Here is a 71,718-nt window from a genome sequence, read left to right as displayed (position 1 = left end):
TAGAATTAGGGTTGTAAATTAACTGACTTCCCCCAAATTCCCAATTTAACGAGAAATCCTAGTTGGACGGTTCCCGGAATCAAGAGGGAATAAGCAGGAAATCCGGAATTCCTTCAACTAGGATTTCTGGAAAACCAGGGAATTTAAGGAAAGTGACTGTAATTTTGCAACCCTAAATAGAATAGAGAAATGTACTGTCCACCAACAGTGGATGTAATGGCCCCATTTCAGAGGGAAAATGTCAACAAGACAGCCTTTTCTTCTGGTTGTTCTCTAGGTTTGCAGACTACTAAACTAGAAACATCTGCAAAGGCCTGATCCAAAGAACAGAAGCAACAGTATTGTTAGTCACTCCTCTGCGTCTAAATCTGCATTCATTCCAATGCAGAGTGCAAATGAAGTTAGTTGTGCAAGAGATGTTATAGGTAAAACGACAGTAGCATGTTGTTTTTAAATGTGAGCATGCTTTTCTCCTCAGAGCTGATTCAAAGGGAGTGTGGCAGATTTGAAAACTTTTCAGAGGAGGACTCAGGTGGGAGACACGATTATCCTAAATTAAAAGGTGTCTATCAAGGAGGGCTCTTCCGTTAGCCTACTAACGAATTGACATCTCCTTGACCACTCATCGGTTTCCAGGTAATGGAGGAGAGAGAACGGAGGAGAGAGGGTGGAGGAAGGACTTTGCCCAAATGAGAAAATGCCTCTCCTTTGTCCTTGGAAGGAAGGGCCTGGAAAGGGTTAACCATTCCCCCCCTCTTCTCATCCCCCTCACTTGCTCCTGACTTTCCCTCTCTCCCGCCATCCCCCTCGCTCTCCCTGCATCCATTTGCAAATGATCTCGCTTGTCTGCATATTGTCACTTGCAGCCTGCCCGGTCATTCATCAGCTGTCGGCCGACTCGCCATGCGCTCCCCCCACTCCCTTCTCTCCCGCTCCTCCAACCACGCTCCCTGTGCCCTACACGCTTAATTGTTCCCTCTCTGACCTGGGAGAATAGAGAATGATGTTCTCCTCTTCTCTCTCTCCATCCCTCTCCTCTTTGTCTTCCCCTGCTATCATTCTCTCTCTAGAAGGTGAGGACAGGCAGAAGGCCCCCAGAATTAACAACTCTGTAGGGACGGCCGTGCCACGAGACTGTCACTCTCTCCCTTTCTCTCCACCCTGTGTTTTTGGGGCATGGCCCTATCCGATATTGGAGGAGAGATGAGAAGAGGAGGAATCTTGGGAAGAAAAAAGTAGAGGACCAGTGGACGAAAGGAGTTTTCTCTGGCGACTGAGAATCAATCTACTTTTCCTGGTTAAAATGGGATTGAGATTTTTTTGTTGGCCCCCCTCCTTCCATCCACTCACCTACAGCCCTTTATTCCTCCTGTGAGAGTGTGTCTCAGTGTTGGGGGGGGGGGGGGGGGAGTGGGTGTGGGGGGTGTACAGACAGATGACGGCAGAGGGCGTCACACTCTGGATTATCAGCATGCCATTTGCATCCGTGTTCAGCTAGCCCTCCATCTCCCTCTCTTTCTTCCCTCTTTCTCCCTTATCTCTGTCTTCTTCCAACCCTCCATCCACCCTTCAGTCTTATTCTCTCCAGCTCATGCCTCTTCCCCCCTCCCCAAGTCTCTCCTCTCTCCCTTACCTCTCTCTGTGTGACTGGGCAACCAGATTGGATCCATGTCCACAGCATCTTCCATTCATCACTCTGGCTCTCAAAACATGCCCACTGCATTAGCAAATACAAAGCATCCATTATAGATGCCGTGCAAAATACCATTTCCAGTTGGCTTAAATAGGATTAACAATTCAATGTTACTTGCTGTGGAGTAATATCAAATCAGCTTGAACTTGTGCCACTTGGGAGGGTGGCCATTTAGAACATCAGGGAGGGAACACAGGGTTGTTTGCATGTGTGTGTGAGCTCCTCTGTGTCCATGTAACAGAAGGGCATAGTGCAGTGCAACCGTGCAAAGTTAGATTTAGTTGACACCAAGGTTATTATATTAAACGAAAATAGAAACAAATCATGAAAAACTATTTATTGAACTGAAATAAAAATTAATAAACCAGTTTGAATGACTAAAACTATACTGAAACTATTGTTTTTGAGTGCAAAACTAACTAAAATAAACCGTTTTAGTTTTTCCCCTAAAACCTTTGGGCATGGGTTTTCAATGGATTATTTTTCTTTATCTAATGGGTTTTCAATGGATTATTTTTCTGTATCTAATGGGTTTTCAATGGATTATTTTTCTTTGTCTAATGGGTTTTACAATGGATTATTTTTCTGTATCTAATGGGTTTTCAATGGATTATTTTTCTTTATCTAATGGGTTTTCAATGGATTATTTTTCTGTATCTAATGGGTTTTCAATGGATTATTTTTCTTTATCTAATGGGTTTTCAATGGATTATTTTTCTGTATCTAATGGGTTTTCAATGGATTATTTTTCTTTATCTAATGGGTTTTCAATGGATTATTTTTCTTTATCTAATGGGTTTTCAATGGATTATTTTTCTTTATCTAATGGGTTTAAGTTTCTGAATCTGGACGGGTAAATGGTGCAAGGTGAAGTTTCAAATAGGCATAGCTTATCCATCACCATCGATCACTTAACAGGGAAGGACTCTGCTAGGTAGCTAGCCTAGCCATAGGGCGAGCACATAGCGTTAACAATCGTGTAAGCAAACCCTAAACCACCAGTGATCGAACGAGAGTTTCCTTCCAAATCAAATTGTATTTGTCACGTCCAGATTACAGCAGGTATAACAGCTGCAGCTAAATGCTTGTGCGCTAGCTACCTCAACAATAATCAATATAACAATAGTAAAGTCAAATAAAAAGTAAAAGAGTTAGTATGCCTAGTAATAGCCTGGCATGTAAACAGGATATAATAGGATATTACTTATAGTTAATGAACAATAGGATATGCAGTATAGATCATTAATTCAAATCATTTTAATTGGTCACATACACATATTTAGTAGACGTTATCATGGTTGTAGCAAAATACTTGTGTTCCTAGCTCCAACAGTGCACTAATATAATCATATTTAACAATAAACACAAAAAGTAAAATAACTGAATTATATATAGATGTGTGTGTGTGTGTGTGTGTGAGAGATAGGATGTATTGACAATATGGATAGCATATCTGAGAAATAGCATGTGTACAGGACAGGTCTTCACTAGTAAACAGTAAATACATATGAAGTGGGTAAAACAGCATGTTAACATTATTAAAGTGACCAGTGTTCCATAACTATGTACAGTGCCTTGCGAAAGTATTCGGCCCCCTTGAACTTTGCGACCCTTTGCCACATTTCAGGCTTCAAACATAAAGATATAAAACTGTATTTTTTTGTGAAGAATCAACAACAAGTGGGACACAATCATGAAGTGGAAGGACATTTATTGGATATTTCAAACTTTTTTAACAAATCAAAAACTGAAAAATTGGGCGTGCAAAATTATTCAGCCCCTTTACTTTCAGTGCAGCAAACTCTCTCCAGAAGTTCAGTGAGGATCTCTGAATTATCCAATGTTGACCTAAATGACTAATGATGATAAATACAATCCACCTGTGTGTAATCAAGTCTCCGTATAAATGCACCTGCACTGTGATAGTCTCAGAGGTCCGTTAAAAGTGCAGAGAGCATCATGAAGAACAAGGGACACACCAGGCAGGTCCGAGATACTGTTGTGAAGAAGTTTAAAGCCGGATTTGAATACAAAAAGATTTCCCAAGCTTTAAACATCCCAAGGAGCACTGTGCAAGCGATAATATTGAAATGGAAGGAGTATCAGACCACTGCAAATCTACCAAGACCTGGCCGTCCCTCTAAACTTTCAGCTCATACAAGGAGAAGACTGATCAGAGATGCAGCCAAGAGGCCCATGATCACTCTGGATGAACTGCAGAGATCTACAGCTGAGGTGGGAGACTCTGTCCATAGGACAACAATCAGTCGTATATTGCACAAAACTGGCCTTTATAGAAGAGTGGCAAGAAGAAAGCCATTTCTTAAAGATATCCATAAAAAGTGTTGTTTAAAGTTTGCCACAAGCCACCTGGGAGACACACCAAACATGTGGAAGAAGGTGCTCTGGTCAGGTGAAACCAAAATTTAACTTTTTGGCAACAATGCAAAACGTTATGTTTGGCGTAAAAGCAACACAGCTGAACACACCATCCCCACTGTCAAACATGGTGGTGGCAGCATCATGGTTTGGGCCTGCTTTTCTTCAGCAGGGACAGGGAAGATGGTTAAAATTGATGGGAAGATGGATGGAGCCAAATACAGGACCATTCTGGAAGAAAACCTGATGTAGTCTGCAAAAGACCTGAGACTGGGACGGAGATTTGTCTTCCAACAAGACAATGATCCAAAACATAAAGCAAAATCTACAATAGAATGGTTCAAAAATAAACATATCCAGGTGTTAGAATGGCCAAGTCAAAGTCCAGACCTGAATCCAATCGAGAATCTGTGGAAAGAACTGAAAACTGCTGTTCACAAATGCTCTCCATCCAACCTCACTGAGCTCGAGCTGTTTTGCAAGGAGGAATGGGAAAAAATGTCAGTCTCTCGATGTGCAAAACTGATAGAGACATACCCCAAGCGACTTACAGCTGTAATCGCAGCAAAAGGTGGCGCTACAAAGTATTAACTTAAGGGGGCTGAATAATTTTGCACGCCCAATTTTTCAGTTTTTGATTTGTTAAAAAGGTTTGAAATATCCAATAAATGTCGTTCCACTTCATGATTGTGTCCCACTTGTTGTTGATTCTTCACAAAAAAATTCAGTTTTATATCTTTATGTTTGAAGCCTGAAATGTGGCAAAAGGTCGCAAAGTTCAAGGGGGCCGAATACTTTCGCAAGGCACTGTACATAGGGCAGCAAGCCTATAAGGTGCATGGTTGAGTAACCGAGTGGTAGCCGGCAAGTGACAGTGAAGTTCAGGGCAGGGTACTGGGCGGGGGCCAGCTAGTGGTGACTTTTTAACAGTCTGATGGCCTTGAGGTAGCTGTTTTTCAGTCTCTCGTTCCTAGCTTTGATGCACCTGTACTGACCACAACTTCTGGATGGTAGTTGGGTGAACAGGCCATGGCTCGGGTGGCTGTCTTTGATGATCGTCTTGTCCTTCCTGTGACACCGGGTGCTGTAGATGTGCTGTAGGGCAGGCAGACCGCCCCACCCTCTAGAGAGCTCTGCGGTTGCGGACGGTGCGCAATTGCCGTACCAGGCGGTGATACAGACCAACAGGATACTATAAATGTTGGATCTGTAAAAGTTTGTGAGGGTCTTAGGGACCAATCCAGATAGTCAGTAATGTATACGCCAAGGAACTTGACGCTTTTCACCTTCTCCACTGCGGCCCGTCGATGTGGATGGGGGCGTGCTCCCTCTGCTGTCTCCTGAAATCCTCTCCTTCATTTTGTTGAGGTTGAGTGAGAGGTTATTTTCCTGGCACCACTCTCCCAGGGCCCTCACCTCCTCCCTGTAGGCTATCTCGTCGTTGTTGGTAATCAGGCCTACTACTGTTATGTTGTCTGCAAACTTGATGATTGAGTTGGAGACGTGCGTAGCCGCGCAGTCATGGGTGAACAGGAAGTACAGGAGAGAGCTAATCACACACCCTTGTGGGGCCCCCTGTGTTTGAGGATCTGAGTAGTGGAGGTGTCGTTGCCAACCTTCACCACCTGGGGGTCGGCCCGTCAGAAGTCCAGGACCCAGTTGCACAGCGCGGGGTTCAGACACTGGCCCCCGAGCTTAATGATGAGCTTGGAGGGTACTATGGTGTTGAAGGCTGAACTGTGGTCAATGAACGGCATTCTTACATAGGTATTCCTCTTGTCCATGTCGGATAGGGCAGTGCGATCATGATTGCGTAATTCGTGGATCTAAGGGGCAATAGTCATTTAGTTCTGTTAACTTCACTTTCTTGGGTACAGGAACAATTGTGGACATCTTGAAGCAAGGTGGGGACAACAGACTGGGATAGGGAGAGATCGAATATTTTCATAAACACTCCAGCCAGCTGGTATGTGCATGCTCTGAGGACACAGCTAGGGGTGACATCTGGGCTGGGAGCCTTGCGAGGTTAACGCGCTTCAATGTCTTACTCACGTCGGTAACAGAGAATGAGAGCTCACAGTCCACTGGAGTGGTGGTGGCCCGCGTCGGTCCGCACTGCGTTTCCCTCGAAGCTGGCGAAGGTGTTTATCCTGTCCGGGAGGGAGAAAGATGTTGAGGTCTGCAATGTGGCTGGTTTTCCCTTTATAATCCGTGATGGTCTGAGCCGTTGAATTGCGACTCCACTGTGTCACTGTACTGACGTTTTGCCTGTTGATTACCTTACAGAGGGCATAACTGGACTGTTTGTACTATACCATATTCACAGTCACCTTGCCGTGGTTAAATGCAGTGGTTCACATAATGTGCTAGAAGTAAGAGTATTCCCAAATATAAAGTGGGTAGTATGTCTTGGTTGTGCAGTTGAATAAACAGTACTGTAGAATAAAACAGCAGTGTTGAGTGTGTGTGTGTGACGTGTTTAACTATTCTTGAGGGGACCAGAAGTTCCCACAAGGATTGTAAACAAACAAATTTGACCAACTGGGGACATTTTGTTAGTTCCCACAAGGTCAAATGCTATTTCTAGGTGGTTTAGGGTTAAGGTCAGAATTAGTGTTAGGAGCCAGGGTTAGGTTTAGGGTTAGAGAAAATATGATTTTGAATGAGACTGAATTGTGTGTGTGTGTGTAAGGGTTGGATGTGTGGAGAGTCAGTGCAGATGGTCACTAAGATGGTAGAAACTGTCTCGTAGCCTGTTGGTTCGAGACCCGATGCTCCGATACCTCTTGCCAGACTTTAACAGAGTGAACAGTCCATGGCTCGGGTGACTGGAGTTCTTGATGATCTTCCGGGACTTCCTCAAACACTGCCTGGTGGAGATATCCTGGAGGGCAGGGAGCTTGCCCTCAGTGACGTATTGGGCCATCCGCACCACGCTCTGCAGAGCCAAGAGGTTGATGGCGGTGCAGTTGCCATACCAGGCGGTGATGCAGCCGGTAAAGATGCTCTTGATGGTGCAGCTGTAGAACTTCTTGAGGATCTAAGGGCCAATGCCAAATCTATTCAGCTGTTGTGCCGTCTATACCACGGTGGAGGTCTGATTGGTCCATGTGTGATTGGTCCATGTGTGATTGGTCTAAAATATTTTCTTTCACCAGTCTTGGCACTAATCCTTTTAAATCCAAGTCATATTGAGAGTGACTTTATAATTTAAAACCTTACCAGTGTCCCGACCCATCACCCTATGCATTACTGCTCCTCAGTGGCAAGAAGTGACATCACAAAAAACACAAACAATACAACACAAAATGGCTTATAGCTAGCTAATACCTGCATGAAACTGAAACGAAATATAAAAAACAAGTAGAAATGTTAATAAAACTTCAAATAAATACAAACTAGTAAAGCAGGTCTGAAAACTAACTGAAACTAAACTGAATTTCAAATGAAAATCAAAAATCCAAGAAATAAAAACGAAATATTAAAACCTTGGTTGATACTAATGTGTACAGAAACCAGTAGCCATGCATATCTATTTCAGAGGTACAAGTCAAGAGACTAAATAATTAAATGAAAAAATCGAATGCAGTGAAAATTGATATCACTTCCTCTCTCTTGCTCAATTCATTCCCAAGATGCCCCTCCTCTCCGTTTCAGTATTGCCTCTTTTACCGTGCTCATACACAGAACGCAGCTGAGATTAATCCTGCTTTTGTTGTATCACTTCACCTATTTAAATCTTAAAAATCCCCCCCCACACACACACACACACGGTGCTTAAGAACCCTGAGGAGAGAGAGCAAGAAACACAACGACAGAGAGCTAGAGGGAGAGAGAGCCCGAAAGAGAGCAAAAACGCACCCAAAGCTCCCACCCACCCACTCTGCCTCGATTCGCTCTCTCTCTCTGTTCTTAAATTTGAGGCACTCCACTCTCTCTATCCCGTGCACTATTCACACTTTTTCAACGCCAAATACTTCGCTTGTCAATCACTTTTTCCACATGTCACTTTCATGAGGCAGGCGCATGGAGATCCGAGCCGGTCACGTAATAATACATGGACACTTCCATTATGAGCTCTGATGCTGCCTTCAGGCTCAGGCAGACTACGGGACGGGGGGTGAGAGGGGCGCAGGGGTGAAGATGAGTTTGAGTTGCGGTGAGGGAGGGAGGGAAGAGAGACAGGGGATAGAACCAAACTCTAGCGAAGTCCATCTCAAAACAGACACACATATACATACACACAAAGTACCAGTCAAAAGTTTGGACATAACTACTCATTCAAGGGTAAACAAGAAAGTGTTAAACAAATCAAAATATATTTTAGATTCTTCAAAGTAACCACCCTTTGCCTTGATGACAGCTTTGCACACTCTTGGCATTCTCTCAACCAGCTGCACCTGGAATGCTTTTCAAACAGTCTTGAAGGAGTTCCCACATATGCTGAGCACTTGTTGGCTGCTTTTCCTTCACTCTACGGTCCAACTCATCCCAATCTAGTTGAGGTCGGGTGATTGTGGAGGCCAGGTCATCTGATGCAGCACTCCATCACTCTCCTTCTTGGTCAAATAGCCCTTACAAAGCCTGGAGGTGTGTTTTGAGTCATTGTCCTGTTGAAAAACAAATAATAGTGGGACTAAGCGCAAACCAGATGGGATGGCGTATCGCTGCAGAATGCTGTAGTAGCCATGCTGGTTAAGTGTGCCTTGAATTCTAAATCACAGACAGTGTCACCAGCATAGCATCCCCACACCATCACACCTCCTCCTCCATGCTTCATGGTGGGAACCACACATGCGGAGAGATTATCTGTTCACTTACTATTCGTCTCACAAAGACACGGGTGGTTGGAATCAAAAATCTCAAATTTCTCAAAGGACAGATTTCCACCGGTCCAAAGGCCATTGCTCGTGTTTCTTAGCCCAAGCAAGTCTCTTCTTCTTATTGATGTCCTTTAGTAGTGGTTTCTTTATTTATGTCACCTGTAAATCCACTTCAATCAGTGTAGATGAAGGGGAGGAGACAAGTTAAATAATGATTTTTAAGCCTTGAGACATGGATTGTATGTGTGCCATTCAGAGAGTGAATGGGCAAGACAAAATATGTAAGTGCCTTTGAACGGGGTACGGTAGAAGGTGCCAGGCGCACTGGTTTGAATGGGTCAAGAACTGCAACGCTGCTGGGTTTTTTACACTCAACAGTGTCCTGTGTGTATCAAGAATGGTCCACCACCCAAAGGACATCCAGCCAACTTGACACAACTGTGGGAAGCATTGGAGTCAATATGGGCCAGCATCCCTGTAGAACGCTTTCAACACCTTGTAGAGTCCATGCCCTGATGAATTGAGGCTGTTCAGAGGGCAAAAGGGGGTGCAACACAATATTAGGAAGGTGTTCCTAATGTTTTGTACACTCAAATAGATAGGTGTGTGTATATATCTATACTAGTAAATGGCGGGCAGGGAAGCAAACCCAGGTCGCAGGCGTGACACCCTACGCATTTCACCAATATGATTATCCCACTTGGTGGGAATTGTAATATAGCAAGGATCACTTAAATATACACAAACTGTACTTTTCAGATGCTTTACCGGTGCAAAACAGGATGTGGTGTCTGACAAACTCTTATATAGTAATATAGTAAGGCTAACTGACTACAACATGTGTGATTATCAGACAGCCTTTGGTCACACGGACAGATGCCACAATGCATCTTTCACTGACACAAAGTTGATCAACTTGTTCTGGAAACCACTTCAAAACAGACAGAGAACAGACCAATGGACAAACAGATGGGTTATCTATGGAGACTGACAGAAGCACAGCGGACATCAGAGAACCTTGTGGCTTGTGTCAGAAACATGACCGTTAACCCCCAAGACATGCTGCTGTCGTCTACACAAACCTCCATGTGGGCTTAGTGTATCCACCGAGGTTAAGATGGGTTAGGGGAGGCCCAACCACAAGAAGACAGTAGCATTATATTGTACTCTCACAGAGCGCAATCCCACACATACTGTAAAGATAGTGTCTCTGTGTGAGACAATAACAGCCTAACCTCTAGCCAAACTCTAGCTGTAAGCGTGAACAGACAGAACTGTAGTTGGATATAGAAGCGTAATGGGCAGCGAGCAGCTGCTGATGTTTTTAGCACTGTACAGTCCTGTCATCTCTTATCCATGTGGTTGCAACAGACTCACAGCCGAGTGCAAACAGTGAACTTCCTACGGTGGAGTCAAATGTCTGTCTGTGAGCGATACCGTACATACGAGTGTGTGAATGTGTGTGTAACATGCATGCCTGAGTGTGTGTTTTTGTATCCGTCTGTATCCTACCCTCCTCTCTACCACCCCTTCCCCTTCCCAGGCCAGGAGAAGTGGATTGGATGCGATGGTAAATAAACACTTGCATGACAAAATGGGCCCTAGCGTTTGGCTGGGCTGTGGCGGCTGCAAATCTATATTAAATAGGTACAGTTAGGGCCTCCCGAGTGGCACAGTGTGCCACTAGAGATTCTGGGTTCGAGTCCAGGCTCTGTTGCAGCCGGCCATGACCCATGGGGCGGCGCACAATTGGCCCAGCGTCGTCCGGGTTAATGGAGGGTTTGGCCGGCAGGGATAGCCTTGTCTCATCGCGCACTAGCGACTCCTGTGGCGGGCCGGGCCCAGTGCACGCTGACACGGTAGCCAGGTGTACGGTGTTTCCTCCTTGGTGCGGCTGGCTTCCGGGTTGGATGGGCATTGTGTCAAGAAGCAGTGCGGCTTGGCTGGGTTGTGTTTCGGAGAATGCATGGCTCTCGACCTTCGCCTCTCCCGAGTCCGTACGGGAGTTTCAGCGATGAGACAAGACTAACTACTACCAATTAGATCCCACGGAATTGGGGAGAAAAATAAAATGGGTACAGTTGAAGTCAGAAGTTTACATACACCTTAGCCAAATAGATTTACTCCGTTTTTCACAATTCCTGACATTTAATCCTAGTAAAAGTTCCCTGTCTTAGGTCAGTTAGGATCACCACTTTATTTTAAGAATGTGAAATGTCAGAATAATAGTAGAGAGAATTATTTCTTTCAGCTTTTATTTCTTTCATCACATTCCCAGTGGGTCAGAAGTTTACATACACTCAATTAGTATTTAGCCTTTAAATGGTGTAACTTGGGTCAAACGTTTCAGGTAGCCTTCCACAAGCTTCCCACAATAAGATGGGTGAATTTTGGCCCATTCCTCCTGACAGAGCTGGTGTAACGGAGTCAGGATTGCAGGCCTCCTTGCTCGCACACGCTTTTTTAGTTCTGCCCACAAATTTTCTATAGGATTGAGGTCAGGGCTTTGTGATGGCCACTCCAATACCTTGACTCTGTTGTCCTTAAGCCATTTTGCCACAACTTTGGAAGTATGCTTGGGGTCATTGTCCATTTGGAAGACCCATTTGCGACCAAGCTTTTTAAACTGATATCTTGAGCTGTTGCTTCAAAATATCCACATAATTTTCCTTCCCTCGTGAGGCTATCTATTTTGTGAAGTGCACCAGTCCCTCCTGCAGCAAAGCACCCCCACAACATGATGCTGCCACCCCCGTGCTTCACGGTTGGGATGGTGTTCTTCGGCTGGCAAGCCTCCCCCTTTTTCAACGATGGTGATTATGGCCAAACAGTTCTAATTTTGTTTCATCAGATCAGAGAACATTTCTCCAAAAAGTACAATCTTTGTTCCCATGTGCAAGCCATAGTCTGGCTTTTTTATGGCAGTTCTGCAGCAGGTGCTCCTTCCTTGCCAAGCGGCCTTTTAGGTTATGTCGATATAGGACTCATTTTACTGTGGATATAGATACTTTTGTACCTGTTTCCTCCAGCATCTTCACAAGGTCCTTTGCTGTTGTTCTGGGATTGATTTGCACTTTTCGCACCAAAGTACGTTCATCTCTAGGAGATAGAACGTGTCTCCTTCCTGAGCGGTATGATGGCTGCGTGGTCCCATGGTGTTTATACTTGCGTGCTATTGTTTGTACAGATGAACATGGTACCTTCAGGCATTTGGAAATTGCTCCCAAGGATGAACCAGACTTGTGAAGGTCTACAAAAAAAATGTCTTGGCTGATTTCTTTGGATTTTCCCATGATCAAGCAGAGGCACTGAGTTTGAAGGTAGGCCTTGAAATACATCCACAGGTCCACCTCCAATTGACTGAAATGTCAATTAACCTATAAAAAGCTTCTAAAGCCATGACATCCTTTTCAGGAATTTTCCAAGCTGTTTAAAAGGCACAGTCAATTTAGTGTATTTAAAATTCTGACCCACCGGAATTGTGATACAGTGAATTATATGTGAAATAATCTGTCTGTAAACAATTGTTTGAAAAATGACTTGTGTTATGCACAAAGTAGATGTCCTAACCAACTTGCCAAAACTATAGTTTGTTAACAAGAAATGTGTGGAGTGGTTGAAAAATAAGTTTTAGTGACTCCGACCTGAGTGTATGTAAACTTCAGACTTCAACTGTAGGTGAGTTTATAATTTATGGCAAAGGATTACTTTGGAGTCACTGGTCCCAGGCCTGCTCCTGTCCCTCTCCTCCTCATCCCTCCTTCCCCCTGCTCTCCCACTACAGTAGGCTGCTGACACAGAAGAGTACTAACAATAGCGGACATGTGTAGGACTGCCGCTCTCTCCACTGCCCACCCCCACGGCCATTATAATAATATATTCAAGGATTAAAGGGGTTTTATCTTGGAGCTCCAATGCATTATGAATGGGGAATTTCAAAATTTAATTGCCCCGAATTAAATGATTCAAGATAATGTTTCTTTTATAAATTTGTAATAGGGCCAGAGAAAGGGAAAATACATTAAATAAAACTTTTTCCCCCAACAAAGGAGAAGAGGGAGAGAGAAAAAGTGAGAGAAAAAGAAAGCAAGAGAAAGAGAGAGAGAAAGATCAAGAGAAAGCGACATCAGAAGGGATGGTGACCTTGTGTCTCTGGAGGAGAGGATGGGCTGAAAGACTTATCAAAAGAAAGAGAGAAGAAGGCAGGAGACAATGAGTGAGAAATTAGAACTTTAATCTGTTTCCATGACAGTTTCATGACTGTATTCTGTCCTCCATAGTTAGTGTACATCACAACCTTCGGTATCTCACAGTCAGAGAAACAAGCCCAAAACTGCTGCATATCTGGATGTGCTGTAGCACAGTGTAACAACTATTGTACTTACTACATCTTACACTGCATTTAGGGTAAGGGTTAGGTTCGGCTGGCACAAATCTTGTGTGATTGACAGAATGTGAGAAGCCTTGGCTTCCGAGGGTTGAGGGGCCACAGTATCTGTGCGCTAGAGATTTCAACGATGAGTATGCCGTTCCTCCTCTCTAAAGCCCAGGAAGCTCCGATTCAAACTCCCATTAGACAGCTCTGCAAGCGTTATGTCAAAATACTTTTGTTACTCACCAAATATGGAGTGTCACTGAGCAATCGTCATCATCATCATCGTCCTCATCAGAACTTCCAAAAAAAGATCTAGATAAAATGCCCAAGCAACTGAAAAAAATACAAATTTGGCGTCTCATTACTGCCACCCACAGGTCAGGAGTCTACAACAGCTTAATATAGTGGAGGCATGGTTTTCAGTTGCTTCTCAGGTAGCCTTCCACAAGTACATACCGGTCATAATGGGACTAAATGAAGAAATGTCTAATGGGAGTTTGAATTGTAACTTCCTGGGCGTTCGAGAAGAGGCACGTCATACTCATCGTCAACATCTCTAACACACAGATACTGTGGCAGGGTTGGGGATACTGCTGTACGTACATTAACAATGTTCATACATTGTACTTACAATATTAATCAAACAGTAATGAGGACACTACTGTCCAATGTTACCACCAACTATCAATGTCAGAGGACGCACGTAGAGTACAGACGTGGGACCAGGCTACAAGGTAGCCTGAGTACCAGTCCGTTTGTGCCATCATGCCAACTCCTTGTCACTCATTGGTTGGACAAGGACAGCTCTGGATACACCAGGTGCTGTGAATTGCTTGGAGAGTGTGATTGGTTAAAGCAGTCGGTAGATTCTCAGTAACAAGAAAAAACCAAGTCTTTAGAAAAGCAGCAGGTTGATTTGACCGGTAGAGAATGGTACAAATGATGAGTGAATGAAAATACAGAAAGGAACCAGTCCCATGATGCAGAAACCAACATGGTGATAGTCCAATTAAAAGTTACAAAACAAACCCCTTTTAGTTTTAAACTACACAGTAGAATAGACTCAGATCTCAGAACTCTTTCACTTTGAGGTTGGCAACAGCATCAACTTATAGATAGACAAGTTATAATAAGCAGCACTAGCTAACACTTTGGAGTAAGGTTAACTTTAACTAGTGAGGTGGTAATGGTGCCCCTCATATCCACCATCCATCACATGGCTTATTCACAGGGGGAGAACGCAGACACCAATATTCTGAATTAGCTCCCTTGGCTATCCCAACATGATAACAGATAACATGATAATATTAACAACAGCTGGTGTACTGAAGCTAAGGGTTATTTAAGTGCTTACATCTAACAACGAGAGCAAGCTAGACATCCTCATGTCTCACTGCCATTCAAAGCTAATAGAAAACCAACCTAGGCTTTGAAATGCAGAGCAGACATCATAAAGACAAATAAAAACATGTGGAGAAATAGCGACTGGATGAGAGGCCGCGTTATCGATGTTCTGTTTGTTTTCATTCTGGAGTGGAGAAAGGAGGAGTCAAAAACACTAAGGATGTCCAACAAAACAATAATCTAACAGAAATGAGTTGAAGTCCTTTATGTGAGACACGTCTAGGAGGTCACATGACGTCTCTTGCCCTGTCTTGCTGATGAAGAGGTTTGAATTAGTCTCCATTCTGACTGTTATGGCTTTTTCATAATAGACTATAGCATTAGTCATATTCTTCATCAAAGCCGCAACTCGTCCTCAGGTGATTGAACTGCAACTTGGAGAGCGGAGGTACATTCATAATAAAGTTTAACATTTTAAACATTGTAATTATTTAACGTTTTCAAAAACGACCCAAAACACCTGCTTTTAGTCATCTCATTTCGCTCAATAAACACACTTATTATCCTTACATTTTCCATCACATTTCAAAATTGTACATTATTCTCAGAGTAGAGAAATAAAATGCTGATTGCTCCCAGATCAAGAGCACAGGACATATCCGCGATTTTGTGTCAAAAGTTTCCTTCAGTTGTATTTTAAATGCTATTGAGTGAAACCAGGAAGTGTAACGTGAGAAAGAGGGGCAGCGATGGTCTCAAACAATGAACAACAAAGAGCCGAATACACCACTGAAGAAGATTGTCAAGTGAAATTATAGCAGCCGTATATCGAGATAAACCACAGTACTAAACTGACTCTGAGGAGTGAGGGGTAAAGCTGTTAGGATAAGATTTTGGCTTGCTGGAAATAACATTAAACTAAATTCAATCTACAGTAGTGGAACTGAAACCAGCGCTGCCATTGTTACTAACTACCATTGTCTCACAGCTCGTGTGTCAATAATCTCAAGGTAAACCAGTGAAGCACTGTAAAAGAAAAAAACAAAGCCAGTTGTTCATAAAACATTAGAAATGTTTACTGCTCAGATAGAAGGGAAAGGGGGGGGACATTGACTGGCACTGTGCCGTCTGCTGCGGTACGGAGGTAAAACTAACAAAGCAGTGGAAGGAGGGATGAACCAACCAACAGTGTTCAGTTTTTTAAATCTGAATTCTTCATTAATTCTTAGCTCCTTTATTTCTGTGAGTCACTTAAGAGAGACAACACTGACTGGCTGACTGACTGGCTGGCTGCTGCTCTTCTTCTGCAATAAGGCCTATCTAGATGATGATTACACCTATACACTGTTCACATTGGGGACGTCTCCAGTTCGTTCTGCACTCAGGTCCACGTCCACTTCCGGTGAGAGAGAAGCAGTAGCCTTGTCTTCTCCATTCTCCGTTTGGCCTTCTTGTTCCTGGGTGGTAGCTGGGTCAGCAGCGTCTGCCGTGGTGAACTTAGCAACCATACCATCCTCCTCCTGGGCAGGGCTAGCACATTGGCCAGCGTCCAAGGAGGTTAAGCTAACTTTTTTGCTAGCCTCCTGATTCAGGCTAGCGTCCACACCAACCTCCAGGACAGGGCTAGCGTCCACACCAACCTGCAGGACTGGGCTAGCGTCCGTACCATTCCCGTTGACTACAACCTTCCCACCATCCCCGTTGACTATGAGGGAGGTTAGTTCCCTGGCTGCATCCCCTTGTCCCAGCTGCTGTACCTGGGCTAACACCCGTTCCACCGCTGCCTGGTCGTCTCCCTCCTCGTCCTCCTCCTGAAGTTTCCTCAATATGAGAGGCAGCTTGGTGTCGGCCTCTGCGTTCTCCAGAAGGGAGATGTCGCTCTCCTCATAGCGGGGCAGCGGAGCGCCCTCCTCCTGCTGCTGCTGGAAGTGCAGGCGTCTGGCCTTGCCTCTGGCCACAACCTTCTCCAGGATCTGCTTCTCGGCCAGGCGTAGCTGGATGGCCACACGGGAGTGGAAGGAGAGGTCGGGATTCTCCAACACACACTGGTCATCCTGGAGGACCGAGGGAGGTGGGGAGACATTGGGCAGAGAGGAAGGGAGTGAGGTAGAAGGGAAGGGGAGAGCAGACACACACACAGAGACAGACAGAGACAGAGGGGGGAAAGCAGAGAGAGAAAGGGATAACATACAGAAGGCAGAGGAAGAGTTTGTTAACTTATCAGGTTGAGAATGGGTCCTGTTGAAATATACTAAACATTACTTTATTCAACACTGATACAGAGTAGACACGCTGACCCAAAACAACACAGTGAGGTGGGTGAAATCTTCACTGACTTGGGAGCTGGTCTTGTAGGTCTGGAGCAGCAGGGCAGCCCTGGTCTCCAGGAATGTCCAAAGTTTGATCTCATTGTCCCAGCTCACTGGGAACTCAGTGTTACCTAGTGTGAAGACCTTATTGATGGCATGTTCACCTACCAGGTAGTCCTTCAGCTCCTCTGTGGAGAGAAACAGTTAAATGGCAGTGAACCAGAATGGCAGGACCAATATGATTACAGAGGGAAAACACAAGTACACAATTCAGGTCTATTCATCAGAGGGCCAGATCTTTATAGCTAAACAGGTACACATATTTTTAAAGATGTCCATCTAGTTTGGTGACATTCATTTAAAAGAATATCAGACAAATGTTAAGATAAGGGACTGTTATTCTACAGGTTGACTGGTAGCCAACTGCTGTTTTCCAGATCTTTCTTTTGATCGGCGATATTATGTAGGGCTCGATTACGCTGGAGGAGGGAACATAAAAGGAGGGTGAAAATGAGGGGAAGATGAAAAGGAGGGGAGGGTGAAAATGAGGGGAAGGTGAAAGTAGGGGATGATGAAAAGGGGGGGAGGATGAAAAGGAGGGGAGGGTGAAAGGAGGGAACATAAAAGGAGGTGACAAAAGGAGGGGAGGGTGAAAAGGAGGGGAGGGTGAAAATGAGGGGAAGGTGAAAGTAGGGGATGATGAAAAGGAGGGGACATAAAATGAGGTGAGGGTGAAAAGGAGGTGAGGGTGAAAAGGAGGGGATGGTGAAAAGGAGGGGAGGGTGAAAAGGAGGGGAAGGTGAAAGTAGGGGATGATGAAAAGGGGGGGAGGATGAAAAGGAGGGGAGGGTGAAAGGAGGGAACATAAAAGGAGGTGACAAAAGGAGGGGAGGGTGAAAAGGAGGGTAGGGTGAAAATGAGGGGAAGGTGAAAAGGAGGGTAGGGTGAAAATGAGGGGAAGGTGAAAGCAGGGGAGGATGAAAAGGGGGGGATGATGAAAAGGAGGGGACATAAAATGAGGGTGAAAATGTGGGGAGGGTGAAAAGGAGGTGAGGGTGAAAAGGAGGGGAGGGTGAAAAGGAGGGGAGGGTGAAAAGGAGGGGAGGGTGAAAAGGAGGGGAGGATGAAAATGAGGGGAGGGTGAAAATGAGGGGAGGATGAAAAGGAGGGAAGGGTGAAAATGAGGGGACACAAGAGGGGATGGTGAAAAGGAGGGGAGGGTGAAAATGAGGGGATAATGAAAAGGAGGGGGGGGTAAAAATGAGGGGAGGGTGAAAGGAGGGGAGTGTGAAAAGGAGGGGAGTGAGAAAAGGAGGGGAGGGTGAAAAGGAGGGGAAGGTGAAAATGAGGGGACATGAAAGAGCGGGAGGATGAAAAGGAGGGGAGGATTAAAATGAGGGAAGGGTGAAAGGAGGGAAGGGTGAAAGGAGGGAAGGGTGAAAGGAGGGAAGGGTGAAAGGAGGGAAGGGTGAAAGGAGGGGAGGATGAAAAGGAGGGGAGGATAAAAAGGAGGGGAGGATAAAAGGAGGGGAGGATAAAAAGGAGGGGAGGATAAAAAGGAGGGGAGGGTGAAAAGGAGGGGAGGGTGAAAAGGAGGGGAGGGTGAAAATGAGGGGATGATGAAAATGAGGGGATGATGAAAATGAGGGGATGATGAAAAGGAGGGGAGGGTGAAAAGGAGGGGAGGATAAAAAGGAGGGGAGGGTGAAAATGAGGGGATGATGAAAATGAGGGGATGATGAAAATGAGGGGATGATGAAAAGGAGGGGAGGGTGAAAAGGAGGGGAGGGTGAAAAGGAGGGGAGGGTGAAAAGGAGGAGAGGGTGAAAAGGAGGAGAGGGTGAAAAGGAGGAGAGGGTGAAAAGGGGGGAGGATGAAAGGAGGGGACATGAAAGGAGGGGACATGAAAGGAGGGGACATGAAAGGAGGGGACATAAAGGAGGGGAGGGTGAAAAGGAGGAGGAGGGTGAAAAGGAGGAGGAGGGTGAAAAAGAGGAGGAGGGTGAAAAGGAGGAGGAGGGTGAAAAGGAGGAGGAGGGTGAAAAGGAGGAGGAGGGTGAAAAGGAGGAGGAGGGTGAAAAGGAGGAGGAGGGTGAAAAGGAGGAGGAGGGTGAAAAGGAGGAGGAGGGTGAAAAAGAGGAGGAGGGTGAAAAAGAGGAGGAGGGTGAAAAGGAGGAGAGGGTGAAAAGGAGGAGAGGATGAAAGGAGGGGATGATGAAAAGGAGGGGAGGATGAAAAGGAGGGGAGGATGAAAAGGAGGGGAGGATGAAAAGGAGGGCAGGGTGAAAAGGAGGGGGAGGGTGAAAAGGAGGGGGAGGGTGAAAAGGAGGAGAGGGTGAAAAGGGGGGGAGGATGAAAAGAGGGGGAGGATGAAAGGGGGGGAGGATGAAAGGGGGGGAGGATGAAAGGGGGGGAGAATGAAAGGGGGGGAGGATGAAAGGGGGGGAGGATGAAAGGGGGGAGGATGAAAGGGGGGAGGATGAAAGGGGGGGAGGATGAAAGGGGGGGAGGATGAAAGGGGGGGAGGATGAAGGGGGGAGGATGAAGGGGGGAGGATGAAGGGGGGGAGGATGAAAGGGGGGGAGGATGAAAGGGGGGGAGGATGAAGGGGGGGAGGATGAAGGGGGGAGGATGAAGGGGGGAGGATGAAGGGGGGGAGGATGAAAGGGGGGGAGGATGAAAGGGGGGGAGGATGAAAGGGGGGGAGGATGAAAGGGGGGAGGATGAAAGGGGGGAGGATGAAAGGGGGGAGGATGAAAGGGGGGGAGGATGAAGGGGGGGAGGATGAAGGGGGGGAGGATGAAGGGGGGGAGGATGAAGGGGGGGAGGATGAAGGGGGGAGGATGAAAGGGGGGGAGGATGAAAGGAGGGGAGGATGAAAGGAGGGGAGGATGAAAGGAGGGGAGGGTGAAAAGGAGGGGAGGATGAAAAGGAGGGGAGGGTGAAAAGGAGGGGAAGGGTGAAAAGGAGGGGAAGGGTGAAAAGGAGGGGAAGGGTGAAAAGGAGGGGAAGGGTGAAAAGGAGGGGGAGGGTGAAAAGGAGGGGGAGGGTGAAAAGGAGGGGGAGGGTGAAAAGGAGGGTGAAAAGGAGGGGAGGGTGAAAAGGAGGGGAGGATGAAAAGGAGGGGACATAAAAGGAGGGGAGGGTGAAAAGGAGGGGATGATGAAAATGAGGGGATGATGAAAAGGAGGGGATGATGAAAAGGAGGGGAGGGTGAAAAGGAGGAGAGGGTGAAAGGAGGGGAGGGTGAAAGGAGGGGAGGATGAAAGGAGGGGACATGAAAGGAGGGGACATAAAAGGAGGGGAGGATGAAAGGAGGGGAGGGTGAAAGGAGGGGAGGGTGAAAGGAGGGGAGGATGAAAGGAGGGGAGGATGAAAAGGAGGGGAGGATGAAAAGAAGGGGAGGATGAAAGGAGGGGACATAAAAGGAGTGGAGGGTGAAAGGAGGGGAGGGTGAAAGGAGGGGAGGGTGAAAGGAGGGGAGGGTGAAAGGAGGGGAGGGTGAAAAGGAGGAGGAGGGTGAAAAGGAGGAGGAGGGTGAAAAGGAGGGGAGGAAGAAAGGGGGGAGGATGAAAGGGGGGAGGATGAAAGGGGGGAGGATGAAAGGGGGGAGGATGAAAGGAGGGGAGGATGAAAGGAGGGGAGGATGAAAAGGAGGGGAGGGTGAAAAGGAGGGAGAGGGTGAAAAGGAGGGGAGGATGAAAGGGGGGAGGATGAAAGGGGGGAGGATGAAAGGGGGGAGGATGAAAGGGGGGAGGATGAAAGGGGGGAGGATGAAAGGGGGGAGGATGAAAGGAGGGGAGGATGAAAGGAGGGGAGGATGAAAAGGAGGGGAGGGTGAAAAGGAGGGAGAGGGTGAAAAGGGGGGGAGGATGAAAGGGGGGGAGGATGAAAGGGGGGGAGGATGAAAGGGGGGGAGGATGAAAGGGGGGAGGATGAAAGGGGGGGAGGATGAAAGGGGGGAGGATGAAAGGGGGGAGGATGAAAGGGGGGGAGGATGAAAGGGGGGGAGGATGAAAGGAGGGGAGGATGAAAGGAGGGGAGGATGAAAGGAGGGGAGGATGAAAGGAGGGGAGGATGAAAAGGAGGGGAGGATGAAAAGGAGGGGAGGATGAAAAGGAGGGGAGGATGAAAAGGAGGGGAGGGTGAAAAGGAGGGGAGGGTGAAAAGGAGGGGAGGGTGAAAAGGAGGGGAAGGGTGAAAAGGAGGGGAGGATGAAAGGGGGGAGGATGAAAGGGGGGAGGATGAAAGGGGGGGAGGATGAAAGGGGGGGAGGATGAAAAGGAGGGGAGGGTGAAAAGGAGGGGAGGGTGAAAAGGAGGGGAAGGGTGAAAAGGAGGGGAGGATGAAAGGGGGGAGGATGAAAGGGGGGAGGATGAAAGGGGGGAGGATGAAAGGGGGGAGGATGAAAGGGGGGGAGGATGAAAGGAGGGGAGGATGAAAGGAGGGGAGGATGAAAGGAGGGGAGGATGAAAGGAGGGGAGGATGAAAAGGAGGGGAGGATGAAAGGAGGGGAGGATGAAAGGAGGGGAGGATGAAAGGAGGGGAGGATGAAAGGAGGGGAGGATGAAAGGAGGGGAGGATGACTGCCTAATATGTTCAAACGCTGCACAAACACACACATCATAATACACCCACACACTTAAAATTGTATCAATTTAGATTTTTTCAAAGCAGAATTATATTTTCCCCTTTGTTATGGCAAGCCTGAAACGATTTATACTTTTACTTTTGGTACTTAAGTATATTTGAGCAATTACATTTACTTTTGATACCAAAGTATATTTGAAACCAAATAGTTTTAGACTTTTACTTAAGTAGTATTTTACTGGGTTACTTTCACTTGAGTCACTTTCTATTAAGGTATTTTTACTTTTACTCAAGTATGATAGGGGGGAACTTTTTCCACCACTGCTCATCTCTGTACCCCACACATACAGATAATTGTAAGGTCCCTCAGGCCGAGCAGTGAATTTCAAAAAAAGATTAAACCACAAAGGTTTTCCAATGCCTCGCAAAGAAGGGCACCTATTGGTAGATGAGTAGAAATCAAATAAAACAAGGCCAAATATACAACGTAGTTGCTTACCAAGACGACATTGAATGTTCGAGTGGCTTAGTTACAGTTTGGACTTAAAATCATTTTGAAAATGATATGGCAAGACTTGAAAATGGCTGTCTAACATTGACTAACAACCAACTTGACAGAGCTTGAAGAATAAACAAATGTATGTGCAAATATTGTACAATCCAGGTGTGCAAAAGCTCTTTGAGACTCTGTAATCGCTGCCAAAAGGTGATTTTAACACATATTGACTCAGAGGGTTGAGTACTTACCTAATCAATAATAATAAATGATTTACAAACGTTAGAATTTTTCATCCACTTTTACAGAGTATTTTGTGTAGATCGTTGACACAAAAATAAATAAATAAAAATGATTTTTTTTTTTTTAAATCGACCAAGTCGTCGTCTGTTCTTTCGTCCAATCGATTGGTCAAATTTGTTTTAAATGTATTATTCAATATGTTGACACATCCTCTGTGTTTTAATCAAATCAACTATATTCACTGAGCTTGTCTGATGCTTTAAGCACACTGTTTGATTAAATAATTAAGACACACAAATAACTAGAGGGAGTCCGACCAGCAATTGATTTGATTGTGCCGGGCTCAGACTTGCAGCGCTGTCTTAAAAAAGACAGCGAGTGACTGTGACTAGAACCCGTTGTCTCTCTCTCCCCCCTGCTGTAGCGACCACCACAGAACATCAGTGTTTATCGAGCTGTCCATGTTGCTGAAACTGCAAGATAATTACAGCTATTTCTGACTGAAAAGTTCTGTTACCGAAATCACCAATTTGTTTAGGAAAAACTTTCCATATTCCCTCAATCCTTGCTCTCTTTCCGTGACACAAGTATGCATCTCATGTACGTGACCAAAGACCTAATGGCACGGGACTAGTATTACTACAGATCGTTGGTTGTGTTATTATTACTCCAGAATGTCCATTATTCAGGATGACGAGTTGGGCGGGATAGTTTTTTTCCTAAACTAATTGTTTTTTCTAATAAATTGACAGTTATGACGGAAGCCTGGAGGTTTTTATTATAGGTGTCAAGATACTGTATTTCCACATGTCCAGGTGACAGGGCCACACTGATAACTCCAGCTTGGATCCCAAGTTTCTAAACCATACCAAACCAGCTTTCCTATAGTGTCACCATATTACTGGAAGTGAGGAAGTGTGATCATAATCATTAGGATATTATAGCAATCTGTAGTACGTCCTAAATGCCCCCCAGTCTTCAGATGTGAGCTAAACAGTGCAATTGCACTTGAGATGCCTTTTAAAGTGAACTCATCATTTCCTAACGTTTAGGGCAGTTGAATGCTGCTCTGCGATCTATTAACAGCAAGGGTTGCATTAAATAGACTGAGTTTGCTTTAGCCTGCCTGGAGTACCAGGACTTTTCCTATTAACTTCTTATGGCTGCAGGGGCAGTATTGAGTAGCTTGGATGAAAAGGTGACCAGAGGAAACTGCCTGCTCCTCAGTCCCAGTTGAAAAACACTCTGAAGTTTCTAAAACTGTTTCAATGAAGTCTGTGAGTATAACAGAAGTCATATGGCAGGCAAAAACCTGAGAAAAAAATCCAACCAGGAAGTGGGAAATCTGAGGTTTGTAGGTTATGGGTCATTTTGCACTTCCTAAGGCTCCCACTAGATGTCAACAGTCACTAGATGTCAACAGTTAGAACCTTGTCTGATGCTTCTACTGGGAAGGAGGGGCGATTGAGAGCTAATTGAGTAAGGTCTACCATGACCTGAACATGCGCTGACCATGCGCGTTCATGTGAGAGCTCTGTTCTATCCCACTTCTGAAGACAAAGGAATTCTCCAGTTGGAACATTATTGAAGATTTATGTTAAAAACATCCTAAAGATTGATTCAATACATCGTTTGACATGTTTCTACTGACTGTTACGGAACTTTTTGACATTTCGTCTGCTTTTAGTGAACGCGCTTCGTGACTTTGGATTTATTTACCAAACGTGCTAACAAAAGTAGCTATTTGGACATAAATGATGGACATTACCGAACAAATCAAACATTTATTGTGGAACTGGGACTCCTGGGAGTGCATTCTGATGAAGATCAAAGGTAAGCGAATATTTATAATGTTATTTCTGACTTCTGTTGACTGCACAATATGGCGGATATATTTTTGTCTTGATTGGGCTCTGAGTGCCGACCTCAGATTATTGCATGGTTTGCTTTTTGAAATCTGACACAGCGGTTGCATTAAGGAGAAGTGGATCTAAAATTCCATGTATAACACTTGATCTTTGATCAACGTTTATGATGAGTATTTCTGGAAATTGATGTGGCTCTCTGCAAAATCACCGATGTTTTTGGAACTACTGAACATAACGCGCCAATGTATACTGAGATTTTTTGATATAAATATAAACTTTACTGAACAAAACATACATGTATTGTGTAACATGAAGTCCTATGAGTGTCATCTGATGAAGATCATCAAAGGTTAGTGATTAATTTTATCTATATTTGTGCTTTTTGTGACTCCTGTCTTTGGCTGGTAAAATGGCTGTTTTTCTGTGATTTGGAGGTGACCAAACATAATCGTTTGTGGTGTTTTCGCTGTAAAGCCTTTTTGAAATTGGACACTGTAGCGGGATTAACAAAAAGATTACCTTTAAAATGGTATAAAATAGTTGTATGTTTGAGGAATTTTAATTATGAGATTTCTGTTGTTTGAATTTGGCGCCCTGCACTTTCACTGGCTGTTGTCATACCGATCCCGTTAACGGGATTGCAGCCCTAAAAAGTTCAACAAGTTAGCCGATCAAGTAAAGAGAGAGAGACGACAGAGAGAGAGACGACAGAGAGAGAGAGAGGGAGGGAGAGAGAGGCGACAGAGAGAGAGAGAGGCGACAGAGAGAGAGAGAGGCGACAGAGACGACAGAGAGAGAGAGACGACAGAGAGAGAGAGACGACAGAGAGAGAGAGACGACAGAGAGCGAGACGACAGAGAGCGAGACGACAGAGAGCGAGACGACAGAGAGCGAGACGACAGAGAGCGAGACGACAGAGAGCGAGACGACAGAGAGCGAGACGACAGAGAGCGAGACGACAGAGAGCGAGACGACAGAGAGCGAGACGACAGAGAGCGAGACGACAGAGAGCGAGACAACAGAGAGCGAGACAACAGAGAGCGAGACGACAGAGACGAGAGAGAGAGAGACGACAGAGAGAGAGACGACAGAGACGACAGAGATGACAGAGATGACAGAGAGAGACGACAGAGATGACAGAGAGAGACGACAGAGAGAGAGACGACAGAGAGGGAGAGACGACAGAGAGAGAGAGAGACGACAGAGAGAGACGACAGAGAGAGACGACAGAGAGAGAGACGACAGAGAGCGAGACGACAGAGAGCGAGACGACAGAGAGCGAGACGACAGAGAGCGAGACGACAGAGAGCGAGACGACAGAGAGCGAGACGACAGAGAGCGAGATGACAGAGAGCGAGACGACAGAGACGACAGAGAGAGAGACGACAGAGACGAGAGAGAGAGACGACAGAGAGAGAGACGACAGAGACGACAGAGATGACAGAGAGAGACGACAGAGATGACAGAGAGAGAGACGACAGAGACGACAGAGAGAGAGACGACAGAGACGACAGAGAGAGAGACGGAGACGACAGAGAGAGAGACGACAGAGAGAGAGACGACAGAGACGACAGAGAGAGAGACGACAGAGACGACAGAGAGAGAGACGACAGAGACGACAGAGACGACAGAGAGAGAGACGACAGAGACGACAGAGAGGACAGAGAGAGAGACGACAGAGAGGACAGAGAGAGAGACGACAGAGACGACAGAGAGAGAGAGACGACAGAGACGACAGAGAGAGAGAGAGACGACAGAGACGACAGAGACGACAGAGACGACAGAGAGAGAGAGACGACAGAGAGAGAGAGACGACAGAGAGAGAGAGACGACAGAGAGAGACGACAGAGACGACAGAGAGAGAGAGACGACAGAGACGACAGAGAGAGAGAGACGACAGAGAGAGACGACAGAGACGACAGAGAGAGAGAGACGACAGAGACGACAGAGAGAGAGAGAGACGACAGAGACGACAGAGAGAGAGAGACGACAGAGAGAGAGACGACAGAGAGAGAGACGACAGAGAGAGAGACGACAGAGAGAGAGACGACAGAGAGAGAGACGACAGAGAGAGAGACGACAGAGAGACGACAGAGAGACGACAGAGAGAGAGACGACAGAGAGAGAGACGACAGAGAGAGACGACAGAGAGAGACGACAGAGAGAGAGAGACGACAGAGAGAGAGACGACAGAGAGAGAGACGACAGGCAGGCAGGCAGACAGGCAGGCAGGCAGACTGGCAGAGGGAGGCAGAGAGAGAGTGTGTGTGTCTTACCCTCAGTCATACAGAAGACTCTGAGGAAGGCTAGTAGCTGGGCAGAGATTGGAGGATCGCTGCAGTGCAGGGCAAAGATACTGGACCTGATGAGGGGGGAGAGAGAGGCAAAGAGGGCAAGAGAAAGAGTAAAAAAGAAACATCACAGTACAGACACAACTTCTCCAATTCACATTACCCTTTGCACACACAGATATGACCTCATAAAGCTAGACCAGTAGACCCCACAGGACCTTGTAGCCCCAACCGAAAAAAAAACCTTCCACAATGAATCCCTGTATGACGTGAACCATCTAAAACCCTGATCAGTGGCTTGGTAGGTACAGTAGATGTTAATGGTGGCCAGTGGCCCACAATTAACCCAGGCCCACTCACGTTTAGCATGGAGGCCGAACCATGATCCCATGATGCAATTTTAATAGCCACTCAATCAATTACAAGCAAGAGAGAGTGAATGAGCAAGAGACAGAGAGACTACTACACCACGGGTGACCAGGCTGGTGGGGTGACCAGGCTGGTGAGCCGGTGTGGGTGCTGGCTTCTGTTCCAGCCAAGCAGAATTGTTTTTGGGGCTTTGGTCATTTGAAATCTATCCAGAATAAACATTGCATCATTGTCTCAGAATAGGTCTCTATACCATGAGAGAACCTTTCCATCCTCCCCTTGACATTTCCATCAACAGGAAGCTTAATCATTTTATCATTACATTAATATCATGCAGCCCTCCCCCTCTGTCATTTTAAACGCTTTTTCATCTCTTATTGACGGGGCATTCTGGGAATTAGATTAGAAAGCCATTGTTGAACTGAAATTGGTACTTAATGCAGGTATAACCAAGGATGTGATATTATCCAAATCACATACAATTTGTCTGATGATTTAGGCATATGTACTTTGGATGGTGCCCTCATTGATTGTGTTTCCGCTTATAAATATCTGGGCATCTGAATGGATAAAAAGCTATCATTTAAAAAGCACGTTGAGTAGTTAAGAAATGAAGAATTCAAATAGGCTTCTTCTATAGGAACAGGTCTGGTCTTCATTAAAGAGCAGAAACCTAAATCATTCTGGTTAATGACCATGGCGATATGGTCTATATGAATGCAGCTGCCACTGTACTGAAGCCATTGGACGAACTGTATCATAGTGCATTGTGCTTTATTACGGGAGATGTGTCAGTAGACATCGTTACATTTTGTATCAGAAAGTAGGCCGGCCCTCTTTGAAGTCTCATAGATCATTGCAATGTGCCTAGAAAGCCTTATTGCATAAACTTCCGCCATACCTAACTTCAAACCTAACCTTCAGACCTATAAGTTACCAGACCCGGACTCAATCTCCACCAAGTTAAATAAATATGCTTTAAGTTTCTTAGCACCTCTCATGTGGAATGATCCCCAGAGTTGGGACCTCTAGGCCGATTCAGGAAGAGGGCCTTTTAACTGAAGAATCAGTGATTCATAGGATTGTGTTTTGCTTTTCGTGTATAGGATAACTGATGTGTATATACAGTAGATATGTATAGTATAATTGATGTGTATATTCAGTAGATATGTATAGTATAACTGATGTGTATATACAGTAGATATGTATAGTATAACTGATGTGTATATACAGTAGATATGTATAGTATAACTGATGTGTATATTCAGTAGATATGTATAGTATAACTGATGTGTATATACAGTAGACATGTATAGTATAACTGATGTGTATATTCAGTAGATATGTATAGTATAACTGATGTGTATATACAGTAGACATGTACAGTATAACTGATGTGTATATACAGTAGACATGTATAGTATAACTGATGTGTATATACAGTAGACATGTATAGTATAATTGATGTGTATATACAGTAGACATGTATAGTATAATTGATGTGTATATACAGTAGATATGTATAGTATAACTGATGTGTATATACAGTAGATATGTATAGTATAATTGATGTGTATATACAGTAGATATGTACAGTATAATTGATGTGTATATACAGTAGATATGTATAGGATAACTGATGTGTATATACAGTAGATATGTATAGTATAATTGATGTGTATATTCAGTAGACATGTATAGTATAACTGATGTGTATATACAGTAGATATGTATAGTATAACTGATGTGTATATTCAGTAGACATGTATAGTATAATTGATGTGTATATACAGTAGATATGTATAGTATAATTGATGTTTATTGATGTGTTCATGCAGGTGGTATCAGCAGGCCTCTCTGCTTCAATAAAGGTTGAATAAAAATAAGATCTATGAAGAAGACGGATGAAAGGAGTTGTGAGCCACATCGGGCTCTGGTCAAATGTAGTGCACTATAAAGGAATAGGCTGTGGTTTGAGACACAGCATAAGTCTCCCAGTGTAGCCTTTGTTTTAATAGTAAATTCTCCTCTCCTGGATCCACTAGCTCTGGGTAATGTAATAGTAATGCTGCTAGACTAGAGCGGGCCTCAGTAATGTGTTTGCAGTGTAATAATATCGGCCATGTCCTGCCAATTGTCACATTGATCAATTCACTGAAATGCAGGAAAATATTGCCTTCCTGAAATTACCTCCATCTCTGACATAATTGAGAGATACCATCTATTTCTCTCTCACTCTACCCCTCTCCCAGTTTCCCTCCCTACCACTTTCCCCCCCCTCCCTACTTATGAGGGGATTCCTGTGTGTACGCGTGTGTCTCTACTTACGAGGGGATGCCAGCGCGGGCCAGCACCTCCGCCTTCATGGCGTACAGCCGTTCACTCTTGGACACGCCCAGTTTGATCTTGACTCTGTCATGGGCATTCTCCTGGAAGAAGAAGCCGTTGTGGATCACAAACTCAGCGTTGGATCGCGTCCCGTAGAAGATGTAGATCTGAGGACAGAGAAGAGAACAGCCACTCAACATAAAAGGGATAGTTCAGTATTTTACAACTTAAATCTTAGCTGCTTCCTCCCCCTGCTGAAGGTATATGGGCCAGGAGTAACTGTTATGTATGGTGTGGCTTTCTTCAAACTTCACTAGATAGCTGAACTTCCCCTTTATCATCTGACTCCAACTCAACCTCTAAAAGGTTATTGTACATCGGTATGGGTTGGCTCAGCAATGTGGTGAACATTCCACCTCCTATTCCCTCTACCATTTTCCCTCATAACCATGATATCATGTTTGATCTAGTGGAAGCTTCACAGGAGCACAGAGAATCCCCACACCACACCCGTATGGCTCCAACATATTACATCCACATTTACAGATAGCAGAAGGGAACAGGTGAGAGGGAAAGCTGGAGAGAGGGGTAGGGGCAGGGGACAGACAGGAGGAGGAGTGATAAAGCTTAGTAGGTAAATGTAGCTTAGTGGTTTGTGTCTCTGTGAGCTCAGGCCGAGTCTGCATCTCAAATGCCTTTTCCCTATGTAGTGCACTACTTTTGACCAGGGCCCGTAGACCTGTAGAGCACCATATATGGAACAGGGTGCTATTTGGGACACACACTCTGTGAGCTCAGGGCACTTTGGCCGGATGGTGATATCTGCCAGAGGAATCATGGGATCAAGCGCTCCATTCCCCGTCACCCTACCCCCTGCGGTCTCTCTGAATCTTATCAAATAATTCCCATTCTAAAGAGATACTGTAGGGAGGGGGAGCACCAGAGGGTGAGAGAGAGGACTGGGAGGAAGAAGTGGGAGCAATAGAGGTTGGTTGTGTCGTGATTCTCCAGCCTTCTCCCAAAGTATGGATTTAACAACTGCGGAAACACCCTCCAGCCAATGCTTACACCAATTCTTCAAACCTCCCTCCAGCCAATGCTTACACCAATTCTTCAAACCTCCCTCCAGCCAATGCTTACACCAATTCTTCAAACCTCCCTCCAGCCAATGCTTACACCAATTCTTCAAACCTCCCTCCAGCCAATGCTTACACCAATTCTTCAAACCTCCCTCCAGCCAATGCTTACACCAATTCTTCAAACCTCCCTCCAGCCAATGCTTACACCAATTCTTCAAACCTCCCTCCAGCCAATGCTTACACCAATTCTTCAAACCTCCCTCCAGCCAATGCTTACACCAATTCTTCAAACCTCCCTCCAGCCAATGCTTACACCAATTCTTCAAACCTCCCTCCAGCCAATGCTTACACCAATTCTTCAAACCTCCCTCCAGCCAATGCTTACACCAATTCTTCAAACCTCCCTCCAGCCAATGCTTACACCAATTCTTCAAACCTCCCTCCAGCCAATGCTTACACCAATTCTTCAAACCTCCCTCCAGCCAATGCTTACACCAATTCTTCAAACCTCCCTCCAGCCAATGCTTACACCAATTCTTCAAACCTCCCTCCAGCCAATGCTTACACCAATTCTTCAAACCTCCCTCCAGCCAATGCTTACACCAATTCTTCAAACCTCCCTCCAGCCAATGCTTACACCAATTCTTCAAACCTCCCTCCAGCCAATGCTTACACCAATTCTTCAAACCTCCCTCCAGCCAATGCTTACACCAATTCTTCAAACCTCCCTCCAGCCAATGCTTACACCAATTCTTCAAACCTCCCTCCAGCCAATGCTTACACCAATTCTTCAAACCTCCCTCCAGCCAATGCTTACACCAATTCTTCAAACCTCCCTCCAGCCAATGCTTACACCAATTCTTCAAACCTCCCTCCAGCCAATGCTTACACCAATTATTCAAACCTCCCTCCAGCCAATGCTGACACCAATTATTCAAACCTCCCTCCAGCCAATGCTGACACCAATTATTCAAACCTCCCTCCAGCCAATGCTGACACCAATTCTTCAAACCTCCCTCCAGCCAATGCTTACACCAATTATTCAAACCTCCCTCCAGCCAATGCTGACACCAATCCTATGCTTTTAAATCCATGACATGGAGTGTGGAAGTGCATACTTCTGTAAAAGGTGGAGAATTGTGATGCAGCCAGTGAGTAAGTGACAGGGAGGGAGTGAAACAATAACACACTGCTTTAGAGCAGAGGGTTGGACCGTTAAGCCTGGCTAGGTCCAGCTGACTCACACCCAGCTCTGGCATGGCCTTCTCCCTGACATAACATCAACACCAGTCAACCAGTCTGTCAAGGCCTCTCAGAGGTGAACATAACGTCACCACTACAACACAACTAGTGATACTCAGGCCAGAGTCAATTACAGAGTATGGCTTTACAGGCAGCTTGAGCTTTCAGGAGTGTGTTTGACTTGCACAGCTGCCTATCAAGCTCGAGTTCATTCAAATGGCAGAATACAATTGATCTCTGAACTGTGTGATGGACAACAAATAATACATAGGAAACAAACAAAAGAAGATACATGCAACATTCATTTAGGGAACTGTTGTGGCTGTTGTTAAAAGTAACCCAGATGGAGGGAGTTGACAGTTGATTTAGAACCAACTGCCTTTTGATTGACAAACATGATGCAATCAGATCCTACACAATCCAACATGATGTATAGTTCAAATAAGTCATGGCCCATAGGGCAGTGTCCTCTTGTTTCTGTAGCATGAGGCGGCTTGGTGTACATGTACACCCCTGGACAATTTGTATAGTAGCTAAAGAGTCCATGCTACCCTGACCCGACTCACCTGTTCATTCTCTTTGTAGTCCTGCAGAGCCACACACTCACACCGGTCATCCTCCAGGTTGTAACCAGTGGTGATCTGAACAACACACAAAGTGTAATTCATCCATTCACTGATTTGAACCAGTCCTTGATTCGCTTCAATTAGGTTTTTCCAACAGTCACTAATCAAACATGTTTAAAAATCAAAACACACTTTACAGTCAAAATAAATAGAGTAGTTATACTATAGAGCTGCAGTGAATTCTGGGAGCTTCTTCACTGACTGACTGGCGATACAATTTGCAGCACATTTATTTTACAACACATGACCAGCTTCTCTCCTAGTATTAAAAGAGCTGTATATCCATCATCCATTCCTCTAATAACAAGACTAACCAACAAAATAAGAACATTTATTTAAAAACATGAATGTATTAGTTTAGCATAATTAATCAAGGTCTGTATCAATACAGATACTTCCCCAGATTCTGAGTTAGTGAGAGGTTTACACAAATAGGCAGAAATGAAGGACATTGAATGAACCCATACAATTATCACCAGTGAGAATAACAACATACTCAAGGAACTGGAGCTAAAGAACAGCAATAAAATGTGGAAATATGTTGGAAGCTGCAACCTATTTTTATTAAACAAACACCAAGGGAATATACAGAAAGACATTTCAGTCTTTAAATGACTTGTTTCAGCAATGTATCGGGTCTTCACAAAAACATATCTAATTTGAGGGGCGTAAATGCAGTTAACATGCATACTAAAGGAGGGGATATTATTGCTCTGTTACAAATCAGTCACTAAACACAATCAAAGCCAAATGATTCAAATAAGTAACAGATGCCCATGAGATAAGCGTAATCAACTGAGGAAAACACAGTCTGTGTGGTTTCTCTCAAATCTAGAATTATTTTTCTGAATAATTTAAAACCTTTCAAATAGTGGGAAGTGTGCAGTAGTGCAATAGGCATGCTTCAGCCATGCTTCAGCCTTGCAATAGGCATGCTTCAGCCATGCAATAGGCATGCTTCAGCCATGCTTCAGCCTTGCAATAGGCATGCTTCAGCCATGCAATAGGCATGCTTCAGCCATGCAATAGGCATGCTTCAGCCATGCTTCAGCCATGCAATAGGCATGCTTCAGCCATGCAATAGGCATGCTTCAGCCATGCAATAGGCATGCTTCAGCCATGCAATAGGCATGCTTCAGCCATGCAATAGTGATCTAATACGTATGTAGTAGGGTGTTTGTAGTACTCACAAGGCCGTTGGTATGGTTACACATGTCCCAGAGAGGGATGAGGGCAAGGGTGACACGGCTACCGTCTTCTGTAGGGATCTGGTTCTGACGGGTCATCACTGAGGAAACCGCCCATCTATAGGGATTAAAGGTCACGGTAAACCAATCATCAATCAGCAACAAGATTCACTTTTCATGGACTAGCCAATCATAACAAGGACCCTGTGTTTTTCCTGAGCAGGGAAAACTGAGGACCCCAGTTATAGCCTCATGTTTTGGGAAATTCAACTAGTCCCCAAGACAAGTGGCTTCAACCACATCAGATAGCAAACCTTGCTACTAACCATGTTCCCATCCAAACATTCACCTGACGCATGAAAAAAGTCACGACCGGGCTGATGAAAACATGAAATGCTGGTCACAGTTTGATAAAAGCAGACAGAAAACGCGGTTCGATACGGTGGGATCTTTTTGTGTTGGCAAAATAAAAGAGAGAAATGGAGGTGTAAATGCACATTTTGATATACTGTATTAACCATCATATCGACAGAAAACCTTTTAACTTGTATTTTTACATTCGGTACATAGGAATTTAATGGCAAAAGTCACTTTTACGTGCACTATTTCATCACACACAGCCTTTTACCAGTTTGATGGAAACATCTCTGGTGGGAAATGTGCATATTGTTTCATGCAGATGAGAATATACACACAGGGGAGGTGGAGGAAAGCCATTTAAAAAGCAGGCCGACACACTCCCACACCAACGCACACAGGGTAGGTGGAGGAAAGCCATTTAAAAAGCAGGCAGGCAGGCAGACACACACACACACACAGGGGAGGTGGAGGAAAGCCATTTAAAAAGCAGGCCGACACACACACACACACCAACACACACAGGGGAGGTGGAGGAAAGCCATTTAAAAAGCAGGCCGACACACACACACACACACACACACAGGGGAGGTGGAGGAAAGCCATTTAAAAAGCAGGCCGACACACTCCCACACCAACGCACACAGGGTAGGTGGAGGAAAGCCATTTAAAAAGCAGGCAGACAAACACCCACACCAACACACACAGGGGAGGTGGAGGAAAGCCATTTAAAAAGCAGGCAGACAGAAACACACACACAGGGGAGGTGGAGGAAAGCCATTTAAAAAGCAGGCCGACACACACACACACACACACACACACACACACACCAACCTGTAGTCGTCGAACGTGAAGGCATCCTTCAAGGGCAGTTTACTGGTGGTCAGATGAGTCTGGAAATTGAAGGTGAGGAAGAGAGAAAAGGAGAGAAAGAAGGAAATGGAGTGCAAGAAAGAAAGGGAGATGGAGAGAAATGGAGTGAGGAGGGAAAGATAAACACAAAACAGTGAAATGTCATCCTGTTGCTGCCTAACATCCTAAAAACAGTGTGTGAAATGTCATCCTGTTGCTGCCTAACATCCTAAAAACAGTGTGTGAAATGTCATCCTGTTGCTGCCTAACATCCTAAAAACAGTGTGTGAAATGTCATCCTGACACTGCCTAACATCCTAAAAACAGTGTGTGAAATGTCATCCTGACACTGCCTAACATCCTAAAAACAGTGTGTGAAATGTCATCCCGACACTGCCTAACATCCTAAAAACAGTGTATGTTAGTGTGTGTGTGTTAGCGTCTGCGGTGTGAGGATTAGGGTGGCGTTGGCCCCCCATACATCACTGTCAACTTAATGTGTTGTGCCCAGCAGACGTCATCAATCTGCTTCATCAATTTGGGTGACAGAGAACCACCAGTGCCACAGAAATCTACATTTAAAGCCCCACACTGGACGCCTCCAAGGGCTAATTTCCAACCTAGCAGGAGGTAGAGGTGGACGGAGAGGACTAGTACATTTCGCAGCTAGAAAGAGATATAGGTGGGGGGAGATAAGGGTGTGGTGGAGGGGGGATAGAGGGATAAGTAGAGACAGAGAGAGAGAGCAGAGCACCTGTGCTTCCCCAACATGCTAAGTGAGCTGCAGCAAAAAGACTCCAGTTCAGTAGGAAGGAACCCACAGTAAGACACGTAGCCAAGGCTCTCTCCACAGTAAGACACGAAACCAAGGCTCTCTCCACAGTAAGACACGTAACCAAGGCTCTCTCGTTGTTACACACACACAGAGGGGTATTTAGCTAGGGCTGTGGTGGTAAGGTTATAAAAGCAAGTGGTCACATTTCTCCCCCTGAGTGGATGGCTGGGTGTGTGTGAGGTGTGTGTGTGTAAGAGACAGTCCGACAGCGACACTGATTTATCCCAACAGTAAAGTGAGGAGAATCACACTCACAGGGCCAACCCTAACCTACTCCCCTCAACACCCACACGTTTCACCTGACAACCTACCCCCTCAACACCCACACGTTTCACCTGACACAACCTACCCCCTCAACACCCACGTTTCACCTGACAACCTACCCCCTCAACACCCACACGTTTCACCTGACAACCTACCCCCTCAACACCCACACGTTTCACCTGACAACCTACCCCCTCAACACCCACACGTTTCACCTGACAACCTACCCCCTCAACACCCACACGTTTCACCTGACAACCTACCCCCTCAACACCCACACGTTTCACCTGACACAACCTACTCCCCTCACCACCCACACGTTTCACCTGACAACCTACCCCCTCAACACCCACACGTTTCACCTGACACAACCTACCCCCTCAACACCCACGTTTCACCTGACAACCTACCCCCTCAACACCCACACGTTTCACCTGACAACCTACCCCCTCAACACCCACACGTTTCACCTGACACAACCTACCCCCTCAACACCCACACGTTTCACCTGACACAACCTACCCCTTCAACACCCACACGTTTCACCTGACAACCTACCCCCTCAACACCCACACGTTTCACCTGACAACCTACCCCCTCAACACCCACACGTTTCACCTGACACAACCTACTCCCCTCAACACCCACACGTTTCACCTGACAACCTACCCCCTCAACACCCACACGTTTCACCTGACACAACCTACCCCCTCAACACCCACGTTTCACCTGACAACCTACCCCCTCAACACCCACACGTTTCACCTGACAACCTACCCCCTCAACACCCACACGTTTCACCTGACACAACCTGCCCCCTCAACACCCACACATTTCACCTGACAACCTACCCCCTCAACACCCACACGTTTCACCTGACACAACCTACCCCCTCAACACCCACACGTTTCACCTGACAACCTACCCCCTCAACACCCACACGTTTCACCTGACACAACCTACCCCCTCAACACCCACACGTTTCACCTGACAACCTACCCCCTCAACACCCACACGTTTCACCTGACACAACCTACCCCCTCAACACCCACACGTTTCACCTGACAACCTACCCCCTCAAGACCCACACGTTTCACCTGACACAACTTACCCCCCCAACACCCACACGTTTCACCTGACACAACTTACCCCCCCCAACACCCACACGTTTCACCTGACAACCTACCCCCTCAAGACCCACACGTTTCACCTGACACAACCTACTAGTTACAACCTACAACCTACTAGTAGTTAAATATAAGTTACTACTTTAACTCTTTGACATAAGTCCACTTAAATGACAGGGTGTCCCCAAATATTGAAGACAGGGGATGGAATAATAACCCAGGTAGACTGCAGCCTCCTCCCTCCCCCTGGTTTTGACAGAGAAGAAGTGGTAGTGGGATGGAGGAGCAGCTTTGAGCCTCGTCCTGCTCTGCTCTGACAGCCATTAAAAGATAAGCGTCTAGACTAGCGGATGGATCCTAGTGGGAGAGGTGTAGTGTCGACGTGGAGCCCAGCAGCCAGGCCTGATCCTGGGCTGGGCCCTGACTGCTACCTGCCTGTGGAAGGTTAGACAGATACCTGGAGCTCCTCAGAGAGGAATGGGAAGGTTAGACAGATACCTGGAGCTCCTCAGAGAGGAAAGGGAAGGTTAGACAGATACCTGGAGCTCCTCAGAGAGGAAAGGGAAGGTTAGACAGATACCTGGAGCTCCTCAGAGAGGAAAGGGAAGGTTAGACAGATACCTGGAGCTCCTCAGAGAGGAAAGGGAAGGTTAGACAGATACCTGGAGCTCCTCAGAGAGGAAAGGGAAGGTTAGATAGATGGACAGATACATGGAGCTCCTCAGAGAGGAAATGAAAACGACACCACTGGGACACAAAAAAAATATATATATAATCACACCATGCGCCACAAACACACACATTCCAAGGTTACTTTGCATTGGTTTGCTGCATACTGAGGTCACCTTATGAGGTCCACACATTCAGCTTCTGGATACTCAAACACACACAGTTACAAACTCATACAGTCCCATTGGAAGGAAGAGGCACTCTTTGGCCTGCTACACTCACTGGGTTCTACTTCAGATGGCCTGCTACACTCACTGGGTTCTACACTCACTGGGTTCTACTTCAGATGGCCTGCTACACTCACTGACAACAGCCTATCCCACCCCACCTTCACAGGGGGGTGAATATCTATAGGAGGGAGACACATGCATTAAAAACTCACTGACTGACTACCCAATTCTAACACAAGAGGACTGTGTGGGGGGGGGGGGGGGTAGTCCCAGCCACTCAAACATGTACAGAAGGTACAATCAGGTCAATTCAATTCAAAGCCAATGCGACAACATCATTTTCCAGCCCGGTCATCTGCGGCCACCCGCCTTGGAAAAGAGAGAGAGAGAGGCTGACATTGACAGTAGTCATTACATTGACGCAGAGGACATGACAGAGGAAAGAAGGAGGGGGATTCAAAAAGAGGGAGGGATGAGAGAGGAGAAGTAGAGGAGAACAAAAGGAAAGAGCGAGGAAGAGCAAAGATGTGAGAGGGAGTGTGGAGGGGGGGAGGGGCTGAAAGGAGATGTAGTGAAGAAGAGGGGAAATATGGACAGTACACACACCTTTCACAAACACGCCCTCTAAAGAATACATCGCTCAAATCAACCCAGAAGGAGAGTTCAACTACAACACCATGGCCATGAGGCTTCCAACACATCTTCATTAGAACATAGTGGAATATTACCGATGCTGCTGGAACCACCACTCACCTTCTATTTTATTATCATTACCACAGTTGTTTTGTTTCCTTATGGTTGCTTATTGAGTCTTTGGTTTAAAGCTACAGTATATAACACTTATTATATAATTATTAATAATGTGATGTTATCAGTTTTATTACATGGTAACAGACACCCAACTATACCTATAACTCACCATTACCATCTAGTGGGCATTGATGGTACTGTCTTTTCAGAGACAGGCCACCTGCTGTCTGTCAAGGCAACAAAACAGCACATTTCTGTCAAGTAGCACCCACTTTATGATTCACTCTTCTGCTTAATTCAGTCAATTGTATGAAAGCAAATATTGCAGGGACAAAAGCAACTAAAATGCTTCACCTAGATAGCAGGGATTGGCATGAGTACTCAAGTTCTCCATTCAAGGTTAATATTAGATTACTAATGAGTAATTAGCAAGTGAAATGTACGATCCCTGACAAAAATAAAAGTATATCTTAGACATCTTTACTTTTTGTAGAGTATGTGAAGTACATTGACAATATGTTTAAAATGACATGCCTTAAATATGGTTTGATGAATGGGTACTAGCAAGGACCAGTAATAAACCATCTCGTTCAACTGAGAACTAACATTTCATCAAAAAACATGTCAACACACACACACCAGTCCAGATCAACCAAGAGACAATGACAAACATGAACTATTGCCATCATGAATATTTCATATTTCATGTCTTGACAGTAATGTGAATGTTGTTTTCTCTTCCCTAATTGACAGTTATTTGATGACAGAATCAGACACACAAAGCATCCCAACTAAAGAATGTGAAAATCATTTGGAGAAAAATGTGTTTTTTTATTTCTCCTTCTTTGATAAAGAGACTAGAGAACCTAGAGTAGTCTAGTCTCCGTCCCAAATGGCACCCTACTCAATACATAGTGTATACATTTTGACGAGAGCCCTATGGCTCGAATGCACTATATAGGGAATAGGGATAGATTTAGGACGCATCCCTAGTCTTCATTGGTTTGATCAAAGGGAAAGCAAACATGTCAGTTAATAACTTCAAATTAGCATACTGGGAGAGAGATTTGCATCACAATTTGTCTTGCGTTTCTTCCAAATCATAATAAAATGTAATCACATTGTCTCTCCGTTTTCCTGACTGAAGGTACAGCTACCTACCTCCAGATAAACTGGACCTTTCAAACTAAATAGCTATGGAGAGTAGAGGTACTGGCATCAATCCCTAAGAAAAGCACCGTTGGCCATTTAACCATTGTGAATGTTCTATCTATGAAGCCTTTATAATGCTATGCTGCTCTCATTGAGATTTGAGTCATATTTTGCTTGGGAAACTTGTGAAAGATGAAATGTGAATAAATATCAATGTGTTGTATTGTGGTAAATAGTACACATCTACAAACACCGTATCCCAAATGGCACCCTATTCCCTATATAGTAACTTCTTTTCACCAGAGCCCCCTGGACCCTTCTCAAAATTAGTGCACGAAAGTATAAGGAATAACAAAAGTAGTGCACTATATAGGATGTTCCACCGATCACACAGGAGTGGTCTTCAGTTCAGACCAGTGGTATTAAAGTTGTATGGGAACAGCAGTGGGATAGGCTAAACAAATATTTTTATGATTCTTTTAGGAACAACAAATTAAGAGTACAGATTATTGTATGGAACAATATATAAACGTTTTTGAGAAAGATCATTTTAAGAAAAAATTTTTTTGGAGTAAATGTATTTATTGGTTTATTTTCATTCTGATAAGAGATGAAAATGTAATGAAAATGTTTGTTTTTTTAAGGTTGTGTCATTAGATTTGGGGTCGGGTCACGAGAAATTGTTGTGAAAAAAAAATGGGATCCCCAGAAATTCTGTCAGAAAAACATTAGGTCCCCGCTGAGTTTGAATACCACTGGTTCAGACTGTAAGAGGTAAAAAGCTCCCCCTGTTGGTTACTGTGATATTTAAAAGACAAGTTCCCTGACACTTTCTATGCTACTGGCAGCTTATCAGGCCTTCTGAAATTGGGTGCAAGAGGCCATTCTGCAGCTGCTCTCCTCATCTCCCTACAGCTGGAAACCTCTTAAAACCTGATCCCTCTCGCTAAGCACACCTCGAAGCACACCACACATTGACAGATAGGTGGATAGGCAGAGACGGAATGATGGAAGGACGAGGAAGAAGGGCCAGAGAAAGACAGAACAGAGAGAGAGAGAGAGAAAGAGTCCTGACTTTTAACACGAGCCAAATGAACCCAGCCCAAAGATTTACTCTATACCTGGCTTCAAGGTGAATGTTCTACAGCTGAGTCTTTAAGGAGATAAATCAACTTACCATACCAGGCTTTAGAACTGAGGGTTTGATCATACAGTCCCTAAGAACTGGGCTCTGAAATGGGCCAATCAGTGTAATTTTGTAAATACCGGATCTCTATGGCAAGACACTTCATTGACTCAAGTGTCGTCAAAATCGGGCAAGTGCTGTCAGATATCTAGTGTGACTAACATAGGAACGGACGGAACGAGACAGATTCACATTCCCCTCCCCAGTTTCATCGTCGGGGGGGGGGGCAATGAATCTGTCTGGCACAAAAACATAATGAAATCACCTCTACTCCTCAGTCTGCCCATGGAAAAGACACACTTCAGACTACTTAAGGGAAAAAACACATCTATACTCCTGTCTATCCATGGAAAACACACACACACACACAGAGGATAGTCTGTTTCACATACCCGTGACAAACATGTTTCGGGATTTTTGCAAAGTCAGCAGCACCTCATATTGTGTAAAACCTGTGCAGACAGACAGTTCTGCGTCCTTTCTGCTCACAATGTTTTGCAACCTGTTCAGGGTAGTGTTGAATTAATATTTGGTTGTAGATGCAATGAAACGCAGCTATTACTATAAAATACCAAATAACTTTGTAGGGACAGAGCACTACCACTCACCTGGAGGACTTTGTAGGGACAGAGCACTACCACTCACCTGGAGGACTTTGTAGGGACAGAGCACTACCACTCACCTGGATGACTTTGTAGGGACAGAGCACTACCACTCACCTGGATGACTTTGTAGGGACAGAGCACTACCACACACCTGGAGGACTTTGTAGGGACAGAGCACTACCACTCACCTGGATGACTTTGTAGGGACAGAGCACTACCACTCACCTGGAGGACTTTGTAGGGACAGAGCACTACCACTCACCTGGAGGACTTTGTAGGGACAGAGCACTACCACTCACCTGGATGACCTTGTAGAAGTAGTGAATAGCAGAACATGACTGTTTCTTCAGAAATCCAGTGTGTGACGGAGTACCTTTCTGCCACTCACCTGGATGACAGTTAGAACATGACTGTTTCTTCAGAAATCCAGTGTGTGACGGAGTACCTTTCTGCCACTCACCTGGATGACAGTTAGAACATGACTGTTTCTTCAGAAATCCAGTGTGTGACGGAGTACCTTTCTGCCACTCACCTGGATGACCTTGTAGAAGTATGCGTACTGTCGTGCAGTGTTCTTGTACTGGCTGAGGACGTCCGGGATGGCCTGAGTGGACAGCAGGTGGTGTACCTCTTCCTCCTCATAATATAGGGGGGTGTCGTAGTCCCCAGGGAGGGTCTTGATGTAGGGAAGCCAGGGGGAGGCGGGGTCAGCCCGCTCACACAGCAGGTGGAGGGCCAGGGTCACGTTACCCATGGCTTGGAGAATACGGTCCTGGCTGTACAGGGGACCTGGGGGGGAGAGGGACGGTTACATAAATAATAGAGTGTGTGTGTGTGTGTGTGTGTGTGTGTGTGTGTGTGTGTGTGTGTGTGTAGGGGCCCTAGGGGAGGACACAGCAGGGGGGGTTCAAATGTCAGAGGACAAAAGCCTTATAGTCAATGAAGGGTAGGATGGCATCACAGTACAATGGCCTAACATTTCCACTAACCCAGGACAGAGTTTTTGGCTGATTCCACAGTCATCAGCATCGTCCTGGGGATCCACAGAAACAGCTCCTCTGCCTGAGAACAAAATGGACAATGACATCATATGGGTGAAAAGTTTGGCCCGGTGATTTCAGTCTACCTCAGGCTTAATGGAATGTAAGTGTTCATTGTGCTTTTAAACTCTTCCGACAGTGTTACGTCACTGATTAAACTTACACCAGGACACAGAGCACCTGGGCATCATTAGAACAGGTCTGCTTGTTCGATCAGCTATAAGTGGCAGCCATTTTCAAATGTTACTAATAACAAGAACACCAACTAGAACTGTCATTCTCTTTCAGGTTCCTTCTATCCACAGTGGAACCAGTGTCGTACTTACTAAACACCATAGGGAAGAAAACTAATCGAAACAGGGAGGCACTACCTGCACTTGTCCAATGAGAAACTCTCATTTCAGTTGCTAAAATGTTTCGTAATGTTGTGGTTTAATAGGGAAATTTCACCTCAGGGTTTACTATGAGCAGACAAATACACAGAAAGTCTAAACTTCCTGATTCTACCAGTGAAATTAAAATAAGCTTGTTCTAGCTTATGGTTTGGATAATTCTGATGTTTATGACAAAAACCTAATGTTGTTAATACAGTAATGACTGTATACCAGTGGCAGATCCCGGGTGAAATGTCCCTTTAAGGAAAATGACCCAGGTGATGTTTCACCCTGACAACTACTGCCAGGAACAGAGTCCGTCCAGTTGTACGGACCCACCTTGATGTCCTTGGTGGCCCTGAGGCCGAAGCCCTCGCCAGCGAAGTTAGCAATCTCAACCCCCTCGCAGGAAGCGCCACTCTCCTGAGCCCACGCCATCAGCTCCGGGAAGAACTCCTCTCTGCTGCCCTCAAATATCACAGAGATACCTGAGAGAGAGACACACTTATGATTCAACTATTCATATTTAAACTATATAGACCATGGCTCAAATCAAGCAAGCAAGCAAGCAAGCAAGCAAGCTAGCTAGCTAGCTAGCTAGCTAGCTGTCTGTCTGTGTCTGTCTGTGTCTGTCTGTGTCTGTCTGTGTCTGTCTGTCTGTCTGTCTGTCTGTCTGTCTGTCTGTCTGTCTGTCTGTCTGTCTGTCTGTCTGTCTGTCTGTGTGTCTGTGTCTGTGTCTGTGTCTGTGTCTGTGTCTGTGTCTGTGTCTGTGTCTGTGTCTGTGTGTCTGTCTGTCTGTCTGTCTGTCTGTCTGTCTGTCTGTGTGTGTGTGTGTGTACACATGCTTTACTATACTTGTGAGCAATGTTCCCTCAAAACATTTTCTGGCACTGAGCAAATCTCAGGTGTGCCGAGCCAAAACTTGAATGTTGTGAAAATGATGTGCAACTTCCGGTGTGCGTTTACTGAGAACACAGGCTGTACCCGCATTAGGTTACAGTTTAGCAGTAGTCAAGTAGGCTACTGTGGCTATTTGATAATAATGAAGGCCTATCAGTGGCCTACCATCAAAAACAATGGAGAGAATGCATCCCATAACATGGAAAATAGCAGTTCTTTAATTCAGCCTACGTTGGAAATACCTGTTCGATCCTCCTGTGTTCAACGTAGGTCTACATTCCATAAAAAACATACAGGGCTTGACGTTAACCTATTTATTCACTTGGCCTTCAGACAAGGTGACTGAAAATGTTGTGTTGTTTAATGCAAGATAAAATGAAACATTATTACAGAGAATCAGACAAATTATGCTACCCTCTGCCTATTGGCTACAAAGCTTATTCAAGCCTGTCTCAAAATACAACACTGTCCCTTCAAGACAAAAAAAAGTTATTTACATTACTCTCTTTTCAAAGATGGCTAGAAATACACACATTTTATGCACTTGTAGGAAGCAATCCCTCCCCCATTGCTGACCACACATGATCTATAACTGGGCTAATAACTCACTAACTAGCAAAGGATATGAACAAATATACGAATGTGCACACATGGCTACATGCAGCGTCCGCTTTGATCTCAAAACAAGCACATCTACTGTCGACCGCTCATACTGTAAACACAGTCAGAGTCCAGTTCAAAGTAAATGGCACAGATCCGTATATGGCAATGGTCTATTTACATATAGGCCTACTGCAGCTCTGATTGGTTATGGTGCACCGATCTGTGTAGAGTACGGGCCTGAGTCATGTGTGTCAATGCAATAGAACCCTACTCTGATCCGTTCTGCCTACAACAGAATATCTTGCATAGTTCACTTTGTTTCGGTATGTTGCATTGAAAGTGGCTAATATTTTGTTGATTCGATCACAATTCCCACAGTAAAGGGAAACGTTTATAGTGTTAACTAACGGGGAAAACTCTAGAAAGTTGAGTGAAGTTCAATCTCGTGCTTCTCTGTGTGGGCTGATAATTATTCTGCGAGGAAGCCCCGGAGGAGGTGCGCGCCTGCGCGCAGCTTAGAGGGAACATTGCTTGTGAGTAACAGGAGTCCTCACAAGAACTGTAAACCAACTAAAATTCAGAGAAGTGAGGAAATTTTGCCGGTCCTCACTTAGAAAAAAAGGCTATTTTAGGCTTAGGGGTTAGGGTTAGAATTAGGGTTTGTCTGTGTGTGTCTGTGATCCAGCCTACCTTTCTGTTTCTTCCTGATCTTCTCCACCAGTCCTCTTATCTGGATATACTCCTCCCACTCTTTCCCTGGAGAAGGGGCAGCACTGCTGCATTCTAATGGGATAGACATACATATCACACGATAAGTTACATAGCTACAAAATCACATAAAGCCTGTTTCCCAGACACAGATCAAGCCTAAGAACTCTCAATGGAACAAACTTTTTATTCTTATGGGTCCTAGTCAAAAGTAGTACACTATATAGCGGAAATGGGTTGCCATTTGGGACGCAGCGTTGGAACATACTCTGTAGGAGGTCTGAGATTAGGTTCATCATCTCTTTGGGAGAGACCACGGCTGTGGCACCTGTCCCCGACTTCTGAGTCTTCACTCTACTCTTCCTTCCCATGGTGCAGCTGATCAGAGCAGGGCAGGGACTGAGGAGGAGAGACAGAAAACACTAAGTCAGCTGGTCAGAGCAGGGCTGAGGAGGAGAGACAGACAGCACTAAGTTAGCTGGTCAGAGCAGGGCTGAGGAGGAGAGACAGACAACACTAAGTCAACTGGTCAGAGCAGGGCAGGGGCTGAGAAGGAGACAGACAGCACTGTCAGCTGGTCAGAGCAGGGGAGGAGAGACAGACAGCACTAAGTCAGCTGGTCAGAGCAGGGGAGGAGAGACAGACAGCACTAAGTCAGCTGGTCAGAGCAGGGCTGAGGAGGAGACAGACAGCACTATGTCAGCTGGTCAGAGCAGGGCAGGGGAGGAGAGACAGACAGCACTAAGTCAGCTGGTCAGAGCAGGGCTGAGGAGGAGAGACAGACAGCACTAAATCAGCTGGTCAGAGCAGTGCAGGGGAGGAGAGACAGACAGCACTAAGTCAGCTGGTCAGAGCAGGGCTGAGGAGGAGACAGACAGCACTAAGTCAGCTGGTCAGAGCAGGGCTGAGGAGGAGAGACAGACAGCACTAAATCAGCTGGTCAGAGCAGTGCAGGGGAGGAGAGACAGACAGCACTAAGTCAGCTGGTCAGAGCAGGGCTGAGGAGGAGACAGACAGCACTAAGTCAGCTGGTCAGAGCAGGGCAGGGGAGGAGAGACAGACAGCACTAAGTCAGCTGGTCAGAGCAGGGCTGAGGAGGAGACAGACAGCACTAAGTCAGCTGGTCAGAGCAGGGCTGGGGAGGAGAGACAGACAGCACTAAGTCAATCACTCATCTAAAGTGGATTCTTGAGAGAGACAGGAAGAGAAGAAACATGACAAAAATCACACATTTCTTAATCAAAACAAACCAGATTTTTTTGTGCAGGTCGTATTCACAGACAAAGAAAAAAGAACTGAAGCAGTGAGGGACAAATTACATGAACTTGTCCAATAAAAACATGCTCCGGTGTGTACTAATTAATGACCCAGTCAACAAAATAGGGTAAGCGTTCCATTCCCAGCGCTCGTGAGAACAAAGAAAAGTTGTATCTACATGCAATGGCCACTAGAGGGCACAAGACACTGCAAAATCTAAACTGGGCCAATGCCTTCAGAGTTAAAGGGATACTTAGGGATTTTGGCATGCTAGTACATCCAGACATTGAGCTAACGCTAGTTAGCATTGGCTCACGAAACTACCTCTAACTTCCTTCATACAAGAAACAGAGACATAAAAATGGAATCCTCACTGCCAAAATCCCAAAGCATCCCTTTAATGTCGAAGCTTCAAGGCATAGTGGTTGGCTGGGCATGTAAAACTAGAGGATATTTTTGTTCATATTGGCTCAATATCAATCCCACATCTACTCTTGATAGTTAAGGGGAAGAACAGGTGCCTATATAGAAATCATACACAGATTTCTCAAGAGAAAACGTTCAACTGTGCTTTAATACTTCAACTGAGAGGACGTCATCATAACAGACTACTATGATATTAGCCAAGTATCCGGTATGTATCCTATATACCCATTGTTTGTGTTTCTGCAGGTCAACAAGCCTTTCCTGAGAAAACTGAAAGAATAATTATACTATTCTGCTATGTCATCCTGATTAACAAATGTTGATATGCTGATAAGGGCATTGGGCTAAAAATGGTGTACCAGCAGTTCTTGGCTGATAACCTTGTCCTTATGCAAGTGTGGAGTAGGCTATACACTACTGTCCCCGCCTGTTGTACTGGGGAATCTGAATTCCAGAGGCTTAACCAACACTGGGAAAAAATGTAGTTGTTTCAACTAACTGGCTCCACAGCCTTTAATTATTATTATTTATTTTTTTACACTCAACTTTTCAGTCAAAGTGTTACCTGAACTTAACATTTTTAGTTGTCCCAAACTTAGTTCCAACATGAGAAAACGTAGGCAAAAATTCAGTCACTTAAAATGATTTGTTTACACAAATTGTTTCATATGTTCATTCAATTAGAAATGTATATTTCATTTACTTTTTATGCGGTGGAACTAGTTACACCACAACATACACATGTTTTCAACATACATATTTGACACACATGATTACACTGTGCATGTTCATTTATAGACTCATTATTATTCAACATGTTTTCACCTGGGATTTGAACTCACAACCTCTTGGTTCACAGCATTCCAATCTTCCTGCGACACCACCGTGTGTGTCAATGACTGAGTTCAAAATGTATTCAAAAAGTAAATATCAGCTCTGTTAAAAATACAGTCCAAAAAAATATTTAGCAAACTGATTAAGGAGTAATATTAAAACAGAATAATATGCTCCACCAACAGTAGACAATTATACGGAAAAACCTCAAATGGCTTAAATAATAAATCAAATGAATGATGAGAGAAAGGTCAGATTACCTAATAATGACACAGATGTGGTGCGTAGCAGGAAGGTCAGAATGCCATGAACCAAGAGGTTGTGAGTTCAAATCCCAGCTGAGAAAAGGTTGAATAATAATGACTGTATAAATGAACATGCACAATGTAATCATGTATGTTAACGTGTGTCAAATATGTATGTTGAAAACATTGTATGTTAAAAGCACAGCTTATGTGCATGTAAACAATTGCACAGATATTTTTAGTTAAGATGCCCAAATAATAATTAATAGCTGAAACAACAATTGAGACCCAGTTGAGCAAACATAGTATTTTAAATGGACTGAATTTTGGCCCAAATTCTCAAATTGGAGATAAATTTGGGGCAACATTTTATTTTTGTTCAGGTAACACTTGGACTGAAAAGTTGAGTAAACAAAAAAGGCTGTGGAAACAGTTAATAAATAATAATTTGTGGGTGTTTATTTTTTTTACAGTGAATATCTGAGAGTGTAAACATTCTAGAATGTTCTACTTAGTTTTCAGTCTAGTAGTGAGCGAGATGAGCGTCTCATACAAAAGAATACCAGTAAAAGGCATTGCCATGGTAACCTGTGCCTTTGCCAGATTAAAACAGCCTCAAGCAGTCAGTAGAAATAAACATGGTGTCACACAGAGAGAGAAACTACAGTACAATGCCTGTGGTCCAATGTCACAGGCCTACTCTAGTAAACTGACAATGTACAGGGCTCTACAATTCTACCTTTTTCAGGGCATATGTGCCTACATATTTTGCTGTGCTACCTGGAATTTTAAATTTGGGATTAAGGATTTTTGTAAGGATTTCTTCGCTTTCCCGCAGCCTCGGTAGTATGCAAAAGTGGTGGCACAGAAAGAAAGGACATGGTAGAGCTTCTTCAGGAGATGAGCTTCAAAAGTAGCTATGATTCATAGTGTTTACACAAGCAGACAATTTGGATATTTTTTTACACTAATTGGTCTTTTTACCAATCACATCAGATATTTTCACATCAGATATTTTTCAGAGCTGGTCTGATTGGTCAAAAGACCAATTAGTGGAAAAAATATCAGAATTGGGCTGCCTGTGTAAACACAGCTATGTAGGCCCAATTTAGACTATATCTCAATCTTAAAATATATATTTTTATGGTGCTCCTAAAACCTGTATTTTGTAATTGCTGTCAATTTTTATCACTAAAAGGGCCAATCTGTACTAACTACATACATTTTTGGACTTACTAATGAATGATATAAACCCATTCAGTGTTTCCCTTTCATGCATTAAGCAGATGCGCACCAACACTGCAATTAAAAAATTTAAAATTCTGTGTAAACTTAAAACGACTACAACCAGATATAAAATATGTAGAAAAGATAAATGGGGCAATATTTTTTTTATTTTTTTTTAAATCAGATCATTTTTGAGGACTAACAATCACCAAAATAAAAACTAGACGGTCAGGGAGAATCTAAAATTCCCCAAATGTCATGGCATGGGGCCCACATTGATTTTGTTATAATGTTTTAGTCACTCAGATAGCATAAACACACATAAGCATGGCAAAATGTGTAGAATTGCAGCAAATTAGCTTTAAAACTTTAAATTCTCAGCCCCATAACAAAATGTGTAGAATTGCAGCAAATTAGCTTTAAAACTTTAAATTCTCAGCCCCATAACAAAATGTGTAGAATTGCAGCAAATTAGCTTTAAAACTTTCAATTCTCAGCCCCATAACAAAATGTGTAGAATTGCAGCAAATTAGCTTTAAAACTTTCAATTCTCAGCCCCATAACAAAATGTGTAGAATTGCAGCAAATTAGCTTTAAAACTTTCAATTCTCAGCCCCATAACAAAATGTGTAGAATTGCAGCAAATTAGCTTTAAAACTTTCAATTCTCAGCCCCATAACAAAATGTGTAGAATTGCAGCAAATTAGCTTTAAAACTTTCAATTCTCAGCCCCATGACAAAATGTGTAGAATTGCAGCAAATTAGCTTTAAAACTTTCAATTCTCAGCCCCATGACAAAATGTGTAGAATTGCAGCAAATTAGCTTTAAAACTTTAAATTCTCAGCCCCATAACAAAATGTGTAGAATTGCAGCAAATTAGCTTTAAAACTTTAAATTCTCAGCCCCATGACAAAATGTGTAGAATTGCAGGACTCCGATTCCGATTTACGCTGAGATTCCGATTTACGCTGAGATTCCGATTTACGCTGAGATTCCGATTTACGCGGAGATTACGATTTACGCTGAGATTACGATTTACGCTGAGATTACGATTTACGCTGAGATTACGATTTTTCACTTTGAAATGTATGCAAAAAACATTTTTTTCAAAAGTTTAACAAACCATACACCTCTATGCACAAACGACAAACAATTTACACAGTAAATAAAATTAACTTTGTATCTGCACAGTCCTTCCAGTAAATGTGTTTTTGGCAAATTAGCAAATTGTTAAAAGTAGTCATTGTGCATAGAATTGTATGGTTTGTTAAACTGAAATCAAATGGCTTTTCTTTGGCATACATTTTAAAGTGAAACATCTGAATCTCAGCGTAATTCCATTACCATGGAACTTGCCCTCAGGTGAATGAAACTTCATCTTTTTTAAAAATGAAACATCAAAAGGTAGTTGTTTTTTACAGTATTAAGTTGTTGTTTTTTTAAACAGTATTAGGCTGCTATGTCCTTCACATTGGTATAATGATTGCTTTAAATAGCCATGGTAGTAGTGTCAAAGTTCAGTTAGCATTACATATGTGGACATTTTAGGAGTCATGTTTATTCATCATTCCCCTCTGCAGCTGCCTCGCTCCCTTCCCTCTCAAGTCCAGCCTTCTCTACTCACTCACCCTAACTCCCTCTATCAACATATGGAAACCACGTTTGCCTCCATTCCATTGAATCTATTCCAGCAATTACAATGAGCCCATCCTCCTATAGCGCATGCCACCAGCCTCCTCTGATATCCTCCCTCTCACTTTGTCAACTGCTCTTCTTGCAGCTCCTCGCAAAGGGCAAAGAAATCCCGAGACTCAACCACCATCACAACAGTTCAAAGTCATTTTTGGCAGCAAGAAACCTTACTTTCCAACAGCACATCTGCTCTGAAGGGAAATAAATGGGCACCGAGTGTGCCTGCCTTTCACAGACACAGCAGCACCACTGTACACATGTGCCAGTTGAAATACAGTTGATGCTGCCACACAATTTAGGCTTATTCCAGGTAATATTGGGGACGGAGGATGATAAGACACAGTGGGACAGCTGCTTGTATGTTTATGGGTGTATTCCAAACGGTCCTATGGGCCCTGGCCATTTGAGATGGACCCTATGGCCTAGCCAAGAGCTCGGTGCAGGGCCAAGGAGGACAGCTGTGTCACAGCACCGTGTGACGGCCTGCCGTTATGCTGTCTTCCTGTTCTTAACATTCAGGCTATAGGCTGACAACAGTGGCTGGGGGAGTGAGAATAGAGAATGGGAGTCTCCTAAATCATCTTAACAACATGCATGTAGTAGTGACATACACTGAGATTATAAATCAAAAATCTAATGCAAAGGTAACACTTTGGTAGATACGTGGTAGATACGTGGTGTGACGTCCTAACTCAGTCAGTCAGGCTGACTGACAACAGTGGCTGGGGGGTGACAATAGAGAATGGGAGGCTTTTAATCATTCAACAGCATTCAGGGACTGACCAACAAACATAAACTCAGCAAAAAAAGAAACGTCCTCTCACTGTCAACAGCGTTTATTTTCAGCAAACTTAACATGTGTAAATATTTGTATGAACATAACAAGATTCAACAACTGAGACATAAACTGAACAAGTTCCACAGACATGTGACTAACAGAAATGGAATAATGTGTCCCTGAACAAAGGGGGGTCAAAATCAAAAGTGTGTGTGGCCACCAGCATTAATTACTGCAGTGCATCTCCTCATGGAGTGCACCAGATTTGCCAGTTCATGCTGTGAGATGTTACCCCACTCTTCCACCAAGGCACCTGCAAGTTCCTGGACATTTCTGGGGGGAATGGCCCTCACCCTCTGATCCAACAGGTCCCAGACGTACTCAATGGGATTGAGATCCGGGCTCTTTGCTGGCCATAGCAGAACACTGACATTCCTGTCTTGCAGGAAATCACACACAGAACGAGCAGTATGCCTGGTAGCATTGTCATGCTGGAGGGTCCTATGAGGATGAGCCTGCAGGAAGGGTACCACATGAGGGAGGAGGATGTCTCCCCTGTAACGCACAGCATTGAGATTGCCTGCAATGACAACAAGCTCAGTCCGATGATGCTGTGACACACCGCCCCAGACCATGACTGACCCTCCAAAAGGATCCTGCTCCAGAGTACAGGCCTCGGTGTAATGCTCATTCCTTCGACGATAAACGTGAATCCGACCATCACCCCTGGTGAGACAAAAACGCGACTCATCAGTGAAGAGCGCTTTTTGCCAGTCCTGTCGGGTCCAGCGACGGTGGGTTTGTGCCCATAGGCGACGTTGTTGCCGGCGATGTCTAGCGAGGACCTGCCTTACAACAGGCCTACAAGCCCTCAGTCCAGTCTCTCTCAGCCTATTGCGGACAGTCTGAGCACTGATGGAAGGATTGTGCGTTCCTAGTGTAACTCGGGCCGTTGTTGTTGCCATCCTGTACCTGTCCCACAGGTGTGAGGTTTGGATGTACCGATTCTGTGCAGGTGTTGTTGTTACACGTGGTCTGCCACTGCGAGGACGATCAGCTGTCCATCCCGTTTCCTTGTAGTGCTGTCTTAGGCTTCTCACAGTACGGACATTGCAATTTATTGCCCTGGCCACATCTGCAGTCCTCAAGCCTCTTTGCAGAATGCCTAAGGCACATTCATGCAGATGAGCAGGGACCCTGGGCATCTTTCTTTTGGTGTTATACGGAGTCAGTAGAAAGACCTCTTTAGTGTCCTAAGTTTTCATAACTGTGACCTTAATTGCCTACCGTCTGTAAGCTGTTAGTGTCTTAACGACCGTTCCACAGGTGCATGTTCATGGATTGTTTGGGAAACAGTGTTTAAACCCTTTATAAAGAAGATCTGTGAAGTTACTTGGATTTTTACAAATTATCTTTGAAAGACAGGGTCCTGAAAAGGGGAAATTTCTTTATTTGCTGAGTTTATAAATGTGTTGTAGAAAGGAATCACTTGGGTGATATTAAACATCACTGTTGGTGTCTGGGATTTGGGACAGCCTAAATGTGACATTCTGATCCCAGTTAAACAGTGTGCAGGCTAAACTCCAACCCTCTTCTTCCACTCAAATGGACAAAGGCTTTGACCCCCTTTCAGTGGTTTTGGCCACTAGCATGCCATGTTATTGTTCACTAGCTCTGGCCCTTGACACTGTTTGAAAGGCTGCCAAGAATCCTCCACCAACACAATCAAGTATGCATCCATTAGGACCAACCAGACCAAATGAGGCATCAGTGAATCAAAGTTCCAAACCCTAAACTACCCTACTGTAAGTCACAAAATGAAGGGGTGATAGTTCACTCTAAAAATCAACATTTATTGATTGTTGTCAGACCCTCCATTTGGCTGGATCTCCACAACCAACATACAGTTGGTTATTGTCCTGTTGAAAGGTGAATGTCTCCCAGTGTCTGTTAGAAAGCAGACTGAACCAAGTTCTGCTCTAGGATTTTGCCTGTGATTAGCTCTATTACGTTAAGGAGGCTGAAATCTCTGCCAAAGGTGCTTCAACAAAGTACTGAGTAAAGAATCTTGTTTCTCATGGTCAGAGTCCTTTAGGTGCCTTTTGGAAAACTCCAAGTGGGCTGTCATGTGCATTTTACTGAGGAGTGGCTTCCCTCTGGCCACCCTACCATAAAGACCTGACTGGTGGAGTGCTACAGAGATGGGAGAACCTTCCAGAAGAACAACCATCTCCAGAGTTATCTCTGTCAGTGGCCATCGGGTTCTTGGTTAACTCCCTGCCCAAGTCCCTTCTCCATTTAAGAATGAAGGAGTCCATTGTATTCTTGGGGACCTTGCTGCAGACATTTGTTGTGTACCCTTCCCCAGATGTGTGCCTCGACACAATCCTGTCTCGCAGCCCTACGAACAATTCCTTCCAAGCCACAAGTTCGTTTTTGCTCTGACATGCACTGTCAACTGTGGGACCTTATATAGACAGGTGTGTGCCTTCCCAAATCATGTCCAATCAATTGAATTTACCACAGGTGAACTCCAATCAAGTTGTAGAAAGGATGATCAATGGAAACAGGATGCACCTGAGCTCAATTGAGTCTCATAGCAAAGGGTCTGAATACTTATGTAAATAAGGTATTTACGTTTTCTTGTTTCAATAAATTAGCAAAAATGTTTAAAAACCTGTTTTCACTTTGTCATTATGGGGTATTGCGTGTAGATTGATGAGGAATTTTGTTAAATTAATACATTTTAAAATAAGGCTGTAACATAACAAAATGTGGAAAAAGGGGTCTGAATACTTTCCGAATGCACTGTGGGGTTGCTACAACCTAGCCTAAAAATTCAAGTTTATAACGTAGGTGCACAGGTCAAGATACAAATTGGAGTAATCAAGGTGTGTTGGTTAGCCTTAGCCAGCTAGCTATCAAGGTGTGTTGGTTAGCCTCAGCCAGCAAGCTAACATAAATATCATTCCTCTCTGGTTGAGCCGGGTGTTTGAGTAGGCTAAATTAGCTAGCTAAGTAAGTGAAAAAAATAATGAAATATGGAGCTCTCTTGCTGCTGCTTCAACTTAATTTTTGAAGAAATTAATTTGTTCAAAACTGGCCTCCCTCTCTTTGAGTCGACTACTCACCACATTTTATGCACTACAGTGCTAGCTGTATTCTCTGATCCTTTGATTGGATGGGCAACATGTCAGTTTATGCTGCTAGAGCTCTGATAGGTTGGAGGACGTCCTTTGGAAGTCATCATAATTACTGTGCAAGTCTATGGAAGGGTGTGAGAATCATGAGCCTCCTAGGTTTTGTATTGAAGTCAATGTACCCAGAGGACAGAAAATAGCTGGTGACGTGAATGTATAGTACAGCTGTATCTAAAAAAGGATAACTTTCTAAATGTTTCAATAGGATGGTCCTCCCCTTACTCCTCTGAGGAGCCTCCACTGGTTTAAATATCACTCTATTCAACATTCTGCCTTAGAGACTTGCATTTTTTTTTATAGCAACTTCTTATAGCAACTTCTTTCAGACTGAGAGCATGGAGTAACCATAGTAACAGTCTGATGTTTTGACAAGCTGTCCACCAATCCAGCATGTTCGAAATCTCCCCCCCCCCCCCCCCCCCTACCCTACCCTACCCTACCCTGCCCTGCTACAAAAGGATTGTTGAACATTATAAAAAGGGCTTTATTCATCCTGACTTCCCTCAGGGAAGCTTGTTGCTTTAAACTAGCTAATCAATTCCACTGTACTGGCTAGAAAGCAGGATAGCTAGAAAGCAGTTGACACTCACTGGCAACAACAGTTCACTTTAAAACAGCTTCCCAGACCAACTGAACTAGCTAGCTTTTCAGCTTGACAGACCTAGCGAGACAACTGAATCACGCCATCAAACTGGCTAACAGTCGTGGTTTTGCAGTGTACTGTAGCAGACGAGCCCATTCATTTCCCTTGCCCAATAAACATATCGTAGAATGTGATTATCAAACTTGTACGTTAAGGTCTCTCCTCGCTCCTTAGTATATAGAAATGGGAAACAACCTGCAACAATAGTGTTTTTGAAAGGCAAAATTATAACACACACTTGCTAGTTGGCTAACCAGCTAGCTTGGCTCGCAAATATGAAAGCGACGTTCGCGCCGCAATGCAGGAGTGACAGGTAAAGCTTTAGCTAAATGGCAAGCATAATGACTAGTAATATCAAACAGTAATTGCATGCACATAATTGCTAATAACTTGCTTTATAAACTAAGTTACCTTGTAATTGAGTATAGTAGCTAGTTCCTCTCCTGTCAAACTGGAATTCAAGCCTCTTGCACAAGGTAGGGGAGCAAAACCTAACTTGGATGTTGATTTGGGCGAGCCACGAATGTAACATATTTTTTCTAACGATTTGATTGGATCACAAACGTTCTACACCACGTAAACAATGTTATCTTTCTTGATTTGTATTGGTTGTTGGAAAGTGTGCTCTTCTTCATTTCTCTGCCTATTGGCACATCGTTTACGGGTTCTTCGTACGGATTGGTCAAAATTATCAGATTTCGCGAATGGCAGTTTGGCTTCGGAACGTCAACACAAAAACCATCCCTTCGTGGTTTGTGATTGGAAGTTTACTTCAGGGGATTTTAAAGTATCATTTATTGTTATTTTTCCGGCGGGTCGCTTGAAAAGTCTTAGCGTGAAAGCGTGAAATCCGGTGGAGGTGGTTGAGCAACATTTGATTGTGACTGGAGCAGAGATGGATGGAAAGGTAGGGGGTATGAGTTGAGAGTGCGGGATGAGTGTATCGGTGGAAAAGGGTGGAGGTAGAGTAGTGGGAGTAAAGGTTCAGAAGAAGAGGAAGCCCGAGGAGCCTTTTACAGGTCTTGTCGGAAGAGAATAGTGATAAGGGAGGTTCGGTTCGCAGTGTTGTACTGAGAGTGTTCAAGGTGTTGGTGAAATCTAAGGACGAGGGCAGAGTCACTCCGATCGCGTAGATTAGGCTAGGGATTTGGAGAGTAAAGCAGGATATGTTGCTGAAGTTCGTCAATACTAAACAGCATGACAAGGAGCTCCAACTCAAGCATTCTTCTTCTGTGGTTTTTATGGCGGACTACAACCCACGAGGGTGTATTGCTGCCACCAACTGGACGGGTTGAACCCCCCCCGAAAAAATCCACAGGTAATAGTGAAACTAACTTAAACCACCCCAATAAAAATAGCACATTGCCAAACAAACAAAACTCCCACTTATTTTTTCCATATCTCCCTTCTCAGGCTCTCGGACCTGAGAGGGTGGTACGGCTCTAGGACCTGAGAGGGTGGTACGGCTCTAGGACCTGAGAGGGCGGTACAGCTCTAGGACCTGAGAGGGTGATACAGCTCTAGGACCTGAGAGGGTGGTACGGCTCTAGGACCTGAGAGGGTGGTACGGCTCTAAGACCTGAGAGGGTGGTACGGCTCTAAGACCTGAGAGGGTGGTATGTCTTGTGCCAATATTCCATGTAACTCCTTCACTGAGAAATCTTTCAGCCCCAGGAACCGCTCCCCTGCATCCACTATGATTTCTATCTTCCTGGACCTTCTCTCCACCTTGGCAGTGCCATTAATTAGCATAGCTATAAAGGCCACAAAGTCCACCTTCTTAACCTTTAAAATGTCAGGATCCTGCTGGTGAAAGGAAACTCCTGCATGCTGCAGTGAAGGCCTATCCACCACCATGGACTCTTCAGGAGCACCATTCAAACCCTCAACCCTTTTCACAGCTGCTGCTGCATATGAAATGCTCTGTACAGCCCTGACTTTGGCTCCCTCATTCTCTTTCACCCTTGTGGGGCATTCATAAGACGTGGCTTCATGGTTCCCACCGCAATTGCAAAGTCACATTTTCATCACTTTTATAACACATATGTTCTTTTCCACAACGTTGACATCTCGGCTTCTCCCTTCTGCAAACACTTGATACATGACCAAAAGCTTTACAATGATCACACTGCATTGTTCTTGGGATAAATGCTCTGACTCTGTAGTTAATATACTCTAACTGCACTTGAGTAGGGAGAGACTCCATATCAAAAACGAACAGATAGACTCTTCACTTTTTCACCATTCACCACACGATTCATTTGAAGTGCTTCAATCACTCCAGGAATACTTTTTATCTCTTCAAAATCGACTTCCAACGAGATGCCAGACATAATCCCCTTGAGGGGTGCCCTGTTCCGAAGAGACACACACCACACTTCAAACTTCAAAGCATTTCACTACACCTGCAATAACATCTGCTAAACACATGTACGTGACCAATAAGATTTGATTTGACTTATCAAATCGTTTAAGACAATGCAAGTTCCTTCAGGTCCGCAAAAGCACAACAAATCTTGTGATGCTCACAGCCTTCACTTTACCTAGCACTCTCTCCACCAGTTTAGATAACTCAAATGGTTTCTTCAAGAATGGTACTCTGCTCAGCTGCTCCTCATTAACAAACCGTACTCCTACTAGATACGAAGGATCATTCTCATCCCTGTAACTATTTTGCTCCGTTTTTCATTCTTTTGGACAATACTCTAATTCTCCTTGATTCTACTGCCATTGTATTCAGAATCCACGTCATCTGCTTCTGCCATCTTTCCTCGCTGGTTCCGAACCTCCAACTCAAGCAGCCATGTAAACATGTGGTTAATAGTAGCATGCCGGATCAAACCAACCAGTATTGGGTGAAGGGAGTTATTACAGCAGTAGCAGAAATGAACAATTCTACATGCAGGATTTTGCAAAAATATCCTCAGTGTACAATGTAAAAAAAAAAATAATGTATGCAGAGCAGAATTAGGCCGATACCTGCTAATTATCAAAATCAAGAAAAGGGCTGTTATATTTTACAAACACTTAAAAGAAAGCAATTCTCAAACCTTCCATAACAAAGCCATCACCTACAGAGAAATTAACCTGGAGAAGAGCCCCCTAAGCAAGCTGGTCCTGGGGCTCTGTTCACAAACACGAACAGACCCCCCAGGACAGCAACACAATTAGACCCAACCAAATCATGAGAAAAAAAAAAACATAATCACTTGACACATTGGAAATAATTAACAAAAAAACAGAGCACACTAGAAAGCTATTTGGCCCTAAAATGAGAGTACACAGTGGCAGAATAACTGACCACAGTGACTGACCCAAAATTAAACAAATCTTTGACTATGTGCAGACTCCGTGAGCCTTGCTATTGAGAAAGGCCGCCGTAGGCAGACCTGGTCTCAATAGAAAACAGGCGATGTGCACACTGTTCACAAAATGAGGTGGAAACCTGAGCTGCACTTCCTAACATGCTGCCAAGTGTATGACCATATTAGAGACACATATTTCCCTCAGATTACACAGACCCACAAAGAATTCAAAAACAAATTCAATTTTGATGAACTCCCATATCTATTAGGTGAAATACCACAGTGTGCAATCACAGCAGATTGGTGACCTGTTGCCACAAGAAAAGGGCAACCAGTGAAGAACAAACACCATTGTAAATACAACCCATATTTCTGTTTATTTATTTTCCCTTTTGTACTTGAACTATTTGCACATCATTACAACACTGTATATAGACATGACATTTGAAACTATGTCAGAGTTTATGTTCCGAAACTGTTGCGTTGCTGTAATCTGTCAAAGGGCATGTGGCAGCGCTGTGTAAAGGCAAAAGGAGATGTGAGACGTGTGGGGGAGCATATGGGAAATGTGGAGACGTGTGGGGGAGGATATGGATATGGGAAATGTGGAGACGTGTGGGGGAGGATATGGATATGAGAAATGTGGAGACGTGTGGGTGAGGATATGGATATGGGAAATGTGGAGACGTGTGGGGGAGGATATGGATATGGGAAATGTGGAGACGTGTGGGGGAGGATATGGATATGAGAAATGTGGAGACGTGTGGGTGAGGATATGGATATGGGAAATGTGGAGACGTGTGGGGGAGGATATGGATATGGGAAATGTGGAGACGTGTGGGGGAGGATATGGATATGGGAAATGTGGAGACGTGTGGGGGAGGATATGGATATGGGAAATGTGGAGACGTGTGGGGGAGGATATGGAAATGGGAAATGTGGAGACGTGTGGGGGAGGATATGGATATGGGAAATGCGGAGACGTGTGGGGGAGGATATGGGAAATGTGGAGACGTGTGGGGGAGGATATGGATATGGGAAATGTGGAGACGTGTGGGGGAGGATATGGATATGGGAAGTGTGGGGGAGGATATGGATATGGGAAATGTGGAGACGTGTGGGGGAGGATATGGATATGGGAAATGTGGAGACGTGTGGGGGAGGATATGGATATGGGAAATGTGGAGACGTGTGGGGGAGGATATGGATATGGGAAATGTGGAGACGTGTGGGGGAGGATATGGATATGGGAAATGTGGAGACGTGTGGGGGAGGATATGGATATGGGAAATGTGGAGACGTGTGGGGGAGGATATGGATATGGGAAATGTGGAGACGTGTGGGAGGATATGGGAAATGTGGAGATGTGTGGGGGAGGATATGGGAAATGTGGAGACGTGTGGGGGAGGATATGGATATGGGAAATGTGGAGACGTGTGGGTGAGGATATGGATATGGGAAATGTGGAGACGTGTGGGGGAGGATATGGATATGGGAAATGTGGAGATGTGTGGGGGAGGATATGGGAAATGTGGAGACGTGTGGGGGAGGATATGGATATGGGAAATGTGGAGACGTGTGGGGGAGGATATGGATATGGGAAATGTGGAGACGTGTGGGGGAGGATATGGATATGGGAAATGTGGAGACGTGTGGGGGAGGATATGGATATGGGAAATGTGGAGACGTGTGGGGGAGGATATGGATATGGGAAGTGTGGGGGAGGATATGGATATGGGAAATGTGGAGACGTGTGGGGGAGGATATGGATATGGGAAATGTGGAGACGTGTGGGGGAGGATATGGATATGGGAAATGTGGAGACGTGTGGGGGAGGATATGGATATGGGAAGTGTGGGGGAGGATATGGATATGGGAAATGTGGAGACGTGTGGGGGAGGATATGGATATGGGAAATGTGGAGACGTGTGGGGGAGGATATGGATATGGGAAATGTGGAGACGTGTGGGGGAGGATATGGATATGGGAAATGTGGAGGCATGTGTGGGAGGATATGGATATGGGAAATGTGGAGACGTGGTCCAGTTCAAGAGCTGTAACTATGGGGTTTGTGCAGTGATGAAAAGACAAGTGGAATGGGCAGCAGCAGGAGTGAGTGTAAAATATTGTATGCAGAAGCCATAGTAGTACAGTAGTTCATGCAGAAATGAGCGGGGCACCTAGAAGAGTTGGTATTTCAGGGCAGATTGGGATGCAGGTTGGGTGTGATGTAGGGAGCAGAATGGGAGAATGAGAGAACACAAGACTGGTAGGAGACATGAAGAAGGCTGTTACATTTGTGACAGCAGCAAACAATTGCTCAGAAACATTACAATCTAAGACTAAGAAGATACAGATCATAGTGGAGCAGGCAGTGAGGTATATTGGGCTCACAGGACTGACAGGGGAAAATGTACAGGATGACCTCAATAAGATTGAGAATCAGTCCAGCCAGGATTCATGTATTGGTTCATTTTCATCATTGTGTTAATCCTCCAGTGGAATGCCCCTTACTGAAAAATATTACAGTTGGAGTGCAGTGTATCTGACGGATGCTGTTTGTTTTACTGTCGTCACTTTGCAGTGTAACTGCAATTACTGCATCCAAAATACCACAGTCGACTGCAGTTACTGCAGTTTTGAAACTGCATTCTTTTTTTGTAAGGGGCCAAAAGTTTGATGGCTAGTGGGCAAGAGTTCAAAAAGTTTAGGAATTACCAGGAATTACCAGTGAAACCTGATGTGATACGTGTATGTCTCCAGGAGACATGGCTTAAACCTACTCTAGGTGTTGTATTACAAGGTTATGTTGCAGTCCGTAGAGATAGGGTGGAGGAGGAGGGTGTGTTACCTTTATAAAGGGAGCGATCCCATATAGGCGTGTGGGAGAGGGAGTGGAACAGGAGTATCAAATCAAACTTTATTTGTCACATGCGCCGAATGCAAGACATCAATGTAGCAGTAGAACAAATATCAGAATATTATAACTTCAAATAAAATAAATCAATGTCGGCTACAGTAGAACACATGTATGAGAATATAGAAGCACATATTCAGATTACAAACTTGTTCTTTACTGTGAAGGTAAAAATATTAAAATCCTACCTTTGTTTTCAAAACCTCCCACAATGACTCTCCCTATGTCAAGTCCATTTAACTCCTGAGAGTCCATTTTTTGCTCAAAGTCATGAGCGGGCCTGTGGCTGTGACGTTTAGTCTCCTACGTCTGTTCTGAAGACTGGCTCTAGTGTATTTTTTCATTTGGAGTGTTAACTATAACCTGTGTTTTCCCATGATTCAAATTCAGTAGGAAATCCAATCAAATGTTATTTGTCACATACACATGGTTAGCAGATGTTAATGCGAGTGTAGCAAAATGCTTGTGCTTCTAGTTCCGACAATGGAGTAATATCTAACAAGTAACTAACAATTTCACAACAACTACCTTAAAGACCGTACGTGACGTTGGGACCTCTTCACTAGCTGACCACCACTACCAAGACCTGTGTCAGTTACTTACAACATCGTCCCTCCCCATAACCTCTATGTACAAATAAGAGAGCAGGTCTGGAATCGGTGTGGCAGGATAGGATGACAGGAGACTGTTGCAGTGAGAGATATGGGGAAAGCAGAGATTTTAGCCCAGCCATTTGTGACGGTACACAGCTCAAATAATCTGACGAAAGAGGGGCTGCGTGGGAGATGGGGTTAGAGGAGAACATACGGGGGTCCTGGATCAGAGAGAGATGGTGGGTGATGGGTTTAGAGGAGAACATCCGGGGGTCCTGGATCAGAGAGAGATGGTGGGAGATGGGGTTAGAGGAGAACATCCGGGGGTCCTGGATCAGAGAGGGATGGTGGGGGATGCATTGAAGGACCTTTTTTTTTCGATGGCTGAGATGAAGAGATCATTAGCTAAAGCTGGGGTATCATCACCTGGGAAGGATGAGATGTGTTACATCATGATGGCTCATCTCAGTGACACTGCAATGGGGAATGTATTGGACCTTTAAAATAACATGTGGCAGGAAGGGAAACTGCCTGGAAGTTGGAAGCAGGCGGTAGTGGTGTCAATACGGAAACCAGGGAAAGACCCTACTCGTCTTTCAAGCTATAGACCGATAACATTGACATCTCATGCATGTAAACTTATGGAAAGGATGGTAACAGAAAGGCTGACTTACTTTCTACAGAGTAGAGGACTAATGTCACCAGATGAAAGTGGAACAATAGATCCTGTACTATGCCTTGAGTCAGTCATACGGAAGGCACAGGCAAATAAGGATATCATGGGGTTTGGAGGAAGGTTAAAAGATTGTATTTTTGGGCGATCAATAGAAGTGAGGGTGAGGAGCTCTATGTCAAAAAGCTATGAAGTAGATAAAGGTACCCCCCAGGGATGTGTCATTTGAGAAAACACAGACTGTGTTTTAAAGTGGAAGAGACCCCCAAGAAATGTAAAGACATCATCAAGACGGCTCGCAGCCTGCTGAACGATATACAGTTTGCTCAGTTTGGAGATGACCCAAAGGTGAGAGCTTCACCAAGTGTGTAAACTAATTTAACCTTTTGCAATTGTCTGGATTACAAGATGTCATATATTCAGTAATAGTTGGTACTTTGATATTGAGGGTACCTCGTCCTTCGAATGGATGTGTCCATTGCATGTGTGTCCCCCCACCAGTACTACACAGCTACTTAAAATATCCAGCTCATCATCAAGCTTTGATTATTTTAATCAGCTGTGTAGTGCTAGGGCCACAACCAAAATGTGCCCCCCTTGGGGTCCCCAGGACTGAGTTTGGGAAGCGCTGTGCTAGTATAAAGTTGTGACCCCTGACCGAGTAGTAAATGATATTTCCATCCCTGCGAAGGACAGGGTCTGAATTAGGGATGTAACAAATGAACGATTTTGCTTCACGTTTAAACTGCCATTTTTTAAATTGTTTTTCTGAAAACAATAAGGAAAAATCATAAAATTCCATCTCAATTTACAATGTAGAATAATGGTCCTATTATGTATGACCGCCAGAGTCAGACAATGAAGCTCTATCTACAACGACCCTTTACAGACATAGAACACAGCTACAGTAACATGTCCATAGCGACAATTGACAACTTTTCACATCAGGTATGTACCACTTTCAGACAGTAGAATTCTGCTCTGGTGTAAAAGGTTATTTTTTTCCCTGACAACAATTAACATTGCTGGTTGATGTGCTGCTGTGTTGTTTTTTTAAGGTAGGGTAGCTAAAAGTGTTTTATTTCTACTAAATGTCTTGTTTTTATTTTCACCTGCCCTTCCCTTGTCTGCACTGAAATAATATCATTTCAGTAGTCCTCTATTAGGACTATTTCATTTTCTATATTGCATAGCTCATTAGTACACCTTTGTGGTTGAATATATATGTATGTATTGTAAGTCCTAGGATACTACAATGAATCATGTGGAGCAAATAAATACCACCAAAGGAAACCTTAAAACTTACAGTAATGAACACCGTGTGAAACAGCTGTGAAAACCAACCTGGCAATATTTAAGATTTTAATACATAAACGTTGATATTTTTTGGTACCTTTGTCATTATTTTCACAGATTTTTCTTTGGTACACTCACATGGCAATCATAGACTAAAATATTGAATTCTGGTGTGTGGAATTTTGAAGAGGTGGTTGCTGTGGGGGTGTGAGGTTCTGCCTGTCACTTGTTCTCAACAGACAGCCAATCTCGGAAGGGAGACTTGAAGAGGGAGACTACAAAGTCTAGGCTCTGCTGCTGACTTTATTCTGAGTGTCTGCAGTGCTAGTGTTTTTAGTTCATCTGTATATCTCACATATTATGTGCACAGTATGATCGAGCTACAAAACCTTTTGAGCAGACATGACAACAACAGTAGCTGTAGATGATGTAATGAAAAGTTGGAGGGTGGTTAGTAATGGAGAACATCAGGTGGATCCATGTCTGGGTGTTGGGCAGAACCCCTAGCTTCTGGAGAACAGGAGCAGAGTTAAAGGGAACAGGGTAGGAGACAGAGACAAGCAAACACACAGGTTACACTCTACAGTGAGAATGTGATGGATTAGTGCAGTGTTATAAATGGGAGATATGTACTTTTCAACACTTTTGGAAGGTATAGTCTACCTCAAGCTGGTCCCCCTCCGACTCAGAGCACAGACGTTATACAAAAATAGCAATAGATCAACAACAACGCTAAGTCCAATCAGACATTTGAAAGACATTTGAAAGAATAATTGTATATGCAATTTCATTGTTATCCTCCCATCCGTACTCAGAGGCCTGGATGCTGCTGTTGTGTGCAAAGAGAATTACCTTCAGGTTTTCTCCCACCCTTCCAGGTACCAATCAAGGGACTTGCCCATGGCAGTCTTGAGGGTCTGGTTGGTCCATTCCCCAAACCTGGAGGAGGGGTAGGAAGGTGATATCTATTGACAATGAAAGATATTGAAATATGTCTGATTTATGTACCATGGAAAAACAAAAACTGTGGGTGTTGAAGATGTCCATCATCACTTTGGAGGTGGCCTCGCCAGTCTCCTCCTTGAGGGGTATCATACAAAACAAAAATCTATTTTTGGTTCCAAACACACTTTTTAATGGGTTACAGAAGGGAATTTAGAGTTCAGCACGTACTCCTCCTTTAATGGCCTTAATGGTTATTGACTCCACTCCACCCATCGGTTACCATCAGACACCAACTGATGCCATTCTTAGATTTCGTGCAGGGTCCGATGAGGTCACCAACATTTAAAGTGTTTGAGAGAAGGTTACTTTATTCTTACCTGTATCTGTGTCATACAGTATGCAGATTTTCAAATTTGTAAGGATACTGACACACATTCTATAATATTGATCTCTGCTGTGGTCAAATAAAGCAACCATTACAAAACAACTTATCAGGATGAAATGTTTATTGGGACAGATACCGATCATGTGCCATGGTGAAACAACTTTGATGGGCTTCAACTCCGGAGCCACAGTCTTCACCCTCTCAATCTTCTGGCAGGCTAGACGGGTACTGACCTTTTAAGCAAAAAGTTACAAATTGAAACATTGTGTCCTCTCTGATATGACTTTCATTGAAATCATAATAATTCCAGATATAATATAATGTGATTGATAAACAAAAGGTTATTTCACTTGCCCAGCTGTCCACCTCCTTGACAATTCCCCGTCAGAAGAAGAGTAGGTTGATTTTGGCAATCATGCGCTTCACTCCGAAATGGACAGCATGCATCTCGGTCAGCACGGCCTCCTTAGTAAAAATCACCCTCCTGTCTAGCTGGCCATCCTTCCCCCATAGGTAGATATGATTGCCTAACAAGTTGGAAGAGAAGAGTGGTTGAAATACTCTAATCTAAGTATATTTGCACTGCTGTCTTTCTCTGTTTCTCTCTCTCCATCTCTCTCTGTCTGTCTTCCACTCTCTTCCCACCTCTCTCTCTCACTTTCATCCTTTCTCACAACTCATCAAATCCCATTGTGACGCAGGGGGACACATTATTTGGCATGACAGGCCACATTCCATTATGTCAGAAAAGGGTCATTGATACAGGCTACCGGTAGCATACTGTCATCTCATATGAGGCAAAAATTAAGAGTACGCTACCCCGTGCTCGCAAGACTGGCCCGAGGACATCGGTGCCATGACTAGACTAGGATATTCTACACGCAACAGACCGAAGACACACTTGCATTATTAGGAAAGAGACCGAGCAGGCGGGAGACGGAGGTGAAGGTGGGTTCATATGTTTTGGTAATCTGCATCTCTCATTGTCTTGGCTTGCAAATTCACCAAGTAGCTTTCAAATTCACCTCTTCCGCTCTGGTTTTATTTGACTTTCCCAGGCCCTTTATAGCATGTCTACTATAACAACGAAAATAATGTTTTGTGATTTTAATTGTGTGGGGGGAAAACTAAAAAACTGTTTTTCAGTTAGGGATTTTTCGATGACATTAAGGATACCAACTTAATTTTAACGTTTAAACATTCACACCCTTAGTCTGAATCCAAAATACTTCCTGGTCACAATGTTTTCCATGACTCTGTCCCTGTACAGGCGGAGGTGATGGTGTTGGAGAGGATCCTGCTGCAGACCATTAGGTTTTACCATACCAGTTCCTGCTCTGCTACACCAAGCAGGTACACAGATACATATGCTTGATTAGGGTTGCAACATTTCACTAACTTTCCTACATTTTCTCAGGTTTTCAAGAAATCCTGGTTGGAATATTCCTGGATGGAAATAAGGAGGAAATCCGTGACTCCTCCAAATGGAATTTCTAGAAAGTTTGGGAAAGTAATCCAAATTTGACACTAGGGCTGAGCTGTTCACCATAGTTGCTGGATCTGTGCTGGAAAAGGACAATGTGAAGAGAAAATATGAACCCAGTCAGCACAGTGTAACCAGTTGGCCCTATAGTGGGAATCGGGCACTACAGTTTATCTAAAACAATAAAATAATAATCTGATCTAGTCTATTATTACCCTGTCTGAATTAAAGCTACCCCTTCACCTCTTTCTGTTCACAGATCTGAAGTATTTCTGATTTGTTTCAGGTGATAAGAACAAAGTCCAAAAGCTAGTTGAGATGGCCTGGACCTTTGTGAAAGACAGGTGAGCAGTTGACTGTGCATGGATGCATAACTTAGCAGAACCATGAAAGTACATCGATGTGCCTACGATGAAGCAATCAGGTCAAATAGTCACAAAGCGTCTCGGAGTAGAAGTGCTGATCTAAGATCAGGTCCCCCATCTTAATCATTATGATTTAATAGGCAAAACTGATCCTAAATCGGCACGCCTACTCTGAGATGCTTTATGAATATGTGCCCTGTGAGTGATGGACACACCTCTCTCTCCTCAGTCTGTGTACTATGCTGTCCCTGCAGTGGGAGCCAGAGATCATAGCTGTAGCAGTCATGTACCTGGCCGGCCGGCTGTGTTAGTTTGACATCCAGGGGTGGACGTCCAGGCTGTCTTCACGGCGATGTTGGGAGCAGTTTGTTCAGGACGTCCCAGTGGAGCTGCTGGGAACGTGGGACTGGCTGGTCTTTCTCTATGAAACAGTTGTGGGTTTATGACATTTGTGCAGGATGTTTTAAATGTTAAAAACAAAAGCATATATAATTGAAAGCTTGTTTCATCCAGATCTCACAAGCTTTCATGAATGGTTCTTGAATGATACATGAATGGTTCTTGAATGATACATGAATGGTTCTTGAATGATACATGAATGATTCTTGAATGATACATGAATGGTTCTTGAATGATACATGAATGATTCTTGAATGATACATGAATGGTTCTTGAATGATACATGAATGGTTCTTGAATGATACATGAATGATTCTTGAATGATACATGAATGGTTCTTGAATGATACATGAATGGTTCTTGAATGATACATGAATGGTTCTTGAATGATTCTTGAATGATACATGAATGATTCTTGAATGATACATGAATGATTCTTGAATGATACATGAATGGTTCTTGAATGGTACATGAATGGTTCATGAATGGTTCGCTGCCCAGTTTGTGAACAATTTGCATATCATTCATGTTTTATATCCATCTCTTCATTCAAAGACTCAATCGTGGACACTCTTACTGACAGTTGTGGCTGCTTCGTGTGATCTATTGTTGTCTCTACCGTCTTGCCTTTTGTGCTGTTGTCTGTGCCCAATAATGTTTGTACCATGCTCTGTGCTGCTACCATGTTGTGCTGCTACCATGCTGTGTTTTCATGTTGCTGCCATGCTATGTTGTTGTCTTAGGTCTCTCTTAATGTCGTGATGTGTTTTGTCCTACATTTGTATTTTTAATCCCAGTCCCATCCCCGCAGGAGGCCTTTTGGTAGGCCATTATTGTAAATAAGAATTTGTTCTTAACTGACATGCCTTAATGCCTAAATAAAGGTACAAAATATAAACAATAATAATAAGTTAGCGAGATCAGGGTGGCTCCAAGGCTACTTTGACCCCTCTTGACTTCAGTTTGTGGACTATTTGTTTATGACCATGTTAGTATCATTACTCATGTAGTACCATCATGTAGTTTCATACGTATGAAATACACTCCTCATTAATGACCTCCTCTGCTCCACAGACATCTGCCACCAGATCCTAGACCTGTACTCCAAGGGCAAGCAGCAGATGCCCCAGACCTCCAGCAAGAAGACCCCCCCCCCCCCCCCCCCCCCCACTCCCCAGCAGCTGCAGACTCTCACCCAGCTCCCGCTCCCCAACCCCCCCATCCTGCCACCACTCAGCAAGAAGGTCTCGCCCCAGACCAGCCCTCCTCGCCAGCTCAAATGAGCCCACGTGAGTTTGACATTTGAGTTAAAAGGTTCTTGTGAGGGCAGGCATCATGCTCTTTTTATGATCAGATTAACTCAATTGAGTTGTTTTGACACCCATTTCCCTTGTGGTTTAGATATGATCTCCTACAGAAGAAAGCAAGGCACCTGGTGAGCACATTAACCTTTTCTCTGGCACAGACTCTAGATGATTCCATGGACACGTATGGCTGCCAAAGATTCATATGATTCATAACAGTAGGTATGTTAGTGTGACATATTGTTCTCTCTCTTTGTCTCTCTTCCAGAGCCAGTGGGCTCTAGGATCCCCAGACTGGAGCCTCCGATGCCCCCTCCACCCACAACACAACCCCTCTCTGGTGAGCCCACTCAGAGGACCACCAGACTCACTAACTCTTAACACCAGTGCAACAACTGGTACACCTGTTGGTTTCCAGAGGAAATAGAACATCAACGGTAGATCAAAATAGAAATGAAAACTCAAGGAAATGCATACTATCTTGTGAAGTTTTATATAGACAGTGCCCTGTCTATTATCCTTATTGTTTTATCTATTCCCTTATTGAAATGTGCACTTGTGCAGTGTAAACATTGAAATGGTGTTAATGCTGCATAGATCTGTCTACTCCACTCACTACTGTAATGTCTCATGGCATTCCTGCTAAGTGGTTGAGAAGCCCCTGGGATGTGTCCCAAATGGCACCATATTCCCTGTATGGTGCACTACCCTAGGGCTCAGATCAAAGTTAGTGAACTATTTAGGGAATAGGATGTAATTTAGGACAATGAAGCCACTGGTCCCTGGAGGAGCTAGCTGAGCTGGGGAGGAAGAAGTGTTTAGCTGCTGGTATTAACTAGTCTCCTCTGACTGGCTGAGATAATGATAGGTGTCCTCTAATTGGCTGAGAGGGAGAGGTGTCCAGGCCAGGCCATGCAGAAATATGACGAGCACTTATTAGATTAGATATCAGACTTAGTGTAGGGGATTCTCTGTAGCCACCGGTTCAAATCACAAGCTTTTAGATAGGCAGGGGATATAGACACATTTACATTTGACATTTTAGTCATTTAGCAGACGCTCTTATCCAGCGCAATTAGGGTTAAGTGCCTTGCTCAAGGTCACATCGACAGATTTTTCACCTAGTCGGCTTGGGATTCAAACCAGCAACCTTTTGGTTACTGGCCCAACGCTCTTAACCACTAGGCCGCACGCATGCCACACCACACACACAGCTCTCTTGGCTGGTTATTGCAAGCCTGTAGATTAACATGTGGTTTATAGATGGATATTAATCATCACACACACACCACAGTCGTTAGAGAGAGGCATGATAGGTATGTGCGTTTTAAGGGCTGAGGGATCTACTTGCATCATAACCACATGGTGGACAGGATCCAGAACACTGTCTGACCTTCCTAATACTCTGCTGTCTGGCCTGTCTGATACTCTGCTGTCTGGCCTGTCTGATACTCTGCTGTCTGACCTGTCTGATACTCTGCTGTCTGGCCTGTCTGATACTCTGCTGTCTGACCTTCCTAATACTCTGCTGTCTGGCCTGTCTGATACTCTGCTGTCTGACCTGTCTGATACTCTGCGGTCTGGCCTGTCTGATACTCTGCTGTCTGGCCTGTCTGATACTCTGCGGTCTGGCCTGTCTGATACTCTGCTGTCTGACCTGTCTGATACTCTGCTGTCTGACCTTCCTAATACTCTGCTGTCTGGCCTGTCTGATACTCTGCTGTCTGACCTTCCTAATAGTCTGCTGTCTGACCTTCCTAATACTCTGCTGTCTGACCTGTCTGATACTCTGCTGTCTGGCCTGTCTGATACTCTGCTGTCTGACCTGTCTGATACTCTGCTGTCTGGCCTGTCTGATACTCTGCTGTCTGACCTGTCTGATACTCTGCTGTCTGACCTTCCTAATACTCTGCTGTCTGGCCTGTCTGATACTCTGCTGTCTGACCTGTCTGATACTCTGCTGTCTGACCTTCCTAATACTCTGCTGTCTGGCCTGTCTGATACTCTGCTGTCTGGCCTGTCTGATACTCTGCTGTCTGACCTTCCTAATACTCTGCTGTCTGGCCTGTCTGATACTCTGCTGTCTGACCTGTCTGATACTCTGCTGTCTGGCCTGTCTGATACTCTGCGGTCTGGCCTGTCTGATACTCTGCTGTCTGGCCTGTCTGATACTCTGCGGTCTGGCCTGTCTGATACTCTGCGGTCTGGCCTGTCTGATACTCTGCGGTCTGGTCTGTCTGATACTCTGCGGTTTGACTTGTCTGATACTCTGCTGTCTGGCCTGTCTGATACTCTGCTGTCTGACCTGCGTGATACTCTACTGTCTGATACACTACTGTATGACCTGCTTGATACTCTGCTGCAAGATACTATACTGTCTGACTTGCCTGCACCCTCGCAGGGCTGCAGGCCCAGACGGCATCCCCAGCCGCGTCCTCAGAGCATGTGCAGACCAGCTGGCTGGTGTGTTTACAGACATATTCAATCAATCCTTATCCCAGTCTGCTGTCCCCACATGCTTCAAGAGGGCCACCATTGGTCCTGTTCCCAAGAAAGATAAGGTAACTGAGCTAAATGACTACCGCCCTGTAGCACTCACTTCCGTCATCAAGGACCATATCACCTCCACCCTACCTGACACCCTAGACCCACTCCCATTTGCTTACCGCCCCAATAGGTCCACAGACGATGCAATCGCAACCACACTGCCCTAACCCATCTGGACAAGAGGAATACCTATGTAAGAATGCTGTTCATCGAGTACAGCTCAGCATTTAACACCATAGTACCCTCCAAACTCGTCATTAAGCTCGAGACCCTGGGTCTCGACCCCGCCCTGTGCAACTGGATCCTGGA

General features: G+C 44.5%; 1 protein-coding gene across 1 annotated transcript; it reads right to left on the bottom strand.

Annotated features, from left to right (window-relative positions):
* Positions 1-13,110: 13,110 nt before the first annotated feature.
* LOC110504226 (actin-histidine N-methyltransferase) lies at positions 13,111-55,750 on the bottom strand. The gene is made up of 13 exons (XM_036962510.1): positions 55,609-55,750; positions 45,163-45,293; positions 44,877-44,969; positions 43,023-43,171; positions 42,259-42,331; positions 41,802-42,058; positions 34,434-34,492; positions 33,246-33,360; positions 31,996-32,070; positions 29,109-29,275; positions 26,397-26,482; positions 16,951-17,111; positions 13,111-16,668 (listed from the first exon to the last, which is right to left on the bottom strand). The coding sequence occupies exons 2-13, from the start codon at positions 45,263-45,265 to the stop codon at positions 15,952-15,954; spliced, it is 2,055 nt and encodes a 684-aa protein (XP_036818405.1). The 5' UTR covers positions 45,266-45,293; positions 55,609-55,750; the 3' UTR covers positions 13,111-15,951.
* Positions 55,751-71,718: the final 15,968 nt, after the last annotated feature.

The sequence above is a fragment of the Oncorhynchus mykiss genome, chromosome 25, assembly GCF_013265735.2.
Source record: "Oncorhynchus mykiss isolate Arlee chromosome 25, USDA_OmykA_1.1, whole genome shotgun sequence".
Lineage (NCBI taxonomy): Eukaryota > Metazoa > Chordata > Actinopteri > Salmoniformes > Salmonidae > Oncorhynchus > Oncorhynchus mykiss.
Note: the sequence above shows the minus strand (reverse complement) of the source record. Positions and strands in the feature narration are given on the sequence as shown.

Bases quoted from the DNA above. Each gene is read 5' to 3' on its own strand.
- LOC110504226 (XM_036962510.1), bottom strand. From the start codon at position 45,265: ATGGGAAGGAAGAGTAGAGTGAAGACTCAGAAGTCGGGGACAGGTGCC. The intron at 42,059-42,258 runs GTTAGTGGAAAT...TCTCCCCCCCAG, and splicing joins AGCCAAAAACTCTGTCCTGG to GTCCCCTGTACAGCCAGGAC. The intron at 34,493-41,801 runs GTGAGTGGCAGA...TTCAATTTCCAG, and splicing joins ACTTCTACAAGGTCATCCAG to ACTCATCTGACCACCAGTAA.